The 72,089-nt window shown below is 36.6% G+C and overlaps 1 protein-coding gene across 3 annotated transcripts; it reads right to left on the bottom strand.

Annotated features, from left to right (window-relative positions):
• Positions 1 to 23,082: 23,082 nt before the first annotated feature.
• Positions 23,083 to 28,806, bottom strand: LOC107761674 (uncharacterized). 3 transcript variants are annotated; one of them, XM_016579919.2, is made up of 4 exons: positions 28,632 to 28,806; positions 27,369 to 27,561; positions 26,295 to 27,065; positions 23,083 to 25,399 (listed from the first exon to the last, which is right to left on the bottom strand). In XM_016579919.2, exons 2-4 carry the CDS (start codon positions 27,369 to 27,371, stop codon positions 23,603 to 23,605), a joined length of 2,571 nt encoding a protein of 856 aa, XP_016435405.2. In that variant the 5' UTR covers positions 27,372 to 27,561; positions 28,632 to 28,806; the 3' UTR covers positions 23,083 to 23,602. The 3 variants fall into 3 exon arrangements, with proteins under 3 accessions (XP_016435405.2, XP_075113281.1, XP_075113280.1); XM_075257180.1 differs by having other exon boundaries at positions 27,470 to 27,561; positions 28,632 to 28,763; XM_075257179.1 differs by lacking the exon at positions 28,632 to 28,806 and adding an exon at positions 28,223 to 28,530.
• Between the last annotated feature and the right edge of the window lie 43,283 nt (positions 28,807 to 72,089).

The following is a 72,089-nucleotide window of genomic DNA, read 5'->3' as shown; positions in this document are numbered from 1 at the left end:
AATTCAAGGAGGCAACAAAGGGATTCCACCGGGAGAATACAAGTCGACAAGGCAACAAGATCCACAAGAGCAAGTTTGAAGATATAGATAGGATTTTGTAATGCATTGATTATAGCATAGTCTAGCTTCTTTTTATTTTATCATAGTGTAATAAGGGGATTCAGTAAGCAGTAGTAGCAGCAGCAACAACAACAGTGAAATCATAGCTTCATGGCAGTCCTAGCTACCAAACATTCCTGAACTACACTGACCTGATTCCTTTATAACCGAGGATATGTAGGCAACTCCGGAAGCAGGGTGCGGTCAAATCTTTTAAAAATGCTTCCCACGGAGTATTCAAACGGGCAAAAATTACTCGTATCTGCTCACTTTATCTTTGTACGAAAACTCTTCGTATTTCCGGGCAAAGAGGAGTAGCTGTGAGCACGTGATTTTTGCCCTATATGAATTACTCCCATAAATTCAAAACAAAATAACCTCTTTCATTATTTGCAATTCTTGTGGATTTCGTGGCATTTTCTGATAATTGTCTGCATTTGTATGTGCATGTTTATTTTATTTAATTCATGAAAATACAAAAATACTCTGCATTTGCATTTAGGATCTAATTTTGCATTAATTAAGTGATTTAGTGCTTTATAAAAAATGAAAAAAATCACAAAAATAGTTTATTTTGCACTTCTAATTTTAATTGCGAATTTTGGTGGTTTTTCTTTAATTTAGTATTTAATTAGCCGTGGTAATTATTATTTATAGTTAGCAAATTTAATTTGATAGAATAATTTGATTAGGAATTAATTTAGGCTTTATTTTAATTTTAATTTAAAAGAAATTAGAAGAAAATTGAAAAAATGAAAATGAAAAGGAAAAGGGAATAAAAACAAACTCAGTTCTGAGCCAAGCTTATACCAGCCCAAGTTGTTCCCCATTAACTCGTCCAAGCTAAGGCCCAATTACGTCTCAACCCGGTCCAGTCACCCCTTCATCCGAAACGACGTCGTTTTGTTACCCTTTGATCTCGACCGTCGAGGTTAGTTGATCTGACGGTTCAGAAGTGGATACATCTTAATATATATATATATATATATATATATATATATATATATATATATATATATATATATATATATATATATATATGTCCAAACGCTACCCTACCCCCCTCATCTCGCCTCTTTCAACTCCCACCTCAGAGACCCCTCCAAAACCCTACCCGCTGCCCCTATTCTCCATCATCATAAACCTAGCGGCGCCACCACCAAACCATTCCAAACTAACACCCTGAAAACCTCACATCCCCCTCTTCCCCAATCTCTATTCCGTTTCCTTCGAATCACCCTAGATTCCGTCGAATCTTGATTCGAAGGGATGAACCCTAAAACCCCAAATCGCTTTACCCTCGATTCTGCGGCATGCATCAGCCTACGCTTCTGATTTTCACGTTTCGAAGTTTGATTCAACGCAAATCAATGTTGTTCATTTGTTCTTGACAAAGAACAAGTGATTAGCATCAATTTCATTAAATTGAAGGTTCCAGTGTTGGCTTCGAGTTTTACTTGGTGAGTCTTCTTTCGTTTTCTGTCCGTTATTGTTCATTTCATCTCTCGTTCTTCTTCTGTCCTTCTACGTCTATTTGAGTGACCTATCCTCCGTCTGAAATTGATCAAAGAGTTTCGAACCTAGTCTTTCCCTTTAGATTAATTTGGGGTTCGTTTTTGTTCCGTTCGATTTTCAGTTTTCTTTTTAAATTCTCAATCGTGGTTCTCTGTTTTTTTATGATATTTTCTGATAATTAGCTTAGGTTAAATTTTTTTAATTTGGTAATTTAGTTCCGGTTTAGTATTTTAGTTTTTTTTTTAAAGAAAAAAGAAAGAAAAATCAATCGCTTAGTTTAGATTTTGATTTTTGAAGTCATTCAAGTGTTTCCCTTTTCTACTTCTCATAGATTTAGTTGAGTAAATTTTTCTGATTTTGTTTGGGCCTTGGGTTTGATTCTGGCCTATTCATTTTGGGATTCAAACCATTGGGTCAATTTAACCCGGGTTCTTCCTGGCATATAGAGGGTAATAAACAGTAATGGGGAGGGTAGTATAGGTAATTGGGGTGGGGAAACTTTGTGTAACGGAATGGGAAGCTTCTAGGAAGCTGGGGTTTAGGACTATTCTAAAATTCTAAATTTTACATTAGGGGTAGGTGAGCTAAAACAAAATTGAAAAAGGGGCGAAATGCAAAATCTGATTTTTTGTAAGCTACCCTACTTTCTTGCCTATAAAGGCATGGTTTTCTTGCCTTTCAGGGAAGCCGAAGAGATAACTTCAGAGATAAAATTTCAGAAACTTAAAACGGCTGTTTCTCAAGAAGAAATTCAGAAAATAGCTTGTAATTTTGGAGGTTCTCTAGGCAACTAATGGAAATTTTGTTAGGATTTTGGTTATTCTGAATAGTCCAGTTAAAATCACTGAAGCTGTGATAGTTTTTTTCTGATTCTGGGCTGAAAATGAGTTGAGTTCTGGGTAATTTTAAAGCTGGTTTGGACCTGTTGTTGAGAAATACTGTTTCATTGCCGATCTGAGCTGATTTCACTATTCCATTGGCTCTACTGGTGCTGATTTCTGCTGCTCTTTACTGATTCTTCACTTCTTTATTTCTTTTTTTCTTCTAGGTATCATTCTACACTTTGATTAATCTGTGAAGTATGAATGCGCAATGGAACATGGACATATAATGGAAGATTCATGTTATTGGACTTTTGACCCCCTGTTATTTCATTTCATTCAATCGTTGTATTAGTTTAATGCTATGAGAATCTCATTAGTTTTCTATGTAGTGTAAGATGTATAGTTGATTTCCTGTTGGATTATTCTGAAGTTCCTGACTGTTGGATTCCGTAATAGTGGCATATCAAGTTTTTGTTTGATTTCTTGTATTGAGGTTCTGATTCATGGCTTAAAACCCAACATACCTGTTTATAATTTGGCATGGGAATTTGAACAGGATAAAAGGCTGAGTAATACTGCCTTGTATTGGAAATGATTTTCTTAGGCGTGTGATTTGATCTCTAGCCCCTTTAAAGCTTATTAGTTCACATGATATTTGTTAGGTATTGTGCACAGTCAATAGGTTCAAACGGTCCCTTCAAGAGTTTTTAAAGTGTTTGAATAAAGGAAGTTCTGAATTTTATGCATTATATTAATAATTGCCATGTAATTTTTAAAATTTGGATTCTATGGAGCTTTATTTAAGACTCAAAGTCCCTGAAGCTTAAGATGGTTTGGCTTCGCAGAGATTCGATCTCTGGCCAGTACGTGCGAGCATCCTTCCCTTTATTAAATTTGGGCTCAATAGGAAGACAACCCGCTTTTTACTATAGTTGCATTTGTCCTGAATAAGTTCCTCCTATTGATGGCCATTATTGGCCCAAACAAGTTTCAAACAATTGGTCCAGTTCTCATTACTGCAAATCCATTACGCATCGTTTCAGATTCAATTTTCCGTCGTAGGACGATTTGAAACTTCCTTGCACTCTTAATCAGTTAGCCAATTTTTAAGTTAGTTGAGGCATGCCGTATTAAGTAAAATATAGTTATTCCCCTCGAAAAAGTAAGTTAGAAATGCTTTCAATAGAATAGATGGAGGTGCATCATGCTTAACAAAAAATGACAATTGCATGACCCTTGTTTCAATTAACTTTGTTTTTATCCTTAGAATTCGAGGCGCGCCATTTAGCAAACTTCCATGGCCCTCGCAAAGTTGCAAGTTCGTAATTGCTTTAGGCACATTAGTTTAACAAATTACCTTCCTAAACTCGGGTGTGCATTTCATGTGACCCAAATCAAATCTTAAAACGTTGGATAAAATATGTTTAGGATTGCGGGTGCATTTCATATGGCGCGATCCAAAGACGTATTTTAAACGACGTTCAATATTCTTTAAAATTGAATAAAATCGGTTAAAGACTAAAATTTGCACATAGGTTCATAATTGTTTAAAATCAGATAATTAAGCCGAATATAACAGTTGAGCGACCGTACTAGAACCACGGAACTCGAGAATGCCTAACACCTTCTCCTAGGTTAACAGAATTCCTTACTCGGATTTCTAGTTCGCGGACTGTTAAATAGAGTCAAGCTTTTCCTCGATTCGGGATTTGAACCGGTGACTTAGGACACCATAAATTATCCCAAGTGGCGACTCTGAATTTTAAATAAAATAATCCTGTTTCGATTGTCACTTTAAGTTGGAAAAAACTCCCCTTATACCCTTTCGGGGGTCGTGAAGAGGAGGTGTGACACTAGGCAGTGCGGACCACACAAAAGGTAGTGCGGCTGCATAGGGGCCAGTGCGGTCCGCACAAAATGTAGTGTGGCCGCACTGCCCAAAGTTCAGCTTTCAGAAGTTTCATCAATGTGGTCAGCATAAAATGGTACTGCGGACCGCACTGGGGCACTACGGACAGCACAGAAATGACTGCGGTCCGCACTGAGTGCCCAGTTGTGGCAATAAGTTAGGGTTTAACGGATTTTTGATTTTAAGCATAATTAATACCTAAAAAATGCCCCTAAGTGATTTCCCATTATTTTTAACTATAGGAGCCTACTCTAATCAAGAAATTTACAACCCTAACCTAATCAATTGAAGAAAAACTACGGGAAACATAAAGAGGGAAGCAAGAAAAACTAAAATTAAAAGAAATTAACAAAATTGAACAATTAAAAGGCAAGTAATGGTACCATATGTGAGATGAAATGAAGCTAATCAGTTCCAACAATTAATTACGAGCAAAGGGAAGTGATGAACAGTGTTTGAATTAGTTTGAGATTCAAGGGTTCGAAAAGGGAAAAAGGAGGGCCTCAGGCCCTATTTATAGAAAAGGACCTAGGGTCCAGTCTCACCAACCAGTGCGAACTGCACAAAATCGACCGCAGTCCGCACAGCACAGCCTGATTCAAGCTTGAGGAGGCAACATACTGTGGTCCACCCAAAATGGGCTGCGGCCGCAGTGGTCCACCGCGGACCTCACAAAATGTAGTGCGACCGCCGTGGCAAACTTTAGAGAGTCCTACATTTCACCCTCACCAGTGCGGTCCACACTAAATGTAGTGCGGCCGCATTAAAAACATCAGATACCTGGCACTTTTTCCACTATGTCCTGCACTGCATCAACACAACCCTGCACCATCTCACAACCAGTTAGCCCAAAAATCAATCCTACTCTACAATGAAAATCAAATAAAAACAAGAAGAAAAATACATGTGTTGCCTCTCAAGAAGCGCCTGATTTAACGTCGCGGCACAATGCAGCTTACCATCACATCATTTGAAATGAAGAAGTGCCACCACGTGGTTGTCATCAATTTTTCCAAGATAATGCTTGACCCGGTGCCCATTAACTCTGAAAACTTGACCATTTTTGTTCTTTAGATCAAGATCACCAAACGGGGTTACACATACCACTTAAAAAGGTCCACTCCATTTTGATTTGAGCTTTCCCGGAAACAGACGTAACCAGGAGTTGAACAAGATAACCAAATCACCTACTTTGAGGACAAGATTGGTTTCTTCACAACGGGACAACGCCCTATCAAGATTCTTCAAGCACTCATCAAATGAATCCCTCACAACACTAAAATCATCCATGAACACCTCTAAAATGTCTTCCACCATATCGGTAAAAATGGTCATCATACACCGCTGAAATGTAGCCGTGTATTACACAACCTAAAAGGCATCCTAAAGAAAGCAAAAGTGCCATATGGACAAGTGAATGTGGTCTTATCTTGATATTCCGGAGCAATCAAGATTTGGTTGTATCCAGAATACCCATCTAAGAAGCAATAGAAAGCACGCCCAGCAAGTCGTTCTAACATCTGGTCAAGGAAAGGCAAAGGGAAGTGATCCTTGCGGGTCACTTTATTCAACTTGCGGTAGTCCATGCATACCCTCCAACCAGTGACTGTTCTTGTAGGAATCAACTCATTTTGAGAATTTTTAACCACGGTCATGCCACCCTTCTTCGGTACACATTGCACCGGCGAAGTCCAAGAGCTATCAGAGATGGGGTACACAACCCCGGAATCCAACCACTTGATCACCGTTATTTTCACAACTTCTTGTATTGCCTCGTTCAACCTCCTTTGATACTCTGAGGAGGGCTTTGCATCATCTTCCAGAATAATCTTGTGCATATAGAATGAGGGTCTTATTCCCCGAATATTATCTAAAGTCCATCCAATTACCTTTTTTCGCTTTTGAAGCACTGCCAATGTGGCATCAACCTGCATATTAGTAAGGCAAGAAGAAAGAATAACTGGCAAAGTAGAATTTGAGCCTAAGAACTCATACCTGAGGTGTGGAGGAAGTGGTTTCAACTCCAACACCGGAGGCTCCTCAATTGAAGGTTTAGTTGATGGAGTCTTTCTATTCTCGAGATCCAAAGACAATTTCATGGGCTCAAAAGAACAAGAGCCCATTCCATGTAAAGCATTCGCGCACTCCACTAGGCTTGCATCCTCATTGACATCAAGATTCAACAATATGGCCTCCAATGGGTCCTCCACATTGATCATTGCACTGGTGTCATCAATTATCACTGATGTGACGAGGTCAACAAAGAGCACACCTCAATACTATTGGGCTGCTTCATAGATTTGCACACATGAAAGACCACCTTATCATCACCCACCCGGAATGTGAGTTCCCCTGCTTCCACATCGACCAATGCCTTCCCTGTAGCTAGAAAAGGTCTTCCCAATATGATAGGAACTTCGTAGTCCACCTCACAATCCAAAATCACAAAATCACCTGGCAAGATAAATTTGTCCACCCGGACAAGCACATCATCAATAATACCCAAGGGTCTCTTCATCGATCTATCCGCCATTTGTAACCTCATGGAAGTCAGCCTAGGTTGCCCAATATCCAAAGTTTTGAAAACTGAGTAAGACATCAAATTGATACTAGCTCCCAAATCACATAGAGACTTGGCAAAATCCGCACTCCCAATGGTGCAAGGAATGGTGAAAGCACCAGGATCTTCAAGCTCCGGGGCCATTGAATGCACTATAGCAATAACTTGGTGAGTCATCTTTATAGTTTCAAATCCATAGAACACCTCTTTGTGACCAAGTCTTTCATGAATTTTGCATAGTCTGACATTTGTTCAAGTGCCTCCACCAAAAGCACATTAATAGATAAGCTCTTCATCATGTCAATGAACTTTTTAAACTGATTCTCATTCTTTTGTTTCGCGAGCCTTTGAGAATAAGGTGGAGGTGTCCTTGGCAAAGGTGCCTTGGCTTTTTTCGCAACCGGCTCTGGCATGTCTATTATGTGTTCCCTAGACGGGTTCACATCATTTTGAGTTTCCACCTCGACATCTTGAATATCAATCCTCACTTCATTGTTCACATTTTCATCACCACATCTTCAACTACCAAAGGGATTTCCTCTTCTTGAAACTCAACATCATCATTCAAAACTTGCTTTTGCTTAGAGGCATTCACATCACCGCCTCTCCCACTTATTGTTGTAACCGCCATAACATGATTGTTCCCACCCTTCGGGTTCACTACCGTATCACTTGGTAGAGCACCCTTGGGGCAAGTATTTAAAGACTAAGAGATTTGGCCTAATTGCACTCCAAATTTCTGATAGAGGTATTGTGGGAAGCCAACTGTGCATCAGAATCCGCATTTTTCTTCATCATTTTTTCGAACATCATTTCAATTCTACTCATATCATTGCCAGAAGAACTAGGACCTTGAGATGGAAATAGGGCTGGATTGTTCGGTTGTTGGTACATTAGGGGCCTTTGAAAGCCTTGCCCCCGATTTCCTTGGTTTCCATTGTTCCATCCACCTTGACTGTTATTGCCACCCCAATTGTTGTTATTACCATTCCAATTCCCTTGGTTGCGTTGATTGCCCCAGTTGTTGTTTTGGTTGATGTTCCCCCATTACCACTATTTTGTTGTTGGTTGCCCCAATTGCCTTGAGGTCTCCACTGTTGTTGATTGGAAGAGTTGCCCCGTTGGCCTTGATAGTTGTTTACATATTGAATCTTTTCACTTTGGTCATCATAACCATCATTTTGAAATCCATCACAATCATCATCAAATTGCTCAGAATTCCCTTGGTTTTGTTGACTTCTTTGCCATTTTTTGTTGACAAGCATATTGACACCCTCCATGGCATTCACTTGGCAAGGATTTTGAACTTGTTGCAACTGTGCCTTTGCCAATTGGTTCATAGTAGTTGTCAACTCCGCTATAGCCTGCCCATGATTATGTAATTCTTTGTGCAAATGAATAACCGTGGGGTCACTCTGAGGCACATTGGCTCTACTTTGCCATACAAAAGAAGTGTCAGTTATCTCGTCAAGTATATCACATACCTCATCATACGACAACTTCATAAAGTTGCCCCCGGCAAGTTGGTTCACTATGCATTAATTTGTTGTATTGATGCCCCGGTAGAAGGTTTGTTGTATCATAGCCTCGGTCATGTCATTGTTGGGGAATTCTTTCACCATTATTCTATAACGCTGCCAAATCTCATGCAAAGGTTCCGTGGGCTCTTACTTGAAAGCCAATATCTCATCATGCAATGCCGCCATATGCCCCGATGAGAAAAATTTAGCAATAAATTTATCCGCCAACTCATCCCAAGTTGTGATGGAATGATTGGGAAGTATCTCAAGCCAATCTAATGCCTTCCCCCGAAGTAAGAATGGGAAGAGTCTCAACCTAAGAGCATCCTCGGACACATTCATCTGCTTGCTCCCCCAGCATGTATCCATAAACCCCTTGAGATGTTTGTAGGCATTTTGATTTACAGCGCCCGTGAAATACCCACGCTGCTCAAGTAAGGTCAACATCACATTGGTTATCTGAAAATTGCCCGCCCGAATTCAGGGTGGGACAATAGCACTCGCATAGCCCTAGTTCGAAAGTACTCTGGGAGCCACTCTTAGAGGTGGCAGAGGAGGGTCTGGAATATCACCATTCAGATTAGCATTGGCGTTGCAGCCTCTTCGTTGTCCTTGAGGTACAAGAGGCACCTCATCATCTCCGACATCATCTACCTCCTCCCCCACAATCATATTTCCAAGAGGGTCATTAGCGTTGTTCGCTGCCATTTGGTACCTGAGTTGTGACACAAACAAGTTAGTAAAAAAAAAAGAAAAAAAAATACACAAGACTAACTAAATAGATAGCCAAAATCGTTAGCTCCCCGGAAACAGCGCCAAAAAGGTGATCACGGCCTACTCCGCACTACTAATTATGTACCGAGAGAGGGTCGGAGCAGTTTTACCCAATTTTGGGTCGGGATCGATTTCCATAGAGAGATAGAATTTGGAATCGAGTATCTATCTACTTTAGGATTGTGTATGTGTTCCAAATTACACTTCTAATCATTTTTGGGGTTTTCTTTTTTTACTTCTACTATTATCAAACTACAAATGGTAAATGCAACTAGATTAAGCTAAGAGTTAATGCTACGGGTTGTTCAAATGATTTAAAAGGCACTAGGGTAGTGACTTTCGCCTAGGTGGTCAATTGAAGGGTACTTGAGTCTAAGACACAATTGACATGATTGGGGAGTATGATATAATCGTTGCACTATTTTACACACTCTACACCTCTCGGTAGTTCAAGTGATTTTGCCCGAATTGACTTTCTCAAGACCAATTGGGTATGAAAATTTGCACAAGCAACTAGGATTCAAGTCGGGTATTACTCTCTCGAGGTTTAACCATTTAATTGGAGCTATCAATCTCTTGAGTATGCCGCAATTACTTGTTGGACCAATTTTGGAGACTTAGGCTCTCTTTCTCAAGAAGAACCCAAGTCAACTAAACACAAATTAGTGTTTGCAACCACTAATTCAGAAATTAACCATGAAATAGGCCCAAATATCAAACACCCATAGTCAATTTAGCCCTAAAATACAAGACCCATCAATTACCCACACTAGGGTTGAGCCACAACCCTAGCTTATAGGTCTAGCTATTCATAATTAAAGAAAAAAAGCAAGAAATAGATTAATAACAACTCATATTAATTAATTGCTAAGCTAAACAACAAGATTCAATGATGAAAAGTAGATAAAAATGCCCAAAATAGCTAAGAATCTCGAACCCACAAGCGCAACTGCTTAATTACAATGTATGATACCCTAAAAATGGGAAAAGAAGCTATTTATACTAAGTTGAAAATTCTGGACAAAAATCCCCTGTGGGGTTAGTGCGGACCACACAAAATGGTGTGCGGCCACACTAGGGCTCTGAATCTGAAGATATGACTCCTGAACTCAGGCACTGCGGACCGCAGAGAATGGACTGCGGCCGCAGAGGCTTCTAGTGCAGTCCACACAAAATGGAATGTGGACTGCATTGACTTGAATCCTTGAAACTGGCACTTCTCTGATCTTGGGTTCTGCAGACCGCACTAAATTGAGTGTGGTCGCATTACCTTTAGTGCGGACCGCACAAATCCTAGTGCGGCCGCATTGCCTTTGTGCCTTGAAAGTCATGCTCTCTGAACCTCGCAGTGCGGACCTCACAGAATGTAGTGCGGCCACACTGGCCTTGCTTTGCTTGAGCTTTGTCTTGTCTTGGTACTTGTGCAAGTTTCACTCCTTTTGAGATGATCTTTGACATCTTGTCACTTTGTTGATTAAACCTGCAATCAAGCACAACTTATGAGACTTTTGGGACTATTTTGTATGAATTTCTAATCAAAGCATAAGCAAGAAAGAGTATAAAATGTGTTAAAATCCCTAGTTATCAGTTTTCACCAATAAGACTCTCTCATTTTGTTCTTTTCTTCTTATTTCCTCTGATTCTGCAGATGACAAGGCATTAACCATGGTAAAAACATCATATACTCTTGGCATGTCTAGCTCGGCACTCTCAAAGATCATCTGGGAGGCCTTGTTTGGACTATAATGTGGCTTTTGGACAGGTTTAGAAAGAAAGAAAAGCATGAAGGCTCAAATTAAAACTAAGACAAAGGGTTAATTTATTTACAACTTTTGGAATCCAATCTAAAACTTTTGCCCCAATTTCTAAAACAGGGGAATTTGATTCTTTTCTTTTTGAGATGGAATTTCTGCCCACTCTCGACTTCGTGGGATCATGAAATATTTTATTTAGTGCGACCGAATCGTGAGGTTGCCTACTTATCTTGTGGTGACAAGAATCAGGTCGAACGTAGTTCACAAGACTACCTTTTGTTACTATTTGCCTTTTTCTTTTTCTTTTTTCTTTTTCCTTCTTCTTCTTTTTTTTCTCTTTTTTTTCTTCTTTTTTTTTATATTGTTCATTTCTCGTTTCGAAATACTTCTTCAGGGATATCAAATGAAAATTCAAAATATTTTCTTTGGTTTATTCCTTAGGTTTCCTTCCTAAAAAAATAAAAAAAAAAGATTTTTCTCTTCTAGGGTTTTTTCTTAATAATTTCCCATATAATATTTGTTTCAAAAAGAAAAAAAGAGAGAAAAAATATATGCTCGTTAAACTTGAGTTTAAAATATGTTATAGCACATTAAATCGAGAAAATTCCAAAAAAAAGGCTTTACTTCTTTTATTTCTCTTTTCTCATCAGAGTAGTCATTTATGTAAAAAAAAAAGAAAAAAAGAAAAAAAAAGAACGTTAGTTGGTTTACTTTATTCCCGATCTTCCCGAACTACGCAAAGATCTTATTCATGTGGTGTCATGATACGTAGGCAACCAACATATGGTTCGATCGAATCATTTTCTTTTTTAAAAAAAAAGGAGAAAAGAAAAAAAGAGAGAGTGAATTGTGGAATGTGAGAAATGAGAGGAAAGAAAAGAGTGATAATCAGAAAGGTCGTGGGTTCGATCCCCAGCAGAGTCGCCAGAGCTGTCACACCTCCTTTTTACCACCCCCGGAAGGGGTATAAGGGACTTTTTCCAATTTAAGTGACAATCGAAACGGGATTAATTATTAGATTCAGAGTCGCCACTTGGGATAATTTATGGTGTCCCAAGTCACTGGTTTAAAATCCCGAATCGAGGAAGTTGACTCTTATTTACGGTCTGCGAACATAGAAATCCAGGTAAGGAATTTTGTTAACCCGGGAGAAGGCGTTAAGCACTCCCGAGTTTCGTGGTTCTAGCACGGTCGCTTTGATCATACTGGCTTAAACAAATTATTTAATTACTGATTTTAGAACCTATATGTATTTGCCTTTTTTAATTAAGAAATTATCTTAAAACAGGTCACGCGCATGTGTACCATTGTGTTTGGCGCGTCAAAAATCATGTCACGCGAACGTGTCCACAATTAATAACACTTTATTATTATTAAGAAGCTTAGTCGAAGTTGCGCGAATGCATACCTCGGTTTATTTTTTAGAATCATAATTATGTCACACGAACGTGTACACAATCACGATACTAAATTCAAAACGTGCCTAAAGGTTCGCCTACCCCGGTGTGGTCGACCTAAACATACATTCTAACAACGCAATTAGACAAATCCATAAGAAAAACTCAATTTCTCTTTAACTTCGAATTCATTCCCTCGACCAAAACCTTTCAAATTTTATTAACCCGAGCCTAACTCACTGTGTGCTTCTAATTTTGCAATTTACATTGAAAAAAAAACCAACTTAACCCCAGATTCTTTTCCTAATCAACCAGCACAATTAAACTATATGAAGTAAATAACATACAAACTAAATAATATACAAACAGTGATCAACAACTAAATGAAGTAAGTAGATATTGCCCGAGGCATTCAAAAACAGAGCAATGAAAAACAGATCAAGATAGATTAACGAGATTACTAGAAACATGAAATTAAACCAAAATAGTAAAAGAAAGGGGTAAATAGACCTCAATATAGCTGAAAATTTATTGTTTCACACCTTTGAACCCAAAACTGTGACGAACCGCGAACAGAAACTCGAATCATAACTTCTCCAATGAAACCTCGCCAGAAATCTCGTAGTGCTGTGAACCTCGGTGGAAACTGAAACAGTTGCTTCGACGGTATTTTACCACTAGTCAAATGCCAACATGTTAAACTTGTAGCGATAAATGAGAAACGAAGAAAGGGAGGAAGAAAGAATCGACGCCGGCCGTCGTCGGCGATGAACTTTGGCGGATGGCAAAGAAGAACAGCGGTAGTGGTCTTTCGCGTCCGTTTCTTTCTCCTAGTGTGTGTGCGTGGCTGTTGGTTCTCTTGTGTTCTAGGTCTGAAGAATATGGATGGCTAGTGTAGGTTAGAGATGAGAGGGAAATTAACGACGGCTATGAAGGTGCAAGCTAAAAGTGACGGCTCTGTGTGTGTGTATGTGTGTGTCGGCGGCTGACTTCTTGGTTAGATTAGGGTTCTTTAGTGTTCTCTCAAGATGAAGAAGAAGAGGGGTTAGGGTCTTGTTTGGGTGAGGGGTGATGGCTCTGTTAGGGTGTTAGCGTTTTTGCCAGGTGCTCAAGGGTGAAGAAGTTGGGTGCTGTGTGGCTGGTTCATCTTTTTGGGGTTCTAAGTCTCTAGGGTTTTTTCATGAAGAAGAAAAGGATTTGTCTAGGTTGGTCCCAAATCTAAAAAACGGCTAATCTCTCATTTTAGGTCTAGGGTCCTTTTATAGGTCTAAGTCTAGGGTTTTAGGGGTATTGGGCTTGGGTTATTATGGGCTAGGTCCGAAAATTAGGCCTAAATATGGGTTGTTTGAGCCCAAAATTTATTCTTTCTCCGTGAACGATACTAAAATATGACCTCATTTACTAATTAATCCTACTTAAGTAAAATAATTATTAAAATAAGACTAACCGTTAAAACAAACCTATTTTTTGGTATTTTCAAATATCATATTAAAATAAAAATAAAGTACTATTTTTGTATTTTTTAATTTTACGAAAGGTATATAAACTAAAAGAAACTAAAAGAAGAAATATTTTTGTAATTTTTTTTATATAAAATAAAGTAAAAGAGTCAAAACTAATTGAAATATCGATATCAGGCCTAAACTAAATATTTTACGCTAAAATGGGTGAAATTTCGGGGAGGGTCAAAAGACATGTCTAGTCGTTCTTTGTCTGAAAGGGTATATAAGGGATCACGCCTCCTTTTTCTACACCCCGAAAGGGTATAAGGGAGTTTTTTCCAATTTAAGTGACAATCGAAATGGGATTATTATTTAAGATCAGAGTCGCCACTTGGTATAGTTAATGATGTCCCAAGTCACCGGTTTAAAATCCCGAATCGAGGAGATTTGACTATGTATTAATGTCTGCTAAACACATAAATCTGGGTAAGGAATTATGTTAACCCGGGAGAAGGTGTTAGGCATTCCGGATATCCGTGGTTCTAGCACAGTCGCTTTGATCATACTTGGCTTAATCAAATTGTCTAATTACTTATTTTAGAACCTATGTGCATTTGCCTCTTTTTAATTAAGAATTATCTTAAAACAGGTCAAGCGTACGGGTACCCATTTGTTTGGCGAGTCAAAATCATGTCACGCGAACGTGTCCACAATTAATAACGCTTTATTATTATTAAGAAAGTTTGGGCCAAAGCTGCGTGAACGCATACTCCGATTTTATTTTTAAAATCGTAATCATGCCACGCGAACATGTACGCAATCACGATGGTATATTAAATGGGCCTAAAGCAACTACGAGCAAATGTCATTTTTATATCTAGGTTATGAAATTAATATGAGGGCCATGAATGATTAAATTGTGGATGGTACACCTCAAACTATATAAATTAAAATTAATCAAGGGCCTATTAAAACAATTTTATTATTAAGAAAGTTTGACCGAAGTTGCGCGAGCGCATACTTCGAATTGGTTTTAAGAATTGTAACCATGTCACACGAATGTGTATACAATCACAATTGTATTTTTTAACACGTGCCTAACGGCTTTTCTACGAGTGTTCATTATTCTTTTCCTTAACACTAGTCTAAGATCTTTGTCAAAAAGCAAGAATCGAACCTAGGGCCCATTAGATTCGCCTGATTGTTATGGGACATTGAATTGTTGTCGATCAGCTTCCTTGAATCTAAAGCCATATGTTCGAGCCTACCGTTTATTTTCCAACTAACTTGTCGAACCAATTGGAATAAAGCTAAAGACTAGCCAACGTTGGTCTGTGTGAATTTCAATGGGCCATACTCTATGGTCCATGACCTCGAGCATCCAGACTCATACACACAACCCTATTTGGGTTATTTACAAGTCTGACCCAATTCTATTATATTGCACAAATTAACGCCAATTCTGAAACACATCAATAGTGAGTTAATTACAACGTTGGGCATAGAGTCAAATTAACAAATTTATCACATGGCAATACAAAGAAACACTAGTGCCTAATTCATGCTCCTAATCTATGAAACCAGAACAGGATAACTAACTATTAATACATGCTTTCATGCAGATACGGGCTAGGCAACAAAGCTGGACCTTAATTCAACCATGTGAAAGGTCATTGGGCCTAATTTGAGGCCCGCAGCGTTTGACCCAGTTTCAGTAGGATGGACCTTTCTTGTTCCAGGCCCGAGACATGGAATACAATGGATGAAAAGCATGTTATTACATATTCAGCCACCATACCAAAAGTAATTAAATCAACCATACAAAACCCCTATGTAAATCTGCCCGAATTATTACAATGAGATCATATATGAAATTTACAAATAAACTAATCATGCAATACTAAACTCTATAAGCCATATTGCTCTTTCCACTTCATAGTTGCTTAACCTTGTACCAAATCAACAAATCTATCCTGCTCCAACACATGAACATTGGTCACTTTGTGAATGCCATAGTTTCAAACTCTACTATCTATACAGATCCTTTTTCAAGCTGTGATATATTGCCCTAAGGACATGTTTCTGATATCAATTCTTACAAACTTGGTTCTAATTATTATAAACTCAATCAATAGAATTAAGAGGTTCAGATAATGATTATTTGGCATGCTTTTGATATAACAAGTGAGTATCAGTGATAGCTAATGCAGTTTCAATTTACATTTCAATCAAACATGCTAAATCAAACAAAGAACTGATGCTAACAGGAGAACATGGATGAACAAACTTGACCAAGCAAACAGGTTTATAAAGAAATTGATTACATATCACCTCAGAAATTCAGAAGTCATTACACATTAAGCAAATAGTCAAACATTTGACAAGTTGGCTTGAATTCATAGTTCAGTACCTGGTATATATAAACAACTCAGAAAAATGCCAAATGAAAGTGAAATCAGTAGGAACCAGTAGCAATAGAACAACAACAGAGGATCAACAGCAGGAAAACCAGAACAAAATAATCTTCAAACCTAAAATAGTGACCCAACCAACAGGAGGAAACCAAGAAGAATAGAGATAGATCCAGCTCCAACAAAACAAATGAAAGCCAAAAATAGGGACTTCAAACCAAACTCAGAAATATTTCTTCTTTGTATGCCTTTTTTAGAGTGAATTTCAGAGAGGATTTCAAGGTCTCATTCTTATGTCTTTTTTCAGAGTTTGATGCAGAGAATAATGCTGAAAGGTGGGGTTTTCAATGAAGGAAAGGGCACCCTTTATAAGCCTCTCAGCCATGTGCTTAAAAAACAGAAAGATGGGAATTATTCCAGCCTGCAAAAGGCATCTTTCTAACAGAATTGGGACAGCTGTCAATCTCTAATTGGTTTCAGCACTTGTGCTAGCCAAATGAGGTCAGCTGCCCCTTATTCTAGATCCTTCTAGTAGGTTCGTTTACCCTATCAAGTTTACCCACCCCTCAAATAAACCCCTGAAGTTTTCCTTTTACCATTGGACCCCCCAAACTTCCAATTGCCTATGAATTAGTACTAATAAACAAAAGCCAAGACTGGCACAACTTGATTGATTGAAAGTACCAAACACTTAGGCGACTAACTATTGAATCAACTCTAAACTTAAACAATTTTATCACTAAGAGAGATCAGAAATGACACGGCATTTAAACAATTGAAACCAATATTAACATTAATTAATGACTGAACCATCCCTGAGGTTCGAACCTTTTAAATCTAATTACACACTGCAATTAACAAGTAATCACACTACAATGGAAGAGATTAGCACGCTGATTTCCAAACGAATTCAACCAAACACAACCTAAACCAATTTAGACGAACACTAGCCAAAACTGGACATCTAATGACTCTGATGGCAAATGCATAATTTTAACCCTAACCTATTGACTAATAACGATGATTAAGCACAAAAGTCAACAAATAATCCTAAAATGCTAAAACCCTAAATCATGCAACTAAACAGAATATCAGTCATGAAGAAAAATCAAGAGAAGGGGGAAGAAGATAACAGAGAAAAACAAATAAGATAAAACAAGAAAAAATTACCTATGTTCGCTCCAAACGGAATCCACTCGGAACTTGACCAGGACTTAACGAAGCATAAGTGAACTCGAACTACTATTAATCGACTAATGGATGTTTTGGGTTCACTTGACCAATCAATTGACCAAAAAAAACTGAAAAAAGGGAAACATTAGGGTTCATGGTTTTCAGATTCGAAATTTGAGCAATTCGGACAAGAATTTCCAGGAATCAAAGGCAAGGTAGCAATGAGGAAAGGTCAGGGGTCAGAGGGTGTGAGTTTGGGGTTATTTGGGTGAGTTAGGGTTTTGGGCACCGATCTTAGATCTAAGATTCGAGTCGTTTGGGAGGGATTCGAGGGTCATGGGTTGGGGATTCAAAAAGAGGGAGCGACGGAGGTTATGTGTTGTTAGTTTGGAATGAATTGGAATGTCGGAGCCGCCATGCAGTGATTTCTGGCGGGTGGAATAAAGCAGAGGCGGTAGGAATTTTTAGGGCGGCGGCTAGGGTTACGTTGTTTAGAGAGGGAGATGGGAACTGAGGGGGTTTGGACTGGGGGGACTAATTTCGGACACTTTTATATTGGGGAATGGTGAGTTCCAGGCCGTTGGATCTCAATGATCCAACGGTTGAGATGATGAGGGGAGAAACGGTGTCGTTTTGGGTTACACGGGGACTGGACCGGGTAGCCCGATTTTGGGCTAAGGTCGGAATGGGTCAAAGGGTTTGGGTCCAATTAAAACAGCCCTTTTCTTTTCTAATTCTCTTTTTCCTCTTTTTTCCAATTGTTTTTCTTTTCATTTTTAACTAATTAAAAACCTAAATTAAATTGATTTGTAAAATTAAGCTAATTATCTACTATAATATTTACAAAAATTAATTACTCCTAGATTAAACGAGGAAATTACTAATCTAAAATTAAAAAGCTAAAAATTCAAAAGTAAGCCAATTTTTGTGATTTTCATTTTCAAATAAAACAACTAATTTACTAATTAATCCTAAAAATATGAAAACAAAATCTCAATGCAATGCATGGTATTTTGGCATTTTTCATGATTTTTAACAAAAGTAAACATGCACAGAAATGCAAACAATTAGCACAAATTTCCACAAAATCCTATAAAATTGCAAAAAATGAAAAAAAATTGTTCTCTTATATTTTCTGGGAATAATTCCTATAGGGCAAAAATCACGTGCTCACAGATGCCCCTCTTTGCTCGGAAACACGAAGAATTTTCGTGCAAGATAAAGTGAGTGGATACGAGCGATTTTTGCCCGTTTGAATACTCCATGGGAAGCATTTTTGAAAGATTTGACCGCACCTTGCTTCCGAGGTTGCCTACATATCCTTGGCTATAAAGGAATTAGGTCAGTATAGTTCAGGAAGTTTCGGTAGCTGGGACTACCAGAAAGTTGTGATTTCACTGTTGTTGCTGCTACTACTGCCTGTTGAACTCCTTATTACACCAAGACAAAATAAAAGAAGCTAGACTAAACTATGATCTGTGAATTACAAGAATCCTATCTACACATCTTCAAACTTGATCTTGCAGTTTCTGCTGCTCTGTTGACATGTACTCTCCAGGTGAGCTTCCTTTGTTGCTGACTTGAATTGCATTCTGAAGTGAATTCCCTTGTTCTCCAGGTGGGTGCCTAATTGCTGAACTTGAACTGCTTTTCTTTGAAACTTGAATTGTTTTCCCTTGTTCTCCAGGTGGGCGCCTGATTTTCCGACACTTGTACTGTTTTTCCTTGAAACTTGAGCTATTTTCCCTTGTTCTCCTGGTGGGTGCCTGATTGCTGAACTTGAACTGCTTTTCTTTGAAACTTGACTTGCTTTCCCTTGTTCTCCAGGTGGGCGCCTGATTTCCAACAATTGCACAGATTTTTCCTTGAAACTTGAACTGCTTTCCCTTGTTCTCCAGGTGGGCGCCTGATTGTCAACACTTGCACTGTTTTTCCTCGAAACTTGAACTACTTTTCCTTGTTCTCTAGGTGGGCGCCTGATTTCCAACACTTGTACTGCTTTTCTTTGAACCTTGACTTGCTTTCTCTTGTTCTCCAGGTGGGCGCCTGATTTCCAACACTTGAACTGTATTCCCTTGAAACTTGAACCATTTTCCCTTACTTTCCAGGTGGGCGCCTGATTGCTGATCTTGAATTGTCTTCCTTTGAACATCCTGATTGCCAACACTTGAATTGTATTCCCTTGTTCTCCAGGTGGGCGCCTGATTACCAACACTTGAATTGTATTCCCTTGAAACTTGAATCATTTTTCCTTGTTTTCCAGGTAGGCGCCTGATTACTGATCTCGTACTGTTTTCCTTTGAAACTTGAGCTGTTCTCCCTTGTTCTCCAGTGGGCGCATGATTGCTGAGCTTGACCCGCTTTCCTTTGAACTTGTGTCATCTTCCCTTGTTCTCCAAGTGGGCGCCTGATTGCTGAACCTGATCTGCTTTCTCTTGAGACTGTTTTTCCTTTGAACTATCTTCCTTTGTTCTCCAGGTGGGCGTCTGATTGCTGAACCGAATTATCCTCTTTTTGAAACTGCTTTTCTTTTGAACTGTCTTCTCTTGTTACTCGAACCATTTTCCCTTGTTCTCCGGGTGGGCGCCTGACTGCTGAAACTTGAGCCATCTTCTCTTTGTTACTTCAAACTGTTTTCCCTTGAAACTTAAACCATTTTCCCTTATTTTCCAGGTGGGTGCCTGACCGTTGGACTTGAATTGCTTTCCCCTGAAACTGTTTTCCCCTGAACTTTGAACTGTTTTCTCTTGTTTTCCAGGTGGGCGCCTGACTGCTGAAACTTGAACCATCTTTTCTTGTTGCTTGAAACATGTTTTCCCTTATTCTCCAGGTGGGCGCCTGATTACAACCCGAGTGCTCTACACTCAACCCGATGTTTTACATTTCTGTCCTTCCTACCTGAACCTTTGTATCTTCCACAAAATTCTCAAACCACTCGACCAATGAAGCTTTCACTGACACCTTATTTTCTATTTTGCATCATGCCATATCTGGTATGTTTTGGCCGCACTTTGCTTTGTGCAACTTGGAAGTTGGTAGTAAGCTTTGAAATCCTTTCTTTTGCTTAGCAAGTCTAACATTGAAAAAGCTTTAGAGGAATAGACCCAAAAGGAAATGAAATGCAATGACTTCGAGAGTTATGAATAAAGAAAATCAAAACAGAAAGCATGTTTGAGGAAGAAAAAGGAAAAAGGACTTATCTGAGTGAGGCTGTTGGCATCGATGATCATGACATGCACTTCGGATTAATCAGCCTAGTCCATTCAGTCACTCCTCTTTCAGTCTTCACACTTTATGCCTGAGGTTCCTACAATCCGTTTCCTTTGCAAAGTCGACAACCTTATCGGCTTGCGGTACCCTGAAGGGTTTTCACCAGCAAACCTCTCTCATTTATTCATCTCTCAACTCGTCGTCGCCTTACGGTGCCCGCGAGGGTCTTCACCAATAAGACTCTCTCATTTTAATTTCTCTCCGCTCTCCGTCGCCTTACGGTTCCCGTGAGGGTTTTCACCAATAAGACTCTCATTTTTCCTTTTTCCTGCTCAGAACGGAGTGTTGCCCCTGATATGAATCATACCTCTACTTGCTCGACTTGACATCTCTCGAAGATTGATCGGAAGGTCTTTCTTGAGACTGTAATGTGGGCTTTTGGATAAGGTTTAGAAAGAAAGGATATCACAAAGGCTCAAAATAACTTGAATGGGTTCAGAATTATAACTTTCGGAATCAGATCTTTTGTCAAACCACAACTTCTGCCCCAGTTTCTTTGCCTGAGGGCTTTGAATTTTTATTTTGATTAGACCGAACCGTAAAGCTGCCTACGTATCCTTAAAGGAATCAGGTGGAACGTAGTTCATGACATAGGAATTGCTTTGTTGTTATTACTTTTCTCTTTTCTTTTTCTTTCTCTCTTTTCCTTTTCTTTTTTTTCTTTATTTTTCTTTTCTTTTTTCTTTTTTTTTCTTTTCTTTTTTTTTTCACTCTTTTCCATTTTTTTCTTTCTCTTTTCTCTTCTCTTTTTTCTCTTTTTCTTCTTTACTTACCTTTTGCGTACGTGTTTCTGAATTTTGCTACTGATTCCAAAATGGGGGTTTGAAAGAAAATAAATAAAGCTCAAAGGGGTACCAAAGGATAAAGTGTTTAGATAGCAGAATAAAATGCCTTCGTCATTCCAATCTTCAAAATATGCCAAGTACAAACAACAATTAGACAAACCAAAGAAATCATACATAATATCTTTTGACTGCGTCAGAATTGATAGTCATATCTACACATTTGCCTTTTATATCTGTTAAATATAAAGCACCATTGGACAACACTCTTGTTACAATGAACAACCCCTGCCAATTTGGGGCGAACTTGCCTTTCGCTTCAGCCTGATGCGGAAGGATGCGTTTCAATACTTGCTGACCCACTTCAAATTTCGGACGCACCTTCTTGTTGTATGCTCTTAACATTCTCTTTTGATACAACTGGCCATGACACACTGTTGCCAATCTTTTCTCGTCAATCAGACTCAATTGCTCCAGACGGGTCTGAGCTCTTTCGCCTCCGACGGCAAAAATAGTAAATATTCTTCTTTATGTTGTTAGAACTTCCGTGTTTCTTCATTTGTTTTTTCTTGTTTCACATTGTGTTTTTCTTTTCATCAGAATCTTTTCTACAAATTATGTATTTAGTGTAAATCAAAAATTCATACATCATTTTCTCCATGTTTCTTTAGTAAAATTTATGTAGTTATCAAAATTTTATACTAAAATATTAAAGAAAATATTTGAAAAACTTAAAGTCAAAGAAAGAATTGTTTGTCTTCTCAAATAATAAAGGAGTTATATTCAAATGGGACAAATGGAATAATGGAATTCTGTATCAAAGGGATTAAGAAATCATATCATTAAGATTATTGTTGATTGGATTAGAACAACGCCATTTTTTCTGTGTTTTCCTAACTATTTGGACCGGCATATTAGACTTTAAAAGTTTCATTCTGATAGTTTTTCAAACAATAATTCTAAATAAAGTATATAACAAAAAATATACAGGATAAATTCAAATGGCATGTAGTCTTAATATGATAGTATTTGTTTCCCCCTTTTTTCGCTTTATTAATGTGCATGCTAACTAGTTCTATAAAAATATCAATAATAGAATGAAGAAACGTCCTGAATAAAAAAGAAAAGATTAGCTCCAATACATCTCCTAAAGTAACGGGTCGAGACATTACACCTTTTTTTTTTTGGTTGAGATATTTACCTTTACACTAAACTACTTAAGTTTAACTTCTTAGGTTAAAAATAAAACTATTGTAGCTTAAATCTGGACATGGATTAACACATTAGATAGTTTAATACCACAATAACCATGAGTACAATGTAAAGTTGCAACCATTAGACTGCTACTCTACTCTCGCAAAAGTGATTCTTATTAATTAAAAAAATCTTTTGAAGATATGATAGGATCATAAGATTAGAGATGGATATAAGTACAGTCAAACCTCTCTATAATTACTTCATTTGTTCCAAATATTTTTGGATGTTATAACGAAGTGCTATTATAAAAAACATATATTATAACATAACATAAAAATTGGTTCCCGAAAAGCTTGACTTTTATAGTGAATTATTGTTATATAGGGATGCTGTTATTGAAAGGTCTGACTGTACTAGGGACCAACTATACTAACAAAACGAATGTGCTGCTCATCTTGAGGAAAGTTCATTAAAAAGATTAGGAAAAAAAACAAAAGAACCAACTGAAAATATAGAGGTAAATGAAGTTGGGGGAGAGGGGGGATGAAGTTCTAATGGCCTATGGACTAAATATTAGTAATCACTAAGATATCTACAATCTCAATTAAAGTGACAACACTAATCACATAATCACTTGTGTCCTTTGTTCCATCAAATGTGCATGAAATTGCTGAGTAATCTTTCTCGTTCCTGTGATGCTGTAACTGCAATCAAATCAATCAAACCTTTTGAACCTGAAGAAGAATATTTCTCTCCCCCTTTTGCTATTACTGAATATCACAATCCCCCTGCTGCATATACATTTTTTACTGGTGAAATTTGTGATCGAGCAACGCCCTTTTACAGCCATTCTGGTGTCACAGCTGGCAGCGAAGATCCCGCGTTTCAGGTTTAGTTAACAGACATCAATGGCACGTGCAGCTAGAGTACAGAACGAGTGACATATTGAAGCACTTGTTCAGTCATCTTGCCAATTTATGGACCTGAGATTGTTGTCCCACTCTCCACAGGTGGATGCTGAATTTTGCCAAACATGTTGCTCTCACCCCCCTTAGATACAACAGCTTCACCTTCTTCCATTTGGGAAACCACTGTGCTATTGCTAAAGTCAGTCTTCATACCACCAGGGGTTTGTTGCGAACTCCTGGAAGATGTCGACTTCCTTCTTGAACCACCTTCTTTACTCTTTTGCCGCCTACTGTGCACAGTCAAGAAACCATTTGCCAGAGCTTCAAGTGCTCTCGTGGTTGGAGGCCGATTTCTAGTGCCATGCCTACGGGAGTTCAAGCTAGGTTGTTGCTGCTCCATACTAGCACTATGTGTCGATGTCTTCAACTCACCAGAAACATCATCAGGCCTCTTCATGTTACCACTTTGGTCTTCCGTCAATGCTGGCATCAGAATCTCATATTCTGAATCAGGGGGAACTTGAGGTTCATTGAGGTCAATCATTGTCCGATTTTGAGGTACCTCGTGAGGAAGCTTTAAAACATGATGATCAGCAGAAGCACATTCGGTGCTTTGAGAAGGACTGCTCTTTGACGAACTGCTTGATGACACCTTATCCTCAGACGAAGCTATTGGAATGTTGTTCAGCGACAGTTCATTGCTGCTCGAGGTGTGGCGCATTTCTTGTTCCCTTCCTGGAACCATCAAAGAATTTACCATGACACTACTGTTTGTCTCTCCACGACTACAAGCCGTTAGTCTCCTACGCTTCTGGGCAATGGGAGCTACAAAGTGCACATTGTTTTCTTTCAATCTCTTGTTCGAGTGGGCTTTTATCACTTTTCTTGGCTGCTTGTCTTCACAGATGTTTTTGGTGTTCTTCGAAGCATTCACCGGTACAGTAGAAAAAGCAGGATGTGGAACTTCCTGAAACTTCTTGCTTGAAGCACTGATTTCGAAACCCTTCTCCTCAGAATGCGTTTCTCCATTGGAGAAAATCCTCAAGGAATTATTATGATTCTTAGCTTTATTAGTACCAACAGAGTCTGATTCATCAGAAGACAATTCCTCTTCACTCTCTTCGGCGTGGCTTCCCAAAGACAATTTGCTTGAGATTTCCACCGGAAGACTTCTCAACTCTCTCACTCTATAGGGTTTACCATCAGAGAGACTTGTATCTACAACTGTAAACTTCATAACATCTGTACATCGATTAGGAGTTCTAGGTTGAAGATAACAAGGACGTTGTCTAGTTGGAAGATCATCTTGTTCTAACTTTGCTTCATCTGTCCAATCACGACCTTCTTTACCTTTGGTACATTCATCTTCGGCATCAAGCTCTAGAAGCTTTGGATCAGAAGCAACTTTACCCAATACATCTGTAACTGAATCAAAATAATGGATCCCTTTGATTAATCTCCTAGAAAACTTCTTAACACCAGGCATGAGAAAAACCAACGCATTTTTGGGATTAGCAGCGTAGTTCAAGTTTTTAGGCTGCTCTGAGTGCCAACCTCTTGCTAATAGACGGGGCCAAACAGCTTCCCAGAATAGATCATTGGATCGAGCTTTACTAAGTCGGTAATCTCCAGTTAGAAACTTAACTACTTCGTTGGTTGTAAGAGAGGAGCATGCTTTGCCAGCTGGGAGTTCCGAGCGTATAGCATGATTAGACTTTGAAGGTTCCAAAGCCACACATGTAAGATCGTATTTATCTTTGCCGATTCCAACTGCTTCTATGAGCATGTTTACCCCAACCATAGCCTTTAACGAGAACACATACTCTTCCAACAATATCTTTCCTTCACCAAATGCCTTGGAGACCTGCCAAGCAATCAGATTAACTACAGTATTTATAAGCAGAAAGGGGTGCGCTGCATGAGTACCAAATTAGAAATGAAACCTAACCTACTAAAATGTCACAGGAAACTGAAACAGTCACAAATTAACAATATTGTCTGAAGACATAATTTTCTTCATGCAGTAGCGGTAATTCAACCAAAATAAGAAGTAGCATTGACATTGTCCAAAAACTAACCATTGATGCCACTCTTCACATCACAAGTTATAAAACCTCTAACGGAAGCCTATCCACATAATCAGACAGATAGATAACCAGAGACTTTGATGGTATGTGGTTTCAAGTGTAAGTTCAGACAAAATCCATTCTAGTAATACTTTAACAGTTCATGCACATGTTCTGTCGATCAAGAAATCGCCTGGTTATCCTCCAGAATAACCTTTCTTTGTTTTTTTTGGTTGCTCCGAATAACCTAATAGCAACACTTCCTCTTTTCCCTACATCTAGAACAGATTTTTAGAAAAACGCACATTTGTGCCAGACAACTAGAAACTGATGCACATACAAAGCCTGATGCATGCCAATGATAGGCTCATAGCTTTACATAGGACAAATGAATTGCAGAAAAATTCTAAAACCTAGAAAACCAATGTTGGATAATAACAAACTAACACATACATTTTGGAATTCAACTATTCTAGAAAATATTAAGCATCTAAATCAACTATGAAGTCTCCTTCGAAGCTTTAGACAAAGGTGCTATTGAGATATTGGGCCCTAACATTGATCAACAACCCAGAAAATGTTAAAAAAAACCAGCGATAAATCAGAAAACACATCTGGCCGGGTAGAATTACTTAGAAGAGGACATAAACATTATAAAACACCAGATATGGTAAATCTAGCTTGTTTGAATACCTCCGTTAAAGCCTTTCGGTTTTCCTCTGAAATGCGGGGAAGTAGACGAGATAACAGCTCCTGTTGCCTTGATCCGACGAACAACTTTTGACCATACACACTCCTTCTGCTTCTCACTTTTCGACATTCTGACCATCTACGGTACTCATGGGATCCATAAAACTCCCCATAATAAAATGACAAGATGTCACCACTTGTTTTAGTTTCAACAAACCTCTTAACATGTACAAAGTTCTTCTCAAAGATGTACAGACCTAGAAGGAAACTTGCCTTTTCAATATCAGTCCAAAAATCTAGGACCATGCCGGGTACTAAACAATACCGCAGGCCCCTATTTTCCTGTAGTTTCTTTTCGGAAGACAGATTTGCTGATGTCACCTTATTGTGCAAAACCGTGTCTGATGGCTCAATTTTTACTGTGATATTGTCTTCTTCTGAATGCATACTGGTTAATCTGGTACTTTCAGGTTCTGAGGGTACACTATCTTCATTAGATGCATTTCTTGATACAACTCCCTGGTTGACCCACATTAGCGGTATTGGCAATCCCACCATAAAATACCAGGAAATATCAGCTCCACTCTCCTGATTTTTTGCATATGAAATGCAGTCTCCCTGCAGAGGTGGAATTTCAACCTGATACTGGTTCCCAATTCGAGGAGGTATCTCTGGCTCTCCAAGCACGCCACTCCTATCACAAGACTCCGACGAAAGCAACTGATCCGCAGACACACCATTCATGTAATCTCCATTCAGCTCAAATGAATCCATCTGCAAGAGAGAAAGCCACTCAAGATTTTGTCACGAGATACAACTATAAAGCTAAAAATATCTTTTGCCTACGTATTAAAGTCCAATGATGTCTGATTGGACGGGATCAATAATCTAGTCAGAACAATAAGAATGCTTGAACTAGCAATTCCAAGTAAAAAAGCAAATAAACTGAATCTGTTTTGCTGCTTGTACAAAATGTACCTTTTGATAAAAGCACTTAGATAGTTCAATTTAGGGATGCAAGCACGAAACAGTTAGAATGGCGTGGAAAGCAAAAGAGTTTAAACAAAAACTACTCACCATAGATGGCAATGAAACGTCAACACTTCCCGATCTATGTAAAATACAGAGCAAAGTCCTTTAGAAATTCCTCACTCAAATATGCCAAGAACAAGAAGTACCTAATCCAGAAACTCGATGAGTTCGATTGTCATCTGCCTTCTTCATAGTTTTCTGTTAACATCACGATGCCCCTTATCCGTCGATTTCTTGCCTGAAATTCCAGATAGATTGATATATAAGTATAGAACAAACTAATTTAACAAAACATTGATGAATAATCAAGTTAACTCAACTAAAATGCCATTCAGAAAAGGCAAAGGCAAGTCTAATGACCAAATGCAAGATAACTTACAGAATGTTGTTTAAAAGGAATATAAATAGAACTCAAAACTTAATATGGGATTCATTCAGAAATCATAGAAAACTTGTGCATTAAATTTAATAAAAATAATAATTTTTTTAAGAAAAAAGTCAGCAAGAGGCTCAAAACAAGAACAGCACGAGACAAACTCAACTTTCATACAGAATAAACCAACAATTAAAGAATTATTTTGAAAGGAAAATATATAATCAGAAGAAATGAAGATAAACAAAGTGATATAACTTCTAACATCAAACCCCAGATCCATTTTTCTAACAAAAACTAACTCCAGTATTAGCAACAACAACAAACACTTCATCTCAGATAAACACAAACCTTTGAAACAAACGTTCCACATAAATCCTTAAAACACAACAAACCCCAAATTCAAAACAGAATAAAAACAAAAGAAGAACATTCAGAAGCATTATTATCAAAACTCAAAACTGAGAAAGAGGTATTATAGAAACAAACAAAAGTACAATGCAGAAAAAGTACGAATCTTTATCACCTTTACTAAAGAAATCCCAAATGACGATCCTTAAATAAAATCAAAACAACATAACAAGTTGAAAACTTGCAGAAAACCCAGTACCCAAATCGTGTTTTCCAAGCAAAAACAAAGGCATCTAAAAATACCAAGAAAACCATACCCCAAATACACACACACACAACATAACATAAAAACAAAGTGAGCAAAAATAATTCAAGAAACCTACTCAGAAGCAAAAAGGAACGTGAAAGATGAAATGGGTCTACAAGTTATAGATGTAAAACAAAGAAAACGTGAACATAAAACTAAGGAAAAAACTATTTTAAGCAACAAAAAACACACACACACACACACAAAAACATATTCAAAGAACATCATGTAACAACATGTATATAACATAGCAAAAAGCTTAAGGGTGAAGTTGTACCTATAGAGTATGGTTCATGGAGTTAGGGGTGGGTTGAATTCGAAGAAAAAGAGGGGCAAAATAGAGGAAAAATGTGAGACTATTTTTCTTTTTTTCTCTTTCGCTGCGTTAGAGAGAATAGGGGGTGGGGGGGATGGGTTTAGACAAGGGGGGTGTGGGTGGCTTAAAATAATATACTTCTACTACTAAGGGGGTTTGGTCCATTTAAAGAAAACAATAGATGATAAACTACCTACGCGCTGTTACAAAAGGTTGTACGTACTCGAGACTTTTATATGACACGTAAATTTTATAGTTTTTCTAACATAATTGAAAAATTAAAGAAAGAATTTTCTTGGACATAATTCTTTTACTATATGAAGTATATTAACTTACCCCTTATGTAATATTTTGGGATTACTCATTCACTTGCCGTTAGTAAATCGTCTCGTATTTGCTCTTAGTTATAGTGGAGCTCTAGTCCAAATGTCAAATACTCCAAGAAAAATATTTATATTTATCCATCTATTAGAATAAATACGAGACGTTTTACAAATGGCAAGTATATATGAATAATCTCACATTATAATAAAGGTAAAATTAAAATATTTTATATAATATAGTGGTATCTTGACCCTTTCCCAAGAATAAATTGTTCTATTTCTTCCTTTTCAAATTTGTTTCACTTCTTTTCCACTTGAGTTTTGGTTTAATAGTGATAGTATTAAAAAAATTTATTTTTAAATAAGTGGAAAAGAAAAAGTTATGAATGGAAAAGTACATTTATTGTGCAGAGTAAATCCTATTATTGTCAGCTGGAGAGCACTATAACGCGACGTTAAACTCTACACTTCGTCCTTAACGAAAGATATTTTGCTAAACAACTGACACGCGTATAAATATTATTCGTCAATCGTCAGATGGAAAGAGAAAAAATAGACATTATTAAATCTCTCAACTCTATGACTATAAGAAGCTCCACAAAAGCACGCAATAAGATGCCTCTACCTTTACATTTAGAACGAAAATATAGTTGAAAGTATAGAAGATATTATAGTAGAATATTATATGAAGGTTGAAACTTACAAATAGGACCTTAAAGATCAGGGCAAATTCTAATAATGTCGTCCTTTAGGACCAATCTTTATTGTTATCGAAAAATGTTATATAGTTAGCAGAGTAACGAAGCCTTTTACTCTTGAGTGCAATCAACTCGAATCAACCGTACAGGTGCATAACTGCATATTATTGTATTACAGCACAAGGACCGTCTTTTTAGTATGATTACCAAAAGTACGGTGGGATGGATGAGATTCTTTTACGGTATATTAATTAGAGATTTCGAGTTCGAACACTGAAAATGATGAAATCCCTAGTATAAGAAGTAATTTCTCTTTTAATAGGTTATATGCAGCACGAATTTGAATTAGTTGGATCAATAAGTTTTGAATACTAAATTACAATGCAGTAATTTTAAATTGAAACTCTACAATTTATAGTTCTCTTTCAAAAATCTCGGAGGATATCAACTCGATGCTAAACCATTCATCCTGCTACTTTGCTTTAATAGGCAATAGGAGTAACTCTACTACAAAGAAAAACCTTATGTAACTTATTTTTGCCTCTATATTTGGTTGTTTGGTCAGCAAAATCTTTATTTACTCAAAAGTAGATGTTAAAATAACAAATTAGTCTAGGGAAAAAAACTTTTTATCTTATTCTAGAATCTCCTGTGCCATTTATTTGATTTACTAACTTTTTGCATTGTTTAATATTCCCATTTTTAATTTCATATATTTGAGCCTCTTTTATGAAAAACTTTAAGCTGATATTTTTCCATGTATGTATTCAATAGCCGCACTGACTTATAAGGTCATGTTGACGGCTAACTATTACACACTAAACAAAGATCTCAAAAACCATGTGATTTGCAAATGGAAACAAAATAATACTCCATCCATTCCAAAAAAGAATGACGGACTTAAAATTATGGAGGATCAGTAAATTAATTTTTATACGAATGATATGATTTTGTTATAATAAAAATAATAATCGAAGAAAAAACTGGTTCATGAAAAAAATTCTGCAACTCCTCAAGTAGTAATTATATAACATAAGATGCAACAACATCAAATACTTCGATTGATCCGATTAACTCGAATTCGTATTGCATAAAGACGATTAAAAAGGATTGTAAAACACTCCTTACTAGGGATTCCTCCATGCATAGAACTCGCACTCGAGATCAAAATGGTTAAGAGCGAACCGATCCTATAAATTCTTGGTTTTGAATCCGAAACTTTTGATTGAAGATGATCAGGAGATGTTATCTATCTCATTACAGTCTACACCCAGCCCCTTAGTGATATATTACTATGTTTCAGTTATAAGACTTAAATTTCTGCCAACAACATATGTGTTAATGTACTGTAATCCACGTGTCAATTCACTACCATTAATTAATCCCATAGAGGCAAGGGGCGGATATAGTCTTGAGACAGTAGGTTCATCTAAATTTAATATTTTTGATGTGTAGTATACATTTAGTGTAAAAATCTAGCTATTAAAAGTGTAACAAATAATAGATATAAACTCATAAGTTTAAAAATATAACAATTCCATACTAAAAATCTTAAAGATCGCATTCATAGAACTTAAATTCTGCATCCACCTCAACATAGAGGTTGCGGTTGAGAATAAAAGAAAATAAAATCTTAGTGATGATGTAATCCCTATAAAAGCTAATCTTCCTATTGGTGTATATAGAAGTTAGTTAGTTAGTTAGAGATATGAGGCCTAAGTGTACATATTAGAAGTTGTGATATGTTAGAGCTATTTAGATACTTAGTACCTAATTGTTAGTTATACTTGTATATAGTCGGCTACTATGCCCAGATCAATGTATTGAGCTAAGTTTTCCAAACATGCTTCTGCTTCTCTCTTCTTCTGCGTATGATTCTAACATAGTATCATAGAACGGGAGAGAAATTCATGGATTCCGAAGCTCAACCTAGTAAGACCTTCTCTTATATTCTACAAATTGAAAGTCATCACTACTGTCTTCTTCATTTCTCAATAGATCGTGAAATTTCTGCAGAAGTTGTAATTTTTGTTTTTGTTGTTGTTTTTGTTTAAATTTCTTCGATTGTGTGTAATTGAGTTGAATATGAGACTGTTCAACCATGGCGGAGAAAACGAAGATCGATTACACCCATCCTCTTCTTACAACCTTCCCACACTCCAGGATTGGTGTTAATTCCAATCCAACTCATATGCTCTGAAAATTATGGCTTGTGGAGTAGATCTATGAGACTTGCACTTAAGGCAAAACAAACTAGGGTTCATCAATGGAACATGCACTAAAGCATAAATTAAGGATGATTTCCATGAGGAATGGAAGACATGCAATGCAATAGTGCATTCGTGAATTATGAACATATTGAGTGGAATCATTTATACATCAGATGCACATGCTGTGTGGGATGATCTAAAGGAACGCTTTGATAAGGTGAATCAAATAAGAATTTTTCAATTGCACAGAGGAATCTCACGACTATCATAGGGATCTGACTCTGTAGTTGTGTACTTCACAAAACTGAAGAAGTTATGGGCAGAGTATGATATGTTGACACCATCCCCAAACTATGGATGTGTGAAATCGAAGGAGTATATAGTGCACTTGGGCTTGAATAGTACATATGATCAAGCTATAAGGCAGATTTTAATGAAAACAACTGAGCCTACTATCAATCAGGCATATGCTATAATCACAAGATGAAAGTCAACAATCTTTAGGTGGTAGTGCAATGGCAGAAAAAGTATATCATATGGCAATGCAAGCAGGAAGAGGTCAAGGATTTAGAAGAAAGAAACAGTTCTTGCAATGTGAACACTGCCACATGAAAGTCCACAGTAAAGAAAATTGCTTCAAAATTATTGGATATCCTAAGGATTTTAGAGGAAAGAAAGGGAATCCAAGGAGAGATTATAAACTTAAAGGACCTTTCACTGCAGTTAACAATGTAAAAGTGACGGTAACATCCTCCAATTCTCAGGGAACATCACAATAGAAAAAGAGGAGATTTTTTCTTCATTGAGGCACAATATCAATAGATTTTGCAGTTGCTCAACAAAGATGCACACAATGACAATCAAACACAGGCAGCATGGCAGGTAACATTGTGTCTCTTGCATCAAATGTCTATAATGATAGTTGGATAGTGGATTCAGGGCCACACATCACATAGCGTCTTCACTAGGATTATTGAATGATGGTTAAAGTGTGGACAATTGCAAAAGAGAGAAAGTGATATTACCTAATGGAGATAGTACTGATGTTACTCACATTGGTAGCACACAATTTTCAGCAGATAACAAACTAGAAAATGTGTTGTATGTTCATGACTTCAAGTTCAACCTAATGCCAGTCTCAAAACTAACCAAAGAATTCCAATGTGGTGCTCTCTTCCTACCTAAACTATGTGTCTTTCAGGACCTCTACAGTGGCAGGGTGAAGGGGATTGGTAAGGAAACAAGTGGACTCTATTTGCTGAGGGGAAGAGGAACAAGACAGTTAACAGCTGCTCTTATCAGCACATTGCAGAAGAATGAAGTTGTTTTAGGAGACCTTTGGCACAGGAGATTAGGACATTCTTCTTTACCAGTGATGAAACATATTTCTTTCTTGCATAATAAAGTAGACAATACAGTACATAATAAGTGTTCCATTTGTCCTTTGGCCAAACAATGTAGATTGGTTTTTTCCTATTAGTGAGCATCTAAGTACAAAACTATTTCAGCTTGTTCACATGGATGTATGGGGACCTTATAAAGTTGCTACTCATGACAATAAACATTACTTCCTTACATTAGTAGATGATTACATTAGAGCAACTTGGATTTTTCTAATGTAGTTGAAAAGTGAAACCATTATTTTCTTAAAGCAGTTTTTTTGTATGGTTAAGACACAGTTCAACACCTGCATTAAAGTGATTAGAACAGACAATGATAAAGAGTTTTTTAATCATCAGTGGAATGAGTTCATGCAGGGTCATGGAGTAATTCATCAGAGTAGCTGTGCGCACACCCCACAATAAAATGGGGTGGCTGAAAGAAAGCACAGGCATATCTTATACACTGCCAGAGCATTGGAATTCCAGGCTGAAATACCAAGCAAATTTTGGGGAGAATGTGTTCAAATAGTTGTTTATCTCATAAACAGACTTCCTGCTAAAGTGTTAGGAGGGAAAAGCCCTTTTGAATTGTTGTATGGCAAATCACTTTTACTAGCACATCTCAGAATCTTTGGATGCCTATGTTATACTACAAATATATCTAAGGAGGACAAGTTTAGGCCAAGAGCTAAGGAAGTTGTTCTAATGGGCTACTCCACTACTCAGGAGGGATATAGACTATTTGACAGAACTACTAACTCTTTTTTTTAGCAGGGATGTTGTGTTTAGGGAATATGTGTTCCCTTTTACCACAGCACAACATCAACAAGCTTCAGAACCCATTGTTGATGTGTTTGAATTCCAACAACAAGGAGAATTGCATACCATGGAGGCAACATATACTACTGAATCTGAGGAGCATGCAGATACAGATGCAGATTCACCTGGCACAGCAGATCAAGATGCACAAGATCAAGTAGCATCTTATTCAGACACTTATGAAGAGGTAGCTGATACTTATGACTCATTAGAAGTGCCAGCCCCAGCAACTGATCACACAACTACACCAGATACAACAGCTCAGGCAAGTACACCAGGCAGAGATGCTGTAACATTGCAGGAACAAACTACTACATCACCACTCCCTACTATGATCACCAGGCAATCAACTAGAACCAAACATCCCCTATCTGGATGCAAGACTATGTTGTTGCCACCAAGCAAGGCTCACATTGTCTTTGTCCTATTTCCAACTTCTTATCTTATGATTGTGTCACAAAGAAGACTAAAGGCTACATCAAGGCTTTTTTCATAACTAAAGAACCACAAAACTTCAGGGAAGCAGTGTAGGATGATAGATTGATACATGTTATGAAACAAGAGATTGAGGCATTGGAGGACAACAAGAGATAGGAAGTGGTGGATTTTCCACATGAGAAATCACCGATAGGGTCAAAATGGGTCTACAAAATCAAGTACAAAGTAGATGGAGAGGTGGAAAGACTTAAGGCTCTTTTGGTTGCTAAGGGATATAATCAACAAGAGGGCTTAGATTATCGTGAAACTTTTTTACTAGTGGCAAAGATAGTGACAGTTCGGTCAGTAATAGCATTAGCTGCTTCTAAAGATTGGAGCCTCTATCAAATGGATGTATTCAATGCCTTCTTACAAGGAGACATATATGAGGAAGTATATATGGACTTACTTCAAAGTTTTCAAAGACAAGGGGAGAAAAAGATTTGTAGGTTGTTGAAATCTCTATATTGACTCAAGCAAGCATCAAGGCAATGGAATCTTGAACTGACAGAGGCCTTACTTAGTGCAGGATTCAGCCATAGTGTTTATGATTACTCTTTGTTCGCTAAGAAGTCTAGGAATGAGATTGTCATTATCCTAATCTAAGTGGATGGTTTACTGTTGACTGGAAGCAGTATAGAACTTATTAATGGGGCCAAGTCAGTACTGCATCAAAAATTTAAGGTGAAAGATTTAGGTGAACTGAGATACTTCATAGGAATTAAAGTATTAAGGTCTAAGCAAGTGATTCTTCTTAATCAAAGAAAATACACCTTAGAGCTCATCTCAGAGATGGGCTTAAGTGGAGCAAAACCTGCAGTTACACCCCTAGAACTCAATCAGAAACTCACTTCACTTGAGTATGATAAGGGGATTGGAAGTAAAGTATCTGATCCTTTGATAGATGCCACATGCTATCAAAAGCTGATTGGCAAACTCTTATGCCTTACAGCCACCAAACCAGACATCAGTTATGCAGTACAGATTTTAAGTCAATTCATGCAGACTCCTACAAGATCTCACATGGATGCAGCAACTAGGGTAGTGAGATACCTAAAGCAGGCACCAGGAATGGGAGTGATCATGAGAAGAGGACCAGCAGATGCATTAACTGGCTTTTGTGATTCAGACTGGGCAGCATGTCCAATAAGTAGAAGGTCTGTCAGTGGGTACCTTGCTAAGTTTGGTGATTCCTTAATTTCTTGGAGGTCAAAGAAGCAACACATAGTTGCTCGAAGCAGTGCTGAAGCTGAATACAAAAGTATGGCTTCTGCAGTAGCTGAGATAGTGTGGTTGAGAGGGTTGTTTGCAGAATTAGGGACTCAATTCATCAACCAGTCATCCTATTTTCAGATAGTAAAGCAGCCATCCAAATCACTGCTAACCCCATCTTTCATGAGCGCACAAAGCACATTGAAATAGACTTTCACTTCATCAGGGAGAAGCTCAAACAAGGATTCTGCAAACACAGTACATATCTACAAGGAATCAGCAAGCAGACATACTCACAAAAGGATTGGCCTCACCTCAACATCAGTTTCTACTGGGCAAGCTTGGTGTGATAAACATTTCAGCCTTCAGCTTGAGGGGAGAGTATTGCTGTATATAAAAGTTAGGTAGTTAGTTAGAGATATGGGGCCTAAGTGTACATATTATAAGTTGTGGTATGTTAGAGCTAATTTAGATACTTAGTACCTAATTGTTAGTTATACTTGTATATAATTGGTACTATGCCCAGATCAATGTATTGAGCTAAGTTTTCCAAACATGCTTCTTCTTCTCTCCTGCGTATGGTTCTAACACTTCCTAATAGTGAATGGAAATGTTTGCACCAAATAACAAGCATGTATTAGTGTATTATATAAGCCTAGGCGTATCAGTATCACCACCCCTGTGCGTTTCTTAAAACATTTTCTTCGCAAGAATTTCCAGAATCTTTTAGTTGCTACTTTAAGTTTTATTTATTTTTATTTGACTTTTTAAAACTCTGTGTTCATTCTTTTAAAGTCGTTGTGGTTTTTGCAAAATATAAAAACTCTTCTTTCTCGATGTTTGGTTTTAAAATAGTTTTGCATTCTTACAAAAACCACCTTAAATATTGGACGTAAATATTACTACTACTTTAGTAACATCACTTTTACAATTCCTCTCCACTTCTAAGGTATGTTATTACTTAAGGTATTCATTTTTCCATTTCCTTTCCTTTTCTCTCGGAAAGAAAGAGAGTGTCATTATCTACAAATTAGAATATATATTATTTACTTATACTAGTCGAAGGTAATAGACATCGCTACATCGGTAAAATAGTTGAAATGCATGCAAACTGGTTCGGACATTACTCACGTCACTATCTTACAAAAAATAAAATAAAAATTAAAGTCATTATCATGGCTTGGAAGTTTAGAACAGGGAAACAAAATAAACGTAGCAAGAGGGAATGGAAGGTCTTTTGGTTGACTGATCAGCTTATGACTATAAGCTGTTGACATCTATCTTTTTTCTTTTCGGACTTTAATTTCAATTATTTATTTCTTTGACTCTACCTGATATAGGAAATTACTGAAAATTAAATCAGAGGATAATGTAAAGTAGAATAAGGATTTACTGTACATTACGCTAATTCATCAAAGTCATTTGTCGTTAACAGTTAAAAATTGATCCAAAAGTCAATAAGTAAATTAACAAAGTATCTGAGGTTAATTCGAGTATTCAAAAAGCAATAAAGAAAGGAGAGTGTGATTTATCATTCTAGTCCAACCAAATAGCTACTTTTCCATTTGCACGATATAATATAAATTTTCTTTAAAATAGGTTCTCATAGTCATAGCAGCCTCCCAGAAGACAGCACAGTTATTAGTTGCAATTTGGATCGTAATATTAGTGACCATAAAAGTATATCTTTTCCAATGTGAACATTTTATACCTATAAGTTAGATAAGCTAAAGGAAAATTTCAAGCCAATCAAGTAAAGTAAACACAATCAATTTCCTTTTTATGGTCATGGCACATACTATAGAAAAGTGAAAAATTAGTAAATAGTCACTTTTTAGGTCGGGTATTAGAGTTTAATCATATTTTAAATTGTATTGGCAAAATAGTTATTCATAATGTAAAAATAGTTATTCATAATGTGAAAATACAAGTCTGGACAAAGATACCGCTACCTAAAACAGGGAAGAACTCCAATAATGCCTATTATACTTGAATATTTGTAAATTCAAAATCTAAGAATTCTTCCCAGAGTTTGAATGACCTGAAACACTAGCTCTTAATTGTTGAAGTATAATATGAATTTTAAAAAAAAAAAACCATTCCTGAATTTTCCTGTATTTTACACTAGTAAAAGTTCAAAAACTAGTAATCTATCCTGGATTTTATATTTAAAGGTTAAAAAATTGTTGAAGTATAATGTGAATTCAATAATCATGAATCGTTCCTGAATTTTGCACTAGTAAAAGTTCAATAACCAATAATCTATCATCGACTTTGTATTTAAAATTATAAAAGTATAATGTAAATTCAAAAACCATGAAGCATTCATGAATTTTGTCCCAATAGAGATTTAAAGGCCAGTAATTTATGGATTTTGCATTAGTAAATGTTCAAAAACTAGGAATCATTCTTGAATTTTAGACTTTGCACTAGTAAAGATTCAAAATTGCTAAAAGTACAATGTGAATTCAAAAATCAGGAGTGGCTCCTGGATTTTGCACTAGTAAAGGTAAAAAAAAACTAGGAATCATTCCCGGATTTTGCACTAGTAAAAGTTCAAAAATTAGAATTCGTTCCTGGGTTTGAAAATTTAGGAAATCTTTAAATTTCAACATAGTTTACCAGGGTTCGACTTATCAAAACTTCTAACTCCAGTACCAATTGCTAGAGTTGTGTTCTATATTTTTAGTGGCGGCAAAAGTGTCAATTTAACCAAACCAATGGCTAATTTTATAATTTAAAATATGACTAAACCCTAATAGATGGCTCCAAAGAGTGACTAATCCAACTAATTTTTACAACAGAAACATAGTACAACTCCAGTTTTGATAAATGGGCCCAATGGGCTATGTCACAGTTGCAGTGGGTAGATTCATGTGACTGAAGCCCTCAATCAAATGACTTTGTTGGAAATGGACCTCATAAAGAAGCCCCAAGTCCCAACATCCATTTTAAGAACTGAATTGCAGCCTACAGTGAAGCTGGAGAAAGGTGAAAGTTAGGCCCAAAGTGAATACGCAACAAAGTAGGTAAAAATTGCACGGGCGACCTATTTGGTTGCCCCCATTTAACTTATACTCATTTTTGAAAAAACTTTTAACTTGTACCCACTTTTTAAACAATTTCAGCCCCCTTTCTCCTCCTTCTCCTCCTCAAAATTAAATCCGCCCTCAACCTCTTGTGATTAAACTTCTACTTCATTTTCCTACAGGCAAACAATCATCGGCAGGAGAACAATATCATAGATCTCTACGTTCTGTTTCTCAGATATGCAGGGTAAATATATATTTCCATGTTGATAACTTCTTGAGGGCATATTAACACCTGTATATGAGTAAATTTTTTTATATTTCTGTTCGTGCTGTCAGTATTTAATCAGAAATTATACCTTTCCACCGAGACTATATTACTTCAAGTAATACAGAAAAGAGACCTTACAAAAAGGTAATTAAGCAGTGTCTCTAATATCTAATTTGTGAAAGTTGTATGTTCATATTTTCAGCCTCATGGATGTTGAATTAATCATTAGTGGGATGTGATTTCAGAAATTACTGGATGTCGTTCGTGAGCTGGAGTCCTTAAGGCCAGAAGTTGAAAAGGAAATTACCAAAGTGAACAAAGAACTTCTAGAGCTGAAGTTCTCCAATTACAAAACAAAAACTTCAGCTCTAGAGCTGAAGTTCGCCAGTTACAAAACAAAAACTTCAGCACACTTGGGTCCCGTCTACTAGAATGCTGAAGTTTTGCGTGATTGCTTTTGCTACTTCAGCCCCGTATGCTGAAGTTACGCGAAAAAGTGGGTACACTTGCAATTTTTTTTGCAAAGCGGGCACAAGGTAAAACGTGATCCAAAAAGTGGGTATAGATGCAAATGCCCCACAAAGTAGTCAATGAAGGGTAAAAATAGCACGGGCTAGCCAGTTTTCGGACTAGTCATTAAAAAATAGCCAACATTTACAAAGTTATTGAAAAATAGCCACTATTTTGCTGCAACACGAAAAGTTCCAGCATAATATACTGGAGATCGGTGTACTTGTGTATGAACTTCCAGCATATTATGCTGGACCGGTATATTATACTGGAACTCCAGTATAATATGCTGGAATATTTTCCGAATTTTGAACAATGTTTTCGTTCAGATTTGTCTTTACAGTATATTATGCTGGAGTATTTTTCGGATTTTAAACTGTGTTTTCGTTCATATTTATCTTTACATGAAAAGTGATCAAAATTTCAATTACTTGGCTATTTTTTAATTTCACCCCAATAAAGACCTACAAAACGGACTGGGTCCAACAAACTCCAACACGACCCAACATTTATGTGATCCATTTTAAATTTTTAGTAGGAACACTTAACTGGACAAATGGTGATTAGAAAGTCATTAGAGTCTAACCCGCGTGTATTATTCCAAATAGACAAATACTCATCACCCACTGTTTATACCAAACAAACAAACTATAAGAGTCACAAATTCAAGTGAGTATCAATTTAACTGTAGTTAAACTTATATATGCATGACACATCTTTCATTCATTTGTTTGGTCGCGAGTAAACTTTTACCTTCCAAACGGTACCCTCTTTTTCACCAAACTACTTTTCCTAACAATTTCTAGAAAGTACTCGTAAGAAGGTATTTTGAAAACTAAACCTTATGTAATTCTAAAGTTGGAGGTGATCAATGCCTTTATCAGCGAGAAAATAAAGTCTTAATTGTATTTATGAATTTCTCAATACATCAATTCCTGTATTATATCCCATTAACTATAATTCCCACGTATATAAAGAATATACAAAATTGCTAAGACCATCATCTGCATTTCTGTTTGACCAAAAAAGGTATAAAACCCTTTCGTCGAACTAATTATTAGAGATATAGAAAGTAAATCTTAGCCAAACATAATTAACCCTAGATCCAAATATATAAAGCACGAAAATCGAAGACGAACATGAATGTGTAATGTTTCTTGATATAATGATCATACATCATATGTGAATGATAAGCTTACATACAAGATAGACTTGCACCACACTCATGGAAGCAAGGGAGGGGAAGAGAAGGAACTGTTGATGAGAGAGAGATTTTCCTTTGTTGGTTCCCTCCTCATGACCAGCCAGATGACCGTGATTCTATTTTGAACGTGCATCCGCCATGCAAAACCTATCATTATAGGCGAGACGTTGATTTTGCATAGACACTCGTTATAACTTCTACTTTATGTAGCAACCTGACCTACATCGGTACGGTTGTCTCGAACGCTTACTTACCGCTCTTTCGAGTGGGTAGTGACATTTCATCGGTTCTGGATCTAAAGGAAACTAAGAAATTTGGCTAAGAAATCCCCACAGACGGCGCCAAATTGTTTGAGCAAACAAATGCTAAACCAATTAATGCCCTTTCAGTTTTTTGGTTGGCGGCTCTTGGGTTTCCTCCTATTTATAGGAACACATGTCCTGAGCGGGAAACCCAAGAGCCACCAACCAAAAAACTGAAAGGGCACGGGAAACGATACAGTGCTTGGGAAACGTGCGCCATAATAATGTATAATGGGTAGTCACGATGTTTCGGATCGATGCAACGATTCAGCTCTGAACTAACATAACAGTTCAATGGCACCATTGAAGCGTCACGTCGCCACCTCGACCTAAGGATCTCGTTCAACGCGTAATGTTCAAAATTCTCCTAACTTTTGAATCAACAAAGTCTGTCCGTTGAGCTCGCCAAGAGGCGACCTTGACGGACGGAGGGACTAACTGTATGGGTCAAAATCTGGCCATAAGATGGCTGTTCTTAAAAGGAATGATAAGAGGCCGACCGGTAATCATGCCCACGAGGCATGATAGTAAATAGCACCTCGGCTATTGTCGGGGTCAAATCGTCGAAAAGCTTACACCGCAGAACGAGTGTGATGTTTGGGTGAGCGATGGGGGGCACTAGGAGAGCACGCAGGTCAAAGACTATTGGATAAAAGAGAAAATTGCTAATATATATATGTGGGGAGCTGAGCCCAGATAAGGGGGATTCTAGCTGGCCATGAGGAGGGAACCAACAAAGGAAAATCTCTCTCTCATCAACAGTTCCTTCTCTTCCCCTCCCTTGCTTCCATGATTGTGGTGCAAGTCTATCTTGTATGTAAGCTTATAATTCACATATGATGTATGATCATTATATCAAGAAACATTACACATTCATGTTCTTCTTCGATTTTCGTACTTTATATATTCGGATCTATGATTAATAATGTTTGACTAAGATTTACCTTCTATATCTCTAGTAATTAGTTCGATAAAAGGGTTTTATACTTTTTTGGTCAAACAACTTCATCCTTCACATAATCAAAAGCCAGCAAGGAGGTGAAGGAATGTGAATAAGCCACTTTCTTTTTGTGTTGAGAAGGTGAAGGAAGCAAATATAAAAAACTCACAAATTAATGATTACAAGTTTGTACGTAGTGGTTGGCATGTAGACGCGAATCCAAAATCTAAATTCGGTGTATTTATAAAATAAGAATGATTTTATTATATGTATGTAATTTTACCTTTTTATGTACTCATAATTCCAGTCGAAAGCAAAAATATTCAACTGAACTCACAGACCCGCTTTAGATCCACATTTGTTGATTGATTAAAGGGAAACCTTTGAACAACAGTCAAGTTATGCCCGTTGTGACCTATAGGTCGTGAGTTCTGTTTAACCAAAAATGAGAATTTTGGTCAAAGCTTATTTTTAGAAGAACTTGGGTTACTGATAATCAAGTAGAAATAGGAATAATTGATGTAAATAGTAACTGAATAGAAAGCAAAGTAAATCAGTATATTCCAATAGTATTTCGTGTCCTTACAAATATTCATTCCTCACCTTTTATAGCTATTTCTAAGTAATACATTTCTCTCCTTTCATAATGGAGTCATTATGGACAATTAATGACATTTAATATAACGTTATAATTAGCAATCGTAACGTTTTCCGTAATTAATGCCTATTAATTACCAATAATACGTATCTATACCCCTTTTTATGTTCATTCTTCCGATGCGTCTTCAGAATATCAAGAGGTCCGAACACCTATCCCTTCTGGTTTTCTTGGATCTTGGCCCATGCCTGCTGAAGCTCGTGCCTCTTTAACTATTCTTTGCCAACTGTCATTTCTTTACCAGTCCACGTGTCATGACATGTCACCTCATAATTAATTCGATACATGAACTTGATTTTCCCCAATACAGATAGTCCCCCCACTTGCCATTTATTCATCAATAGAATATTTGGGAAGTAGATCTCATTAAAGCGGGAAATTTTGCCGCCATTACATCTTCTCTGGAACTGATGCTTTATGTGTCACTTCCATTTAATGCTCATGACGCATGGCATCTTTTGATTGGTTCTGCAACTTTGCAGCATCTTTTAGGACTTTTTTGCTGCTTCACCAATTACGAAGCGTCAGTTTCCATCATGACACCTTTTCTTTGACGGTTGCTTCTGAGTATAAATATAGCTTTCGTCATTATCATTCTCATAAAAAGTTTAGAATATTCACTCTTGTTTTCTTCTTTCTCGTACTGCTATATCTTCTTCAAACCCTAACCCTCGAAGAGTCCCCATTGTTGATGACCTTCTTCTTGCTCCTATTAGAAGCAGAAGAGGAGGAAGATTACGTAGTTTAGGGTCTCATCGATACGGGGTTCTTCTATACCTCCAGTGAGTTCTACTCTACTTTCTAAAACTAGGGGTTCTCTTTCCTATAGATCTTCATCTAGAGGTAAAGATTCTAATGAACCCCTTCGTGAGCCTTTAGTAGATGAAATTGTTCCTGCTGAACTATCTTTTTACATAGATAGAGAATCGATCAGAAACCAAGTTTCTTCTATGTCTTCTTTAGATCGTGCTGATATTTACCCATCTCAAATCAGTGAAGGCCTGGCCTCTGTTGTTCGTAGGGATTGCCACTGGAGGCCTGATTTCCCTATTATAATTCCTAATGCAAACCAAAGAATTACATCTTACTTGACCGGGTTTTGTTTTGTGTATACATGCCCTTTTACGCTGAATTTTAAACCCCCCATTGATCCTGTTAGCATTGAATTATGTCGTTTTTTCGACGTTTGCTTAGGACAGATTGACCTCATTGTGTGGAGAGCTGTTGTATGTTTAAGGCATTTAACAAAGTTGGCTAATTTGCCTTTTACTTTCTTCCATTTGATTCATCTCTACTCCCCTAAACTTTTCCGTCATGGGATTTTCACTTTAGTAGCGAGAAGTAAGAGAGTGTTAGTTAGCCCAGAGGATGATAAAGACCGTGGCTGGTATGTCAGTCTGCCCCCCACTGTTGGTTTAGCGGGCGAAGAAAATGTTCCATTTCCTGAGAAGTGGAATTTTGTACGTAAGTTTTCCTTTTACAACTTTTTCTATCCTTTCCCTTTTTTTTTCCGCTACTTTTTGACATTTTCTCTTTTCCAGCAACCATGGGAACTGTTGATGAGATTCCCAATTTCCGTGGTTGGGTAGGAAAGTTATTGAATGTTGCTCCAATCGAAGGTAGATCTTGGAAAAACCTTTCGCATAGGTTTGGTTGGAAGGTGAAAACTCATGGTAAATGCTTTTCTCATCTCTTCTTCACACTTTTATTCACCTTTTATTTAGAATTTGTTTTGATCATTATTTTTATCAGGATTTCCCATTCGAGGTGTAAGTGTTGATGCTATCGTAGCTTCCAGAGTTTATTTGGAAAGAGCTCAAGAGATAATCTTGGGTTCTTTATTGAAAAGGAAGGCTGATACAACCCAGGATTCTGAAGAAGAGGAAGAATAGGATGGAGGTTCCTTGATTAAAAGGCCGCGGGCCAGAACACGTGTCTTTTCAGATGATGAAGCAACTCCTCCCCGTTTTGTTCCCATAACCGAGCCCGTTGAAGCCACCTTGGTGAGCTCTGATGATGATACTCTTGCGGCAGCTCGTGACTCTGTTGATCAGCTTTTTTCTCGTGGGTTGGATAATGACAATTTAGATTTAGTTTCTGATGAAGTACCCCTTGCCTATTTTACCATGCTTGTCCCTGTGAAGCGTTCTTTGCCAGTTATGACTGCTACCGTTACTGCTCCTCCCAAAGCTGTTCCCCCTACTACTGAGGTTGGTTCCTTAGTATGACTTCTTCGTTATGACTTCTTCCACAGTTCCCCCTACTATTGTCCCTTGTACTAAGGTTGGTTCCTCGAGTTGAAGTGGAACGATGAAGCAAATTACCATTGAGGTCTCTGCCGATGGTAACCTTTTGAAAAAGTCAGGTCGAGCTGACGTATGGTTGAAACCTCTGATCGGTCCAGTTGAGAAATTCAAGCTCGAGAGTCACATCTCTTTGACTTGGATGAATGACATAGTGCAGTCATCATTAAAGGTATTTGTTACTTTTCACACTTTATTCCGTCCTTCTTTTATTAAGATTCTTACCCTTTTCTTCTTTTTAGATCAATCTTATTGGCACAGGGATGATGAAGAGGGTTTCTCATACGGAGCAGTTAATGCATGATTATCAGATTGAAGTAGACAACTGGAAAGAACAATATGAAAGCCTTCAATTTGATATGGAAATGTTAGAAGAAAGCAAGTGCACCTTAGAGCAGCAGTTGAAGGTTTTGACTTCAGAATTAGCAGTTGAGAAGGCTTCCTCAAATCAAGCTGACAAGGACAAAAATCTCCTCGAGACATCATTTTCTGAGCAACTCTCTGAGGCTAGTGAAGAGATTAAAGGGTTAAAGGCTTTACAAAGCGAGAAAGAGGTTTACACCGGTGAACTCATGCAAACACTTAATCAGACCCAAGAAGATCTCCGTGAGTCTTCTAATAAAGTCAGTTTTTTAGAAAGTTCACTTGCTCCTCTGCAATCTTCTTATGATACTGCCTTCGCTGAGAATGAAAAGCTCAAAAACGAGATCGATCAATGGGAGAGAGATTATGAGATTTTTGAGGACAAGACTGCTATTGAAGTGAGTTCGGTTATTTTAAACACACATCATGATACCCTTGTGGAGGCTAGCCAAGAGGGTTTCAACTTGGATGCTGAGTTAGCCAAGATAAAGGACACCATTGAAAAAACTTAGCAAGGACAAGATTTTCATTCTCCCATGGCTGAGACTCCTGAGCATGTTGAAGATGATATGGGTACGGTGAATGCCCCAGCTCCTTCAAGTCAACTCGAACCTTCTGCTGCTAATGATACCGCTTTAGATCTTTCTTCTGCCCCTTAGTGAAAGTTTATGAAGTGTAACTCTTTTTTTTCTTGGTGGTTTTACCCCTAGTCCTATTTGGGGTTTTGGTTTTTGGAAATGACAAGTCCCCATACCTTTTCGGGGCATTTTGTATAAATGACAATCAGTTTATGACTACGTTCATACCTAGTCTAAACTTAATACTATGAAGTTTTTGTTTGAGTTAATTATCTTGAGCTTCTGTTTTGCTCTTTTTTGCCTTTATATTTAAGGTTTTGTTTGTTAATTCGTGAGTTTTTGTCTTACCCTTTTTGAATTTTTTGTTTTAAAAATGCTTTATTTACTTTATGGATATCTGAATCAAACATAAATTTATAAAAGAGGACCCTTTTATATTCGACACTTAATGAAGTAGACGTCTCAACTTCATAACGGTGTAAATATACGAAAAAAGAATAGGAACACACATGTTTATTGAAATAACTTTGATAAAGTTTTTATAAAAACTTACACGCATTCAAATATCTTCTATAACTTTTTTGTAACTATTTTCTTTACAACAGATTTGCAAAAAAATAAAATCTAAGGGTTTTTTTAATAACCCACGGCTAAACATTGCCTTTAACCTAGACATCATAAGATTTTGAAATCTATATGAAGGTTTTTTGACTGGCTTGTGTTATTTGGCTCGTGACTTTGCTCTGCACTTTATACATTTGATGAGTAGACTTTTGGGCTTGACTTGAATTTATCTTAAATTAATCTTCTTTGCCTTCTTTATACATATGTCCTATGTATATTATATAGTCCCCCAAGTGTTTGAGCTTTGAAGTATGAAATCTCGAGCACTTGATTACTCTTTCCATGCGGTCCTTTTCCTGAAAAGAAAAAACATACGGGACTCGGAGGTATGATTTTAGATGAAGACTGCTTAACCCATAAATTTCTATCAGAATAATTGTAACCCTAGACCGGAAATTATATTTTTTTTCCACGTGTCTTGTAGGTTGTAATTCATCATTTAGTGCGGCTAGCGTTTTGCCTATCATCTAAAATCGTTAGTAAAATTTTAGCAATTCAAAAATAAAATTTTAAAATGAGGGTACCTGCCCGTAGATATTTCTTTTCCTTAGAAATAGCATCTCTTCAAATGAACAACATTCCAATGTGAAGGTAGAATCTTGTCATCCATTGTTTTCAGCTCGCATGCTCCTTTTCCTGCGATACCGTGAACCTTATAAGGTCCTTCCCAAGTTAGACTTAACTTTCCTGCATTAGCTGCCCTCGTTGATTGGAAAACTTTCTTGAGTACGAAGTCCCCAATCTTGAAGTATCTGAGACGAGCTTCCGATTAAAGTATTGTTCCCTAACTTGTTTTTGCGTTGCCATCCTTATTAATGCAGCTTCCCTCCTTTCTTCAAGTAAATCCAGGTTTATTCGTATTTCTTCTTCATTTGACTCCTCAGTTGCTTTTGTATATCTTGTGCTTAGCTCTCCTATCTCGACTGGGATCAAGGCTTCAGCTCCGTATACAAGTGAGAATGGTGTTTCCCTCGTACTTGTTTTTGCGGTTGTGCAATAAGTCCACAAGACTCCAGGTAACACCTCTAGCCAATTGCCTTTGGATTCCTCCAACCTTTTATTTAGATTGTTGATAATGACTTTATTTATTGATTCAGCTTTTCCATTACCCACTGGATGGTAAGGCGTTGAAGTAATCCTTTTAATTTTCCAACTCTGAAAAAATTCTGTGATTTGTGTGCCTATAAATTGCGGGCCATTATCACATACAATTTCCTTTGGTACACCGAACCGGCATATGATGTTTTGCCAAATGAAATCTCTGACCTCTTTTTCTCATACCTGTTTAAAAGCTCCTGCTTCTACCCACTTAGTAAAGTAATCAGTGAGTACTAGCAAAAATCTTACCTTGCCTTTGGCTTGTGGTAGTGGACCCACGATATCCATCCCCCACTTCATAAAAGGCCACAGTTCAATGATCGGATGTAATAATTCTGCAGGTCTATGCATATTGTTATCGTATCTTTGGCACCTATCACATTTAGCCACAAAATTTTCCGCGTCTTCTTCCATTTTGGGCCAATAATAACCGGCTCTAATCATGGTTTTTACTAAGGATCTTCCTTCCGTGTGATTTCCACAATGCCCCTCGTGTATTTCTCTCATCACATACTCTGTTTAAGAAGGACCAAGACATCTTGCTAGGGGACTACCGAACATTTTACAATAAAGATTACCTTGCTTTAAACAGTACCGAGAACCTTTTTGCGAAGTGCTTGAGCCTTTTTTTTTATCTTCAGGGACAATTCAATACTGCAAAAAAGTGATAATCTCGTTCCTCCAATCCTAAGTTAAATTATTGAAATTTACCTAGTTTTTGTCTTGATCAAGTACTGAATGAAATAAATAAATTACAGAAGCATTTTCATCATTTGTCATTTCTGCCGCAGATGCAAGATTAGCTAGGGCATCCGCCTCGATATTTTCTTCTCTTGGTATCTGTACAACCTTCCAGGTTTGGAATTACCTAACCAGATCACGTGCCTTTTCCAGGTATTGCTGCATTCTTGCCTCTCTGGCTATTTAAGTCCCCAGTATTTGGTTAACTACGAGCTGTGAATCGCTTTTGATTACGACCTGTTCTATGCCAAGCTCGCGTGCCAGTTCTAAACCTGCAATCACAACGTCATACTCTACCTCATTGTTAGTAACAAGGTGACATTTTATGGCTTGTCGTATGGTTTCACCCGTAGGTGGTACTAAAACAATTCCTAGACATGCCCCTTTCACATTTAATGAACCATCAGTAAATAAAGTCCAAGTTCCTGGATTAGACCCGTTGAATACCTGTAGTTTTTTTCTGCTTCTAGTTGCATCCCTTGGCTAAAATCTACCACAAAATCTGCCAACACTCGTGACTTTTTTGTAGTTCTAGGTTGATATGTAATGTCATATTCACTTAACTCTATGGCCCACTTGGCTAACCTACCTGATAACTCGTGTTTATGTAATATATTATGTAGGGGATATGTAGTTACTACATAGATGAGATGACATTGAAAATAAGGTCTTAATTTCCTAGATGCCATAATTAATGCAAGTGCAAGCTTTTCTAGATGAGGATACCGAGTCTTAGCATCTGTAAGCACGTGATTTTTGCCCTATATGAGAATTACTCCCAAAGAATTCAAAAAATAAAATGATTTTTCTTTGGTGTGCAATTTTGTGATATTTTGAATAATTATTTGTATTTGTCTGTGCGTGTTTATTTGCTAAATTAATAAAAAATACAAAAATATATCGCATTTTGCATGTAGGATTTAATTCTACAATTGTTAGTAATTAAATTTGTTTTACAAAAATTTAAAAATTACAAAAATAGGCATCGTTTGCATTTTTAGCATTTTATGTCCAAATATACAATTTTATGCTTAATTATTATTTAATTGTGCATTAATTATTATTGGGAGTTAATTTGCACTTTTATAACTTAATTTAGTTCTTAATAATAGTTTAAGTATTTTTATAATTTAGTTTTAGAGAAATAAAAGAAGAAAAGAGAGCGAAAATATAAAGAAAGTCGGAATTGGGCCTCTTCTTCAAATTTAAGCCACAAGCCCAAAAAATGGCCCAATCTTCCCTACGACCCAGTCCATTTCGAACTGGGTCGACCCAGTCCATAACCCAAAAGACCCAAACCCCCTTTGTCTTTCATTTTTTACAAAACAAACAAAGCAAAAATTAAAAGAAGAAAACCCTAAAGACTAAGAGATCCCCCCCCCCCTCTTTCTTTCTTCTTCTTCCTCAAGCTTCAAGAAAGCCAACAATGGCCACCCTATCTTCTTCCTCTCCAAAACCTCTCCGGCGATCCTCCATTAAATCCGACCACCCATGGCTACATCGTCTTCATCTCCTTCTTCTTCGTCCAAATTCCCTAGCCCTATCCGCCATTGATGAGGCTCGTCGAGCTCAAGCTTGAGCTCGACGTTTATGGCTGACCATGTTGCTTCTTTTCCTCCTTACGAGCACGTCGAGCTACTGCTGTGGTTGCTTAGATCTTTTCCGTCCAAACACCACCTCCGAACGACCCCCAGCCACGCCGGAACAACACAAAACGAACCAAGATGCCATGGCTGTCCGCTCACGCATCTGCTACTGCTGCGTTCCATTTTCTTCTGCCTTCTACTACGTCCAACCATGGACGAGCTTCGACGTCGACCATGTCGTCGTCCATTGCTGTCCGCGACTGCTGCTGCTCGCTGCTCCGGCTTGCTTCCGCTTCTCGTCAATTTCAGCTGGGTTGAAGCTGCGGACTGCTGCTCCTTTCCTTCTGTCTTCTTCGTTTTGGTCGAGGCACGTCAAGTTCATTGTTTGTTTGGTCGTTGTTCGTCGTTTCAATCCGGTTAGTAGTTTTTGAATTTTATTTTGTCCGTTATTTTGTTTTGATATTTTTCGAATCTAAAATCGGCGAATGTTTGCTTTGTTCATGTCTATGGTTAGATATTTGATTTTTTGGTTTTGTTCATGTTCATGTTATTTGTTAAATTAATTTTCAGATTTCAAAATAGAAGTTTAATTAGTTGTTTTCATATTCATTTCATGTTTGTATTATTGTTTAAGTGAATATTTGTTAGTATGATGTTTGTTAGATTCAAATTGAAATTTAATTAACTATTTCTTCAATTTGTTTCATGAGTTTATGTATTGTTAGAAATTGTTAAGTTCAAGCTTAAGTTCATAATTGTTTATTCGTCGATCTTGTTATTTGTCTAAAAAGAATTTAGTTGTGTTAAAGGAAATATATTGATTTAATCGTTTTAATCCGTCATGTTTGTTGTGTTAAAATAGATTCATTCGTGTTCATACTTTGTTTGGATGATCTTGAATCCGAATTTTTGTATAATTTGATCTCTTGTTTATCATCTATGATTATTTCTTGAATTTGTCTCATAATCTTATTTAAAGTTTAATATAGGAATTGTTAGTTGTAATGTTGTTAGAGTTGATTTTAAGTTCAATATGATTGAATTTAGAAATCTTCACACTTTGTTTGTTGTTGTTGTTGAATCCGAAAATAGGATTGTTTGTTGCTAAAATATTGTTCAATCAAATTTTAGTTGTTCTTTGTTGTTCAATTTGTGTTCATGTGATTTGTTGTTGAAATGTTGTTAAAATCATGTTAATGTGATATTGTTGTTATGATGTTCATCTGTGTTCATATTGTTGTTTGAACATTGTTAGAAATTGATCATATTGTCTATATTTTGGTTAAGTTTGATTAATTGATGTGTTATAGCTGATGGGTAGTTTGGTAAATTTGTAGTACGTTCAGGGGTAGTTTGGTAATTTCAGTAAGGTCGTGAGGGGTAGTTTAGGAATTGTACATTTTGAAATTGTTTATTTGAAGCATGGGGGACAAAATGAAATGGGGTGGGTTGTGATATAGTTGTTTAATATAAAGGGGGACAAGATTTAATTTAAAGGGGGAATCTTGCATTATTTTAAATGAAGCATGGGGGACAAAATATAATGGGGTGGTGTGATATGTTTATTTAATGTAATGGGGATGAGTGGAAAGATAATGGGTTGGGTAGAGAAAAAGTATTGATTTAATTTATTAAAAGATTTATGGGATGAGATTATATATATATGAAGTCTTGAACACAAGACAATACAGAGAAGAAAAAATACACATACAGATAGAGAGAAAAAACGGACAGAGAATAGAAGAGAGAAAAAAAGGGCTGAACATTTAAGAGAAAGAAAAAATCCGAAAAATATTTAAGCTTTCAAAATAAAAATAAAAACTAAAAAATCTTATGCTTTCTTTCTTTGTTTGAAATTAGTATTAATGGTTGTTGTTTCATTCAAAGCTTAAAGCTTTTGTTTTTGGGATTACTACTCCACCGGTCTGTACTGGGTTGTTACTGTTGCTGGGCAGTTGTTGATGTTGTACTGTTATTACTGCCGCTGATTCTCATCTTCATTTTCTTTTGCTTCCAATATCAGGTACATATCTGTAAATTCATGTCATGAAAAGCTTCAACATGGCAAGTAAATGAAGTTTGGAATTATAAGGATGTCTTCTACTCATTTAAATTTTATTAGTTTAAATTTCAGTTTGTTTCAGTTGGTTAACAAAGTAGTATGCTTGACATGAAGACTATTATCTAATCGTTTTCTTTTTAAAAGTTTGCATAAGTTTTGTAATAATATTGTCCATTTCGAAATCTCATTAGTATAGTTATATTTGAACTGTCAAAATAGGGAATATGACATAAAAATGGGCCATTGATTACATCCCGTAACATTGTTAGCTAAATGTAAAGTAGAATAGAAATATCAAGAAAACTACATTCTAACCTCTGTTGTTGAATAAGGTTAAAATGATGTTGATTGTATTTTTTTCATATATAGTAAGATAACGGGTATATGTATAACCATAAGAAAGGTGAATTGATTAGCTTGTTACGACGTTAAAATATTATGAATGGTTCCGACGAATTGATTAGCTTGTTACGACGTTAAAATATTATGAATGGTTCCGACGAACAACTACGTTGTATATAAAGCAATTTTATTGAATCAGTTTGTAATATTTCTTTTTTCTTATCAACTTGACTCTTATCTTCCATTGCAAACATTAACCAAACCATTATAACTTTGGACTAAAAACAAGTAGATGAGAAGGAGATATAATTTCTTCGAAAACTATTAGTTTGTTTATCAAATTAATTCTCTTTCCTAGTTTTATATGCAATTCATTTTTTGGGTATGCATATATTGTATTTACGGAAAAATGGTATTATTAATCCCACGTTTATTTTTACCCTTTTAAATTTGAATGGCTTGGAGAAATATAATTCTTACGCAAAAAATATAATTTGCGGTTAACATTCAACAATTTATGGAAAATCTATACTACTATTAAGAATCTTTTGCGTGATTAGGGATGCGTTCGCGTAACCTGATTATATTTCTAAAAGCAATTCGGATTATGCGTTCGCGCAACTTCGAACGAACATTTAATAAAAAGGGGGCTCTTCGGAGAATATCAATATTAATTTCATATAACTCGAGATGTGCGGTTCAATATTTAATTATACAAGAGCGACGAACGTTCTTAATTTTATTTTTAGCACAATTTCGAACTTAAGTCTTTTTTTTTTATAATAAAAAAATTTCGAAAAAAAATAAATAATAATTATTATATTGTGTATACGTACGCGTATACGTACGCGTGACACGATTTTTCACGTTAAAAAATATATAATATATAAAACAAATACACGTACGCGTGATTCGATTCGAAGAAGGGTCTTTAATTATAAACAATCTAAATAGAAGCGGTAACAATAAAATCATGCAATAAAAATGTATTTAACAAATCAAAATAATCAAGCCGAATATAACAGTTGAGCGACCGTGCTAGAACCACGGAACTCGGGAATGCCTAGCACCTTCTCCCGGGTTAACAGAATTCCTTATCCGGATTTCTGGTTCACAGAATAATAAACAGAGTCATATTCTCCTTGATTCAGGGATTAAAATTGGTGACTTGGGACGCTTTAAAATTCCCAGGTGGCGACTCTGAAACAAACAAACAAATCCTGTTTCGACTGTCCTTTAATTGGAGAAAACTCCCTTGTACCCTCGCGGGCGCGGAAAAAGGAGGTGCGACAGCTCTGGCGACTCTGCTGGGGACAAAACCCAGAACCACTGGTTCAGGGTTCAAGAATTCGAGCTTAAAATAATTGTTATAGTTGGCTTTATTTATTATCTGATTTTTTTTACATGATATATGCCCAATGTGCTAAATGACACTTTTACCGCTTTAATATTATTTGAATTATGAATATATACAACTGCTACGAAACCCCCTTCTTTCTGAGTCTTCTAAATTTATGGTGCACACGTGCGCGTGGCCCACCTTTCTGTTAAAGTCATACCAAATAAGACGAAGTTGGGACAAGTAACTAGGCCGGGTAGACTTTCGTGCTCCCGGTACGTTGCCCCCGCTTCGGCTCAAACTGTCTGTTTGGGTAAGCCAGGGCTAGATCAATATGCCTCAGGTTTTTTCACTTAGAATAACTCAGCTTCATGCCGGATCCCTAGTAGGAGCGATTGTTTGCATCACGTGCATTTGACTTTGGAGACTCAACACAGGGGTTGGGTCTGTCTAGGACAGGTGTACCAAAAAAAAAATGACCATCCTGATGCATCTTACTTGCTGCTACTTGCGCATTTATTTGATCCGGATTTGTGTGTTGACTGACTTTTGAATATCATGAATAATATTTTAAAATTGAAAAAAAAATAGCGGTTAGGGAATTGACTTTTATTTTTGAAAAAAAAAAACCAATGCCCAAATAACTGTCAAAACTCTGCCGAAATTTTGAGAAAATGAAAAAAAATGTTTTATTAGTTTGTTTTATTAAAAGCAAAGGAAAAATAGAAAATGAAAATAAAAAAAGAGTCTTATTTTTAAAATGATTTTTTTTTATTTTATTTGCTTATGAAAATGCAAAAAATAAAATAAAAATAAAAAATAAAAAAAGGTCTTTCATTATTTGTCGCAAATAAATATATATATATAAATCCGAAAAGTTTTTTTTATTTCCAAAAGATATATATATCTTTATTTGTTGCAAAGAGTATTTGTCTTGCCAAGAAAATTCAAAATAAAATTCCAAAAAAATATGTCTTGCAAAAAATAATATAAATATCTTTATTTTCCATTGTTGATAAAACAAAAATAATAAAAATGTTTTCTTTTAAGAAAAAAAAATCCGAAAATATTTTGATTCCTCTTTCAAAATTGAAAAGAAAATTCAAAATTCAAAAAATATTTTTTAGAAGCATTTCTTTTATCAAAAGTAAAATTCTGAAAATATTTTTTTTCTTTAGAATAAAAAAAAAAGACAAATGGAAATTCTAAAAAAAAAACTTCCTTTTACTTTTGAAATTCTCAAAGTTCAAATCAAAGGAAAAGGAATTTTTACGAGTTTTTCTTTCAAAAAGAAATCAATCAAAAAAAATATATATACTTCCTTTGAGCAGTTCTTTCACAGTTCCAATAAAAAAAAATATTAGTTCATTTACTTATTCACGAGGCTCGAACTACGCGGGTTTGATTCTCACCAGATGTGAGATACGTAGGCAACCCTCATCGGGTCCAACCCCCATTTTTGCTAAAATAGCCAAAAACCAATAAATAAATAAAAAACATATCAAAATTTTAATTTTTTCATAAATAAGTCGGGTAGTGTCCAGCCTCCACTTTTTGCTAAAACAAAATAGCCAAAAAAAATATGTCAAATTTTAGTTTTGTCATAAAGAAGTCGGGTGACGCTGTTTTATCAAGACATAGCCGAATGTTCCCGAAAGGGACGCCGGAAGGCTGACTTTGCATAAACAGCCACCTTTGGGTCATTTTTTAAAATTTGGTTCAGTTGACCCACACAGCCTTAAAAAATCTTCGTCCCCGAGGCGCTGAAGGGCCGTGTTGCAACACCTGGTTTTTATTGTAATTTGAAAAAAAAAACAAAGAGTCAACGGTCAGGTGAATTTTTTTTTAGTCAAAAATAAGCCGAGCTAGCTTCGACAGTGTCTTAAACCGTTCTTGCCAAAATAGCCTTAGAGTATCTTTCAGTTGTCGAAAGACTATTTTCGTAAAAGAACGAACAAGTTTGTAAAGTGTCAAAATAATCCTCCCCGGCCTCAAAATTCATGTGAGATTTGGAAGGGGCCACATTTGCAAAAATAGCCATTTGGTTGCATTTGTCAAACGGGGAAAGGAAGTTGATCTTTTTGTTTCGAGGTTATAAATCTTTAATTAGAATATGTGGGTTGTTTGATTTTCGAGTTTGTAGGTCATCTTCAAACCTTTAAAACCCAGTTTATTTTAATATGAAAATTGAAAAAAAAATGATTAATATTGTTTATCTTTTATTGGTCCGAACTACGCAAGGTCTGATTCATGCGGGGTCATGATACGTAGGCAATCTCCATAAGATTCGACCACAACAAAAAAAAAAAGCAAAAAAAAGAGAATGAAAAAGAAAAAAAAATGAAAAAAAAAGAATGAAAAAGAAAAAGAAAAAAAAAATGAAAAAAAAATCGAAAAAAAGAAAAAGGAAAAAATGTTGTTAATAATGGGGACCAACGGAGTCCATTCTAACCTGTTTCGCTTTGAATCACAAAGAAAGTTAAGGTGGTTGGTTTGTGGTAAGCCGGAAATACAAGACCCAGAAGCACACTTTGCAGGGATCAGGCTTGATAACAGAAGCACTCGAATCCTATTGGGACTTGTTGACTAAGGTTGATGATATTAAAGCTGATAATGGTCTTGGCAGTATTGATGCGAACGCTCAAGTGGCTAAGATGCCAATTTTGATAAAGTGGGAGGACGCTCCGTTCCTTGGTTAGCAAAAGAGAAGCTGATGGTGTCTTATTTTGTTGTCATTTCTGTTGTCCGGATTATTCTTAGGGTTGTAATCCGAATATTGTCTTGTGTCAAACCTTCTTATCTTTCCAAGTTTGTCATATCAATTTGTTTAAGTTTTGTCAAGGTTGTGTTAAGATTTTATTCTGGTTGTTTTGTTTGTTTTATTATTCAAACCATTTCACCGGTAGTCTAATACAAAAGCCGGTCATTTATTGTTTCCAGTCATCTTTTGTTTAGTCCTTTTATCATTTTGTTCAGCGCCGATTCCAGTGATATGACATGCGCACACAGTTTGGGCCTAGTCTTAAAAGTTAATCATAAAACCCTGGGAAGGTGATCAAAGCATTTAAAGGAAATAAGAACGGTTTGAGATTATTTGGAGCCCGAGTCATGTGGAACTGGGGCAAGTTAAACACAAAGAAAACCGTTAAAGAAAGATTCGCCTAAATTGGCATGAGGGTCGTTCATAATAATGAGAATGAGAGTGTCGCCCAACGGTGCTTTAGAAGTGACAAATGAACAAACAGATGTTGAATATAATTGTCAAGTCCAGCACCATCGGAAGAGACTATAAATCTATTGTTTAATTGTGTTGTTTGCACTTGGCATGTTTTGAAGACTGGAATGACGAAGGCATTTTGTTCTGCTACCTAAACACTTTATCCTTCGTTACCCCTTTTGAGCCTTATTTATTTTTCTTTCATACCCCTCGTTCGGAATCAATAGCAATGACTAGGAAATACGAGCCTGGAAGGTAAAGAAAAAAAAAATCAAAAAAAAAAAATCAACAAAAAACGAAAAAGGAGAACAATGATAAAAAAAATGAAAAAAACAAAAGAAAGTCAAATGAAAAAAGAGGAATTGGGAACTACGTTTGACCTGATTCCTCAAAGAGGATACGTAGGCGCTTCACAGCTCGGTCATAGGGTGCATAGTGCGCATAATGTGCGTAATATGCATAGTGTAACAAAAAAATTTAAAAAATATATATAATAAATAAATAATCCCCAAGCAAGAAACTGGGGCAAGGGTTGCGCTTGTTATAAACAAATATGATTTCGAAGGTTGTAATTTTGAACCCCAAATTGATTTGTTTTTGGGCCTTTAATACCCTTTCTTTCTAAGCCTATCCAAAAAACCCACATTACGGTCTAAAGAAAGACCTTCTGATCAGTCTGCAAAAGATGCCAAGTCAGACAAATGAGAATCTTACCGACGAACATAACATTCTGTTCCACAGCAGAAAGGACTCTAATCTCCAGCAGAGAGAGTCATACCGGCAACACTCCAAATCCCCAGCTGGAAAGTGATATAAATGAGAGAGTCTTATCGGTGAAAATCTTCACGGACACCATAAGGCGATGAAAGGTGAGAGAAAAACCAAAATGAGAGAGACTTGATGGTGAAAACCTTTTGGGCACTACAAGTCGAATAAGATTGGGAATCAGATGGAGGATAGTCAAGGGACGATCTTAAAAGACGATTGACGACGGAGGATAGGCCACATATGCATGTCATGACCATTAGAGTCGGTGTCTGCGTTTGATAGGTTTTTATTTATAATTTCTTTTGTTAAAGAGTCATCTTTTTCCTTTGTCTTTTATTCTGTTCTTTTTTTATCTTTCTCCTTTCAAAGAAAATTCCCCAGTAGAGTCTGTTTGGTCAGAACCAGTGGGAAATGACTTCAAAATAGGCCATCAGCTTTCCAATTATGCAAGATGAGATATGGCTAGTACATCCAAGTGGTATAGTCAGCAAGGAACGAGCACAAGGCCAGTGTCAAGAAAGATATCCCCAGCAAAAGGGAATTGACAAAAGGATTGACGAGTGTCAAGAGGGATATCCTTGCCAAAATCAGAGGTTATTAAAACCTCAAGGCCAAGGCTCGTGGACAAACAAGGAGAGCAATAAGCATGACTTGGAAAATTCATGCGAGACTAAAAGGTCGGAAAAATGCAAGTCTCCGAGCCATGCCACAAAAGAAGAGGGATATCCCTAGCAAAAAAGGATTATCCTCAGCAAATAATATCGTCCCTTGTGGAATGCAGAGCAAGGAAGGAGAAAGGGGAAAGCCATCCCAAGTAGGAGTATCACAACCAACCACCGCGTTTTAAACTAACAAATTTTGTTTAAAACAGGTAAAGAGAATGACATTGATGTCGGAAATGCATGCCACAAGAAAGATTGTCAAACTGGGGCAGAAAATTTTCTTTTCAGTTAGAAAATTTTCTGGAAAATCAGGTACCCATTTGGGGAAGAATAAAAATAACACCAGTCTCAAGAGAAGTGGTCTTTGAACCAGTGTTGCCCCATTATAATAAGTTTCCAATGGAGGAAATTGATACCCAGCAGACAGAACAAAGGGATGACATTTGTGCTCAGAAAAACAAAAGCCATTATCATCCCCAGGAGCTTCCAGAAGAATGAAGCATCGATTTGAAGGGATAAAATTCCCCAGCAACGTTATCCTCAACGACGTTATCCCAAGAAGATAACACTTTTATCCCCAGTAGTGTTGAGAGAAAATAAATTCTCAAAAAAAAGAGAAAAAAAAATTGAATTTGAAGGAGGGGAAGAAAGAAAACTACCGCAGTGGTATTATCCCCAGCAAGCAAGAACAAAGCAGCGCGAAGGAAGGAGAAAAGAAAAGAAGGAATTACGAAGGTAAGTTTCTCAAATCATTGATCTTTACATTTTTTTTCCTAGGATAAAAAGTCCTAGTCTGATGAATTTCCCTCCCGATACAATCTTGGTCTGATGAAATTTTTCTCCCAAGATAAAATCTTAGTCGGATGAATCTTTCTCCTAAGATCACAACAAAATGGACCTAGTCTGACGATTTATCTCCTAGAGTCAAAATCTTGGTCTGATGAAATTGTTCTCCCAAGATAAAATCTTAGTCGGATGAATCTTTCTCCTAAGATCACAACAAATGGACCTAGTCTGACGATTTATCTCCTAGAGTCAAAATCTTGGTCTGATGAAATTGTTCTCCCAAGATAAAATCTTAGTCGGATGAATCTTTCTCCTAAGATCACAACAAAATGGACCTAGTCTGACGATTTATCTCCTAGAGTCAAAATCTTGGTCTGATGAAATTGTTCTCCCAAGATAAAATCTTAGTCGGATGAATCTTTCTCCTAAGATCACAACAAAATGGACCTAGTCTGACGATTTATCTCCTAGAGTCAAAATCTTGGTCTGATGAAATTGTTCTCCCAAGATAAAATCTTAGTCGGATGAATCTTTCTCCTAAGATCACAACAAATGGACCTAGTCTGACGATTTATCTCCTAGAGTCAAAATCTTGGTCTGATGAAATTGTTCTCCCAAGATAAAATCTTAGTCGGATGAATCTTTCTCCTAAGATCACAACAAAATGGACCTAGTCTGACGATTTATCTCCTAGAGTCAAAATCTTGGTCTGATGAAATTGTTCTCCCAAGATAAAATCTTAGTCGGATGAATCTTTCTCCTAAGATCACAACAAAATGGACCTAGTCTGACGATTTATCTCCTAGAGTCAAAATCTTGGTCTGATGAAATTGTTCTCCCAAGATAAAATCTTAGTCGGATGAATCTTTCTCCTAAGATCACAACAAATGGACCTAGTCTGACGATTTATCTCCTAGAGTCAAAATCTTGGTCTGATGAAATTGTTCTCCCAAGATAAAATCTTAGTCGGATGAATCTTTCTCCTAAGATCACAACAAAATGGACCTAGTCTGACGATTTATCTCCTAGAGTCAAAATCTTGGTCTGATGAAATTGTTCTCCCAAGATAAAATCTTAGTCGGATGAATCTTTCTCCTAAGATCACAACAAATGGACCTAGTCTGACGATTTATCTCCTAGAGTCAAAATCTTGGTCTGATGAAATTGTTCTCCCAAGATAAAATCTTAGTCGGATGAATCTTTCTCCTAAGATCACAACAAAATGGACCTAGTCTGACGATTTATCTCCTAGAGTCAAAATCTTGGTCTGATGAAATTGTTCTCCCAAGATAAAATCTTAGTCGGATGAATTTTTCTCCTAAGATCATAACAAAATGGACCTAGTCTGACGATTTATCTCCTAGAGTCAAAATCTTGGTCTGGTGAAATTGTTCTCCCAAGATAAAATCTTAGTCGGATGAATCTTTCTCCTAAGATCACAACAAATGGACCTAGTCTGACGATTTATCTTCTAGAGTCAAAATCTTGGTCTGATGAAATTGTTCTCCCAAGATAAAATCTTAGTCGGATGAATCTTTCTCCTAAGATCACAACAAATGGACCTAGTCTGACGATTTATCTCCTAGAGTCAAAATCTTGGTCTGATGAAATTGTTCTCCCAAGATAAAATCTTAGTCGGATGAATCTTTCTCCTAAGATCACAACAAAATGGACCTAGTCTGACGATTTATCTCCTAGAGTCAAAATCTTGGTCTGATGAAATTGTTCTCCCAAGATAAAATCTTAGTCGGATGAATCTTTCTGTTAAGATCACAATAAAATGGACCTAGCTTGACGATTTATCTCCTAGAGTCACAATCTTGGTCTGATGAAATTTTTCTCCCAAGATAAGATATCAAATCTTAGTCTGATGAATCTTTCTCCTAAGATAAGATATCAAATCCTAGTTTGATGAATTTTCTCCTAGGATAATTTGAAAAAAAAAGAAGTTTGAATTGAAAAAAAAGAAGAAGTTGTTGTTGTCAGGAGCCCGCCTGAAGAGAGGAAAGGCATTTTTAAAAGTTGTTGAAATCTTGCCAACCTAAAGAAAGGAATGGCGATGTATTGGTTGAAGTCAGGAGCCCGCCTGAAGAGAGGAATGAGCGATTATTTTCAAAGTTGTTGTCAGGAGCCCGCCTGAAGAGAGGAAAGACATTTTTAAAAGTTGTTGAAATCTTGCCAACCTAAAGAAAGGAATGGCGATGTATTGTTTGAAGTCAGGAGCCCGCCTGAAGAGAGGAATGGCGGATTATTTTCAAAGTTGTTGTCAGGAGCCCGCCTGAAGAGAGGAAAGGCGGCGATTTAGTGTTTGAAATCTTGCCAACCTAAATAAAGAAATGACGATGTATTGTTGAAGTCAGGAGCCCGCCTGAAGAGAGGAATGGCGATTTATTTTCAAAATTGTTGTTGAAGTCAGGAGCCCGCCTGAAGAAAGGAAAGGCATTTATTTTAAAAGTTGTGTATTTGAAGTCAGGAGCCCGCCTGAAGAGAGGAATGACGCTTATTTTTAAAAGTTGTTGTTGATGTTGGGAGCCCGCCCAGATAACAGAGGCATACATTTTAGTCTTTACATTTCAGTTGATGAAGTTGGGAGCCCGCCCATAGAACAGAGGCATACATTCAGTCTTTACATTTCAAGCATTGAAGTTGGGAGTCCGCCCATAAAACAGAGGGTTACAATAGGAATCCCCATCAGGAAACAATAAAATTCCCCGGCACCGGGAAACAGAAGGTTGCAACAAGGGGTCACAACACAAACTCAAGTGCATGTGTCAAAAAGAAGAAAAGCACCGGAAAAAATGCAAGCAGACAAGAAAGCAAGGCAACAAGAAAAATTGCAGTATAGCTTAGCTTCTTGTTTCCTTTTAAGCACGGTGTAACAAGGAGATCGGTAAGCAGTAGTAATAGCATGCAACAACAGTAACATTGCAGTCCAACGGTAGTCCCAGCTACCAAAATTTCCCGAACTACATTGACCTGATTCCTGTTTAGCCCAGGATATGTAGGAAACCTTTGAAGCAAAAGGTTCGGTCAAATCTTTTTCAAAAAAAAAAATGCTTCACACGGAGTACTCGGATGGGCAAAAATCGCTCGCTTTATCTTTGCACGAAAACCCTTCGTGTCTTCAGGCAAAGAGGGGCAGCTGTAAGCACGTGATTTTTGCCCTATAAGAAAATTACTCCCAAAAAATTCAAAAAATAAAATAATTTTTCTTTGGTGTGCAATTTTGTGATATTTTGAATAATTATTTGTATTTGTCTGTGCGTGTTTATTTGCTAAATTAATAAAAAATACAAAAATATGTCGCATTTTGCATGTAGGATTTAATTCTACAATTGTTAGTAATTAAATTTGTTTAACAAAAATTTAAAAATTACAAAAATAGGCATCGTTTGCATTTTTAGCATTTTATGTCCAAATATACAATTTTATGCTTAATTATTATTTAATTGTGCATTAATTATTATTGGGAGTTAATTTGCGCTTTTATAACTTAATTTAGTTCTTAATAATAGTTTAAGTATTTTTATAATTTAGTTTTAGAGAAATAAAAGAAGAAAAGAGAGCGAAAATATAAAGAAAGTCGGAATTGGGCCTCTTCTTCAAATTTAAGCCACAAGCCCAAAAAATGGCCCCATCTTCCCTACGACCCAGTCCATTTCGAACTGGGTCGACCCAGTCCATAACCCAAAAGACCCAAACCCCTTTGTCTTACATTTTACAAAAAAACAAAGCAAAAATTAAAAGAAGAAAACCCTAAAGACTAAGAGATCCCCCCCCTCTTTCTTTCTTCTTCTTCCTCAAGCTTCAAGAAAGCCAACAATGGCCACCCTATCTTCTTCCTCTCCAAAACCTCTCCGGCGATCCTCCATTAAATCCGACCACCCATGGCTACATCGTCTTCATCTCCTTCTTCTTCGTCCAAATTCCCTAGCCCTATCCGCCATTGATGAGGCTCGTCGAGCTCAAGCTTGAGCTCGACGTTTATGGCTGACCATGTTGCTTCTTTTCCTCCTTACGAGCATGTCGAGCTACTGCTGTGGTTGCTTAGATCTTTTCCGTCCAAACACCACCTCCGAACGACCCCAGCCACGCCGGAGCAACACAAAACGAACCAAGATGCCATGGCTGTCCGCTCACGCATCTGCTACTGCTGCGTTCCATTTTCTTCTGCCTTCTACTACGTCCAACCATGGATGAGCTTCGACGTCGACCATGTCGTCGTCCATTGTTGTCCGCGACTGCTGCTGCTCGCTGCTCCGGCTTGCTTCCGCTTCTCGTCGTTTTCAGCTGGGTTGAATAACCATGGATGAGCTTCGACGTCGACCATGTCGTCGTTTTCTTCCATTGCAAACATTAACCAAACCATTATAACTTTGGACTAAAAACAAGTAGATGAGAAGGAGATATAATTTCTTCGAAAACTATTAGTTTGTTTATCAAATTAATTCTCTTTCCTAGTTTTATATGCAATTCATTTTTTGGGTATGCATATATTGTATTTACGGAAAAATGGTATTATTAATCCCACGTTTATTTTTACCCTTTTAAATTTGAATGGCTTGGAGAAATATAATCCTTACGCAAAAAATATAATTTGCGGTTAACATTCAACAATTTATGGAAAATCTATACTACTATTAAGAATCTTTTGCGTGATTAGGGATGCGTTCGCGTAACCTGATTATATTTCTAAAAGCAATTCGGATTATGCGTTCGCGCAACTTCGAACGAACATTTAATAAAAAGGGGGCTCTTCGGAGAATATCAATATTAATTTCATATAACTCGAGATGTGCGGTTCAATATTTAATTATACAAGAGCGACGAACGTTCTTAATTTTATTTTTAGCACAATTTCGAACTTAAGTCTTCTTTTTTTTTATAATAAAAAATTTCGAAAAAAAATAATAATTATTATATTATCAATATCATTGTGTATACGTACGCGTGACACGATTTTTCACGTTAAAAAATATATAATATATAAAACGAATACACGTACGCGTGATTCGATTCGAAGAAGGGTCTTTAATTATAAACAATCTAAATAGAAGCGGTAACAATAAAATCATGCAATAAAAATGTATTTAACAAATCAAAATAATCAAGCCGAATATAACAGTTGAGCGACCGTGCTAGAACCACGGAACTCGGGAATGCCTAGCACCTTCTCCCGGGTTAACAGAATTCCTTATCCGGATTTCTGGTTCGCAGAATAATAAACAGAGTCATATTCTCCTCGATTCAGGGATTAAAATTGGTGACTTGGGACGCCTTAAAATTCCCAGGTGGCGACTCTGAAACAAACAAACAAATCCCGTTTCGACTGTCCTTTAATTGGAGAAAACTCCCTTGTACCCTCGTGGGCGCGGAAAAAGGAGGTGCGACAACATCTAATAATGACTTGCTAACATAATAAATTGGAGACTGTTTACCTCGGTCTTCACGAACTAGAACAACACTCACCACTACTTCTAAACAGCAAGGTAGATGAGTAATTTCTCCCCATCTTTTAGTTTCACAAGCAACAGTGGATTTGACAAGTATACTTTCAAATTTTTAAGCGCTTGCTGACATTCCTTAGACCATTCAAACTGATCCTGCCTTTTTAGAGCTGAAAAGAACCTAAAACACTTTTCTGATGATTTAGAAATAAATCTTCCCAAAGCTACTATTCTTCCTGTCAGTCTTTGTACCTCTTTTTTGCTTGTAAGTGTATCAGAAATTTCCTCAATAGCTTTAATCTGCACGGAATTTACTTCAATGCCACGGTTAGAAACGAGAAATCCCAAAAACTTACCTGACGAAACGCCAAATGCGCATTTCTCGAGGTTTAGCTTCATGTTAAATTTGAGAATCTGAAATGTATCAGACAAGTGTTGAATATGATCCCCTGCTTGTTGTGACTTGACCAACATATCATCTATGCAGAATTCCATGGTTTTCCCTAAATGTTCTTGAAACATTTTGGTCACCAACCTTTGATATGTGGCTCCAACATTTTTGAGGCCAAATGACATTACTTTGTAACAGTAAGTCCCCCTATCTGTTATAAATAAAGTTTTTTCCTCATCTATGGGATCCATTTTGATTTGGTTATACCCTGAATATGCATCTAAAAAACTTAATAATTCATGTCTTGCAGTAGCATCAATTAGTTAAACTATATGCGGTAATGAAAAAGAATCTTTAGGACAAGCTTTGTTTAGGTTAGTATAATCTACACAAGCTCGCCACTTACCATTCTTTTTTGGTACTACTACAGTATTAGCTAACCAATTTGAATATTTTACCTCGCGGATAGACCTAATTTTTAAAAGTTCTTGCACCTCATCTTGAATCACCTGATTTTTGAAAGATCTTTGCTTTCTTTTCTTTTATTTGATAGGTGAATATGATGGATCTTGATTTAACTTGTGAGTCATTACTTCCGGAGGTATTCCTGTCATATCAGCATGGGGCCAAGCAAAACAATCCGCATTAGTTTTCAAAAATCAGTCAACTTACCTTTCATTTTGTGGCTTAGGTTAGCCCCAAATGTAGACTTTCCTTTCAGGCCAAGGTGCGAATAATGATACAACTTCCAACTCTTCAATCGTTGTCTTGATGTTTTCATTTTCCTCTGGTTCTTGGATGGAATTGGGCCTTGAGTCTACATCTGTTCGCTTGTGTTCAGTTGAGGCTTGTGTTGTAGCATTCTCAACTGGATTCTGTAATTGCTATTTTTCTTCATTTTTTGCGCTTGAATCTGCTACGGAGTTGATGCTCCTAGATGTCTGCTGATCACCACGGATTTGACGTATTCCCCATTGTGAAGGGAATTTATAATTTGATGCAGGGTAGATGGCACAACATCCATTTCGTGAATCCATGGTCTACCGAGAATCATATTATAAGCCATATCCATCTCTACCACCTGAAATTTCGTATCTTTAACAACTCCTTCTGAAAAAGTTGTGAGTATTATCTCTTCTTTTGTTACGACGCTCGAGTTGTCAAAACCATATAAGGTATGCGCCTTGGGTATCAGCTTATCTTCAGCTTGTATTTCGTTTACCACTCTTAGCAAAATGATGTTCACGGAGCTACCTGGATTAATCAAAACTCGTTTCACATTAGTGTCATGTACAAGTAAAGATATTACCAGTGCGTCATTGTGTGGGGGTTAGTACACCATCTGCATCTGCATCATCAAATGTAACATTTTCTTCTTCCAAAACACGTCGAACTCGCTTCCCGTATGTGACATTAATTTTTGAAACTTTCTTGGCTGCCGTATATGTTACGCCATTAATTTCTTCTCCTCCGCTTATAACATTAACAGTCCTTTTTAGTGAAGTAGGTTTAGGGGGGCCTTCCTGTTCTTCATATACGCTTGCTTACCTTTTTCACTAAAAAATTCAGTTAGATATCCTTGCTTTAACAAATGGTCAACTTCACCTTGTAGCAATCTACAATCTACCGTTTTGTGACCATGATCGTTGTGGAACTCGCACCAGAAATTAGGGTTTCGCCTATTCGGATTTGATCTCATTTCCTTTGGCCATCACACCTTATCTCCCATGCTTCTTAATACTGCTACTAACTCTGATGTGCTACCATTGAAATTATACCCGTCAAACATCGCCTTTGAGCCTCTATCATCATCTCGTGTCTCTCGCGCGTTTCGCTCTTTTCCAAACCTTGATGATGAGCCTGATTCTCTATCTCTCGATCTATGATAGTATCTTGAGTTATCCTGCTTTGTACGCGAGTCTTTTCCTGCTGGTCCCATGTAGGGCTCGTACCTGTTTTTACCAGATCTTTTTTCAATTTCAGCACATCTCGAACTTACCCTCTCCTCTTTTTGAGACCGAGAGATGGTATCTTCTTCTATCCGCAACTTTGTATTGTATCTGTAGTAAACATCATTCCAAGTTGTTGCTGGAAATTTACGTAGACTTTCCTTGAGTCTTCTCGTGGTTTCTAAACTTTTCTCATTTAAATTGCTGGCAAAAGCCATAGCTGCCCAGTTATCAGGTACGCGTGGCAACATCATCCTTTCACGCTGGAATCTGTCTACGAATTCTTTGAGCAGCTCCGAATCTCCTTGCTTTATTTTGAAAATATCTTCCATTCTTTTTTCGACTTTTTGAGCTCCCGAGTGTGCTTTGATAAATGAATCTGCAAGCTCAGCAAAAGAATTTATAGAATTTTCGGGTAAAAGAGAATACCATGTTAATGCTCCCTTAGTGAGTGTTTCACCAAATTTTTTGATCATTCAATTTCTTGTTTGGTCAAGTCGTTGCCCTTTACACCAGTTGTGAATGTAGCCACGTGGTCTCGTGGATCAGTTGTCCCATCGTATTTTGGAATATCGGGCATCTTGAATTTCTTCGGAATTGGTAGAGGAGCAACACTTGGCTTCCAAGGTTGTTGTGAATATTTGTCCATATCTATTCCCTTGATTACATGCGGTACTCCAGGTATTTTCTCTATACGGTCGCTTTGCTACTTGAGCTGTTTCTGCAAAGTTAACACTAAATTTTGTAAATCAGAATTAACTATGTTACCTGGTTCTCCATCACGAGATTCGCTAGGAGTTCCGCCACTGCCTGAATTAACAAGTCCAGAATGAGGGTTTTCCAAAGTGTTGTTATTTGGAGTTGGTGTTGGTGGTACAACCGACAACTGGCTGGTAAAAGCCTGGAGAGCGTTATTGACCTGTTGAGCAATTAATTTTTTAAGAGCTTCATCGAGAGCTTGTTCATTTGCGACTCTGTCATTTTCATTTGATTCAGATCTGTCTGGAGTCCCCTCTCGTGATTGTCGCTAGGAATGTTGTGGCGAAGGAGGTGGGATTCTGTCATCTCGATTGTTCATTTGATGCTGTGGATCTTGAGGTGGTAAATTGTGTTGGTTATTGTCGTTGACATTCGACATGATTGTTTTTGATAAAAGAGTCGATTTGGAAAGCAGACGATTATAAAATTCCCGGTAACGGAACCAATTTGTTTAACCAAAATGAGGATTTCGGTCAAAGCTTATTTTTAGAAGAACTGGGGTTACTGATAATCAAGTAGAAATAGGAATAATTGATGTAAATAATAACTGAATAGAAAGCAAAGTAAATCAGTATATTCCAATAGTATTTCGTGTCCTTACAAATGCTCATTCCTCACCTTTTATAGCTATTTCTAAGTAATATGTTTCTCTACTTTCATAATGGAATCATTATGGACAATTAATGATATTTAATGTAACGTTATAATTAGCAATCGTAACTGATTCAATACAGATTCTATAACGTTTTCCGTAAATAATGCCTATTAATTACCAATAATACGTATCTATATCCCTTTTGCTATTTAGGTCCATTCTTCCGATGCGTCTTCAGAATATCAAGAGGTCCGAACACCTATCCCTTCTGGTTTTCTTGGATCTTGGTCCGTGCCTGCTGAAGCTCGTGCCTCTTCAACTATTCTTTGCCAACTGTCATTCCTTTACCAGTCCACGTGTCATGACATGTCACCTCATAATTAATTCGATACATGAACTTAATTTTCCCCAATACAAGTTCGAACTGTGAAATCAGCCACTAATGTTTGCATCAAGGTAGACTGTCTATATTACACCCCTTGGGGTGCGATCTTTCCTCGAACCGTGCATGAATACAGAATACTTTATGCATCAAACTAGTCTTTTTGGTAATTTTAAAAAAGGATTCCAGCAACATGCAGTGGGAATAATATGTGTCATCTTGGTGGAAGATGACATGAGCTAGGTCTAATTGGTTTAAGAAAACCAGTTCATAGTGGTCCTAACTCCTTGATGCTGATGAAAGCTACAAGTGCTATTGAAGCGGAATACCACCAATCGAAAATACAGGATTACATAGACAGAACAAATTAATTATCCCATATATTTAATTGAAACAATATTTTAACACTACTACTTGTAGACATACATTATCGCTGACAATGCTAACATATTCAATCTCCTTTAATCTATTCTCTATCATATAGAAGTTGAACATCCGGTATTCTTATAGAAGAATCATACTAAAAAGAGTATTGAAAGGAGCGAGGGAATGATGGCGCCGCAACCTTGGTCTATATGTTCCTCGTGAGACACCAAGTACTAGTCTCGCAACAGTATTGGTGCAGAATTAATAAGGATTGGTCCCTCACTTGCTGATCGTTTGCTAATTCGAAATCGCTCTCTTGCCACGCCTTTCACTCAATCGCTTGAGTCGGATTCAATCAATCTTCACTCTAGTTTGGAGGATTTTATGTTGAAAGAGCTAGATAATTAATTTTATCAACTAATTACTCCTCAATCCAAATTGTGTTATTGGTAGACGGTGCTTTTGCCTTTTTGGTTTTCAAACAATTGGGCCAATGCTTAGTCCGAGATTAACCTCCGACAAGACTAGCCATCATATTAGAGGAGAAAATAGTCTCATGGACCACCAGAATCATTGAACTTAATGATCCATTAATCTGTATTACGTGAAAAAATCCACTTGTTGCTCTTTACTATTATATGGTACCATATTGTACGAATTCAATAATTTAGATAAAGTAGAACTGTCGTATGGTGCGATAATTAATAAATCAATAACAATATAGTTGACAAAAGCAGCATCTGTTTTGTCTGTATATGAATTAGTTCTATTGTGAAGAAAATGGAGAGGGAAGAGGGCCGGAGCCCGGGAATAAGAATCATATATAGACCTTTTAATTTTAAAATCAAATGGCTTTTTTCTTCTTTTTCGTATTAACTGTAGGTACTATGTTTTAGATAACTAATCTTACGATACGCCTGTAGCGCGTGTAACCTATCTAAATGAGTATAAAACTTTTAAAATTATATGAATATTATTTTTGAATTAAAATAAATGTGTAAATTTATTTCAACAAAGAAAATTGATTCTGTATAGCTAATTCAATAAGAAATATCAATTTATACATTTCACTCTCTATGTTTTCTTTTAGCTCCTTCAACTACTACCTTAAATTACTTATAAATAAATGTATCTAATTTATTTTCATTAATTTCAATATATGAATTGATCTTAGCTATGTTTTACTTTTCGAGTATTGAATTGGATTTGTAATTTAATATGGTTTAAATTTACAATATGTATTCAACTTATTCAAATAATTAGCTTAAAGTACAATATAATACTTATTACTTAAATTGAAATACTACTATTATTTTCAAAGCATAAGCATGTCGTATTAAACATATTTATAAATATTTTCATAGCCGACCTAGTATGTTGTAAGTTTGGTTTACATATTATTAGTAATCTTTAATTTTTGAAGACTTAAAATTAGATCTAAAATTTTATTAGTAGATTGCTAACACGTTTATATACATTTTGTCTAATACACATAAGATAAAGTCATAATTACTTTACACAATTTATTTAAGGAAATGATTTATAAATAAATTTTTATTTGGTTTTAAATTCCTAAAATTTAGGAGTTTCTATATATGTAGTTCGAATAAGGGAAGATTTAATGACCAAAATTTAGTTGATTTTAAAGTCCTAAATATTAGTGGAACAATTATAACCAATATAAAATCTATTCAAAAGGCGAATGACATTTCGTTAAGGGACTTCGTGCTAGGATATCCACGATGTGCGTGTACCTTCTATCGATGCGTATAAAATTATCAAAAATATAAGCCTTTAACAATAAGATTTTTAAAAATATAATCTCTTGAATATGACGAATATTGAGCCTACTGAGTCAAAAATAAATAGCGGATGACCTATCTAACCATGACAACAACTAAGATAATCTTGAAAGTTTAGTGTTATTTTGTATGTCGTTCTTTTATATTAATTTCATATCAAAATAGTCGTCTAGGTGCCATGAATTCTAAGACAAGTTAACTATAAAGAGAAGAAAAATTAACGATAGACAAATTATGTAGTTAAATAATAAAATTCATCGTCAGTCCTACTTAGTGACGGAAACAGTTATATATTATAAAAATCTTATTAGCTATAAGATGAATTTAGTAACTAACTCCTGTTTTATAAAGTTAAATTATGTAACAAACTTTCTTAGTAATAATATTATTTTCTTTTTTACCAAAAAATAAAATTCCTTACCCATCTATTTATTTTAACATATGCATTGAGGTAATTTAGGTATTTTTGTAAATTAAATTATGATAATTAATTTCTTATCACAAATTAATGATTACTATTTTTTCAACAATAATTACTATTTCAAAACCTAATGCCATAGTAAATTTTAACGAATTTAACAACCAAGCTTCTAAGAAAATACCTATGATTTAAATCTCAAAAACAACAAATAAATCATATGAAAGGAAAATAAAGGATATGATTAAACAAGGACAAAGAAAAAAAAATACCGCATAAAAACGTGAAGTTTCCTTGTTGGAAACCAACAAAAATCTTTCCTCCTACTTTTTTTTTTGTTTTTGTATTCTTTTATGTCTTAATATATTGTATCCTTATTAGGAGAAGATATCAAACATTAAATTATGTTAAAATTTTCTTATTTAGAACTCCTAAATATAGGGATTTTTTTTGTTTTACAATTTTATCCAATGTAAATATATTTTTAAAGGGTAAAAAAACGAACAATATTTCGTTAAGAGCATTCGTGCTTTTAATATAGTATAAATTATTACTGTATGAATTTAAGTTATATATGCCTAGCTAACAGTGTAATACATTTTATATTATCTATTTAATTTATCATGTTATAACAAGTTACTTATGTGATTCTAATTAATTAATCTCCTCGCAAAATAAATGAGACAGAGTAATATTGCATAATTAGTGCTAAAAGAATAACGTCACATGTTTTTCAATTTTATAAAGTATATTGGATCAATAATCCAAGGTAACGAGGAGATTGACGAGTATGTCACTCATCGTAT

This window comes from Nicotiana tabacum, chromosome 7 (genome assembly GCF_000715075.1).
Source record: "Nicotiana tabacum cultivar K326 chromosome 7, ASM71507v2, whole genome shotgun sequence".
In the NCBI taxonomy this organism is placed as follows: domain Eukaryota; kingdom Viridiplantae; phylum Streptophyta; class Magnoliopsida; order Solanales; family Solanaceae; genus Nicotiana; species Nicotiana tabacum.
The sequence above is the reverse complement of the archived record's forward strand: the minus strand, read 5'-3'. Positions and strand labels throughout refer to the sequence as shown.

Bases quoted from the DNA above. Each gene is read 5' to 3' on its own strand.
- LOC107761674 (XM_016579919.2), bottom strand. The intron at 25,400-26,294 runs GTATTCAAACAA...ATTGCTTGGCAG, and splicing joins ACCGAAAGGCTTTAACGGAG to GTCTCCAAGGCATTTGGTGA.